The following is a 59,983-nucleotide window of genomic DNA, read 5'->3' as shown; positions in this document are numbered from 1 at the left end:
ATTTAGTCATTAGCACTCATCAGGCAGTGTCTATGGGCAACTGACTGCACTCAGACCAAAGGGGGCTGAATAATTATGCACACCCCACGTTTCAGTCATTTATTTGTAAAAAATGTTTGGAATCATGTATGATTTTCGTTCCACTTCTCACGTGTACACCACTTTGTGTTGGTCTTTCACGTGGAATTCCAATAAAATTGATTCATGTTTGTGGCTGTAATGTGACAAAATGTGGAAAAGTTCAAGGGGGCCGAATACTTTTGTAAGCCGCTATAAGTAGCAGGATGAACACTGCCAGCAGGCTGCTAGTGTGAATGTCTCTGATCAAACAATCACAAACAGACTTCATGAGTGTTGCCTGAGAGCACAACATCCTCTAGTGGTTCCTGGACTCCCTGCCTGACACCCTGGAACCCGATTGGCATTTTCCACAGAATACCAGAATCGGCACGTCCACCACTGGTGCACTGTGATTTTCACAGAGAGCAGGTTCATCCTGAACACATGTGACAGATGTGAAAGTGTCTGGAGAGGCCGTGGAGAATGTTATGGTGTGCGTGAAATTGATCACCATGACTGTTTTGGTGGTGGGTCAGTGATGGTCTGGTGAGGCATATCCATGGAGGAACGCACTGTCCTCTACAGCAGGGGTGCCCAATCCCAGTCCTCGAGATCTACTATCCTGCAGCTTTTAGATGCATCCCTACTCCAACACAGCTGAATCAAATGGTGTGATTACCTCTTCAGCATGCCATCAAGTTTGGCAAAGGCCTGATAACAAGCCATTCAGTTGATTCAGGTGTGTCAGAAGAAGGGTGCGTCTAAAAGCTGCAGGACGGTAGCTCTCGAGGACTGGGATTGGGCACCCCTGCTCTACAGGCTAGGTGACGAATTTTAATTCCCAGCAAACAATGTGGCATCCTTGTGTTCCTAACATGTTACCCTTATCAGTATGGAGATGCAGAAAGATTTTTTCCCCATTGAGATGTGACATGTTTTCAAAGTGTTCATATATTTTTTTGGAACAGTATAGTTAAGGTTGGATCAGGTGACCCTGAATCCTCCCTTTTTTATGCTGCATAGGCTTAGGCTGCTTTCACTCTGTTTATGCACCTCTCTGCATTAAATCATCAGTAATTATTAATCTGGCTCTCTTACACAGTGTAATTATTGTCCTGTCTTCCTCCCCTCAACCCTAACAAGTTAAGGCAGATGGCCTCCCTGAGCCTGGTTCTGCTGGAGGTTTCTTCCTGTCAAAAAGAGAGTTTTTCCTTCCCAAGTGCTTGATCATTGGAGATTGTTTTATTGCTGGAGTTTTCTCTCATATTGTAGGGTCCTTACCTTAGAATACAGGATGGTTTGAGATGACTCTTGTTGTGATTTGGTGCTATATAATGAAACAGAGTGTAATTAAGTACAATCATTGACCAGGTTTAATGAAGTAATTAATTTGGTAATCTTGGGAGGGTCAAATGCACTTACTAACAGTGTTGGTCAAGTTACTTGAAAAAAGTAATCAGTAACTAATTTCTGATTACCTCCCCAAAAAAGTAATCCCGTTACTTTACTGATTACTTATTTTCAAAAGTAATTAATTACTTAGTTACTTTTTAAAAACACGATTTACAACCTGAAGAGGTGATAAAGCGATAGATCTTTCAGCCCAATTCTACTGTTTCTACATAATCCATCATACAAAATGTAATCAAATGGAAAAGTCTCTTTTTAAAACTTGTTTTATTAGTTTTAATCTTTTAACTTTATGCATCAAGCAAAAATTTAATTATATGCAACGTTGAAATTTGTTTAACATTTAAACCTATTTTCTGCACATTCCAGCACATAAAATAAAATATTTTTTGTGTTTACACTCAGTCTTTCAAATAGATGCAAGTAAAACACAGCAGACAATAAATAAAGTCAAAGACTCAGCGGTCCTGTTGCTCTATTTTCACCTGTAAAGCAGGAGTAGGGTAGGCGGAGGTTTACCCTGGTGCAGGTGAGCCGCAGGGTAATGTTTCCCATTACATGGTAGCGCACTCGGTGCTTGCTTGGAAGTTTAGGGGTTTTTTTCACTGTAAAAAGAAGTTTTTCTTCCCACGCACAACGGACGCTAATGTTTTTGTCACTTTTTATGGAATCAAACTTAAAGTAATTTCAGTACTTCCACACTTTAAACGCTGCACGCTCATACTCTCTCCGCACTCGATATATTATCCATTGTTGATCTGCACACAGCTGTTGCCATAAACGTCGCACTCGCTTACATCACTGTCATGAGACATTCTCGCAAAAAAATCACGGTTTTAGTAACGCAGTAACGCAGCGTTCCTACGGGAAAGTAACGGTAATCTAATTACCGTTTTTGCAATAGTAATCCCTTACTTTACTCATTACTTGAAAAAAGTAATCGGATTACAGTAACGCATTACTGCCCATCTCTGCTTACTAAATATTAAAAATCTACTTTTCTTAACTCTCCACCTATATTTTTGGCCAAAATAAAAATTATTTCTGAACAAAGCCACAAAACCCAACAGCTGTGAGTAAAATGCAGTTTGTCACTTTATGTCTGTAGACAGGAGAGTCTGGAACTGGGAACTCATCTATTCTCCCTCAGAGCCTCTTCTTCTTCATGTCCGCCAGTTGTCATGTCAGCCATCTTTGACACAAAAAAGTAAACAGACCACATCGCCTCCATCTCTTTAAGTCTTCCATCTGCTCAACAACGTGACATGAATATTCACACAGAACATTCGTGACAAAAGGTGCTGATTAACCAGCCGGTGTGAAGTGTCTGAGTATGAAACTAACTGGGAGGAGAAAGAAATGGATGGAATAATATAATTGGTTTGATTTTATTAATGCCTTTAGAGAAAAACCTCTGTGTTGGTTTATTGTTGAGTATTTCATGGATATCACCATTTTAACTGTTGACCTATTTTATTTTGAAATATTACACAAATGCTATAAAAACTAAAAACTAAACTATAATTATGTTCACTCCAGTATGTTTGTAGGCTGACTTTTGTGTCTCGTTTCTAATAATATTTCTATTATTCCAAGTGTTTTACAGAAAAAAATAGGAGAAAAAAAAATCTAAGATTTGATTAAAAACATAAAAATAAAACTGAAACAGGCAAACGGGACAAAACATAAAACCAACATGGCCACATGTTAAATGTTCATGAACCACAGGCGCTAAAGAAAACACTGGCAAGTACCACCAAAAGTCTTTGAAGTCAAAATGTCTGCTTTTCAGGTTTGAAATCACAGAGTCCCTGTTTTTCATGAAGCATATGCAGTGTTTGAGATCATGAATGGAACTTTACAAAAAGGGCTGGTTTTGCAAAACCTTGTGCCATGATTGCGAAAGCCCCAGCGAGTCGATTACAGATTGTCTTTGATTGTGTTTGAATCTGTGTGACTGTGATTTGAAGCTAAACAGTGACCTAGAAAGGTCCATAAAACGAGTAACTGCAGTCTAGACACAAAAGAGTTCAAGAACTTCCTCCAGCAGTTCTTTAAATTATGACAGGGTTGCTCTAGTCTCACAAGAGGGACTGAATGTATTAAAAGAATATGCAGAAACTTCAGCAAAACTTCCCGTGAACACAGGATGTATTTATTCAGCATTAATGTCAGTTTGAGTTTTTGTGCACAGTCCAACAAACAACACAAACTAATAGCAGTAAAATATACCTGCAGTATTCTGAACTGCAGTATTCTGCCTTTCACTTGTAAACAAATTTAAGACAAAACATCGAAGAAGAAACAAAGTAACTCATTGGTTCAGACCAGGTGCTGTCTTCATCTAAAAGCATCCCTGGTGTCACATTAAAATTCTATACATAAACTTTTCATCCTCATAGTCGACTAATGGGAAAGTGCTTCTTCACAAAAACATAATAACAGCATAGAATATAGTAAAACATAAACTATCAGGCGAAGATTTGACTGGAGTGAAAAACATAGCAAATGGCAAAATTTAGACTAAGATTATTCTGTTTTTCAGTTTCGTTGAACATTCCTCGGTGGATTAATGAGATCCACCGGGTGACCATACATGTGAAATGTAGCACACAACACAGTAATGTATTCTTCTTAGGCTAACAGTGAGGACATCACAACAAAAGATAGATCCACAGTTTGCGGTTCAGGCTGGGTCCAGGAGAAGATCGTCATTCAGATACCCCGGTATTGATGAATACAGCTCTTGCTTCTTCTCTGCTTCCTCTTCTGTCTCCGTGGTGATGAGTTTGGCTGTCTTTGGGTCTGCAATGATGTCCTTGGAGACCAGAGAAGTCTTCTTCCCTTCCAACCAGTAAGTAACCATGTCACCTTTACCCTGAAGAAATTAATCAGGTCCAGAGTGTTAACTGGGCAGCTCCCAGTTTTACCTTAACTGGACTCCAATGGGAGTGTACAGCTCACCTTGACCTGAAGTGTTCCTCTGCACTCCAACACGTAGCCACCAATCTCTTCCAGTAGGTAAAAGACACTGGAGCTGCACTGGATCTTCAGGGCTGCAAAAATGGAACATACCAGCTTGTTTCACCCCAAGAAGAAGAAAGTTAAGTCTGTGTCCAGTAACCAGCATTTGTTCCAGTAATAATTAGTCATACTCTTATTAGGTCCTGCAGTCTTACCAACGCTTGTTGACTCCATCCTCGATGCTGTGTTCACTGTATCTCCAAACAGGCAGTAACGAGGCATCTTTGTCCCAACCACCCCTGCCACCACTGGACCTAAAAGGACTCAGAAGAGTCACGGGTGGAAAAATGATTTAACAAAAATTTTTTATTACAGTGGCTTAGTAGCTTGTATACCGGAGTGTATCCCAGCTCGTATCTGCAGCTGAGTGTTGGGTTTATGGGGGATCCTGAAGGTGCGACAGACGCCCACCAGATCCAGAGCCATGCTGGCGATCTCTGAGGCGTGGAGTATCCCGTTCTCCTGTGGAACACCAGAGACCACCATATCTACACAAAAACAAACAAACAAAAAACAACAATCAAGTAAAAAGATTTCACAGGACACTATAGAGTCTTGTGAAAAACCAAGTACACCTTTATTGCTTCCATTTATGAGCAAGTGGGTAAGACGGAGCCAGATGCTGCTAACATAAGAGAGCAACATCCCAGAAAATTAACCACGAGGTCGGACCAAGGTCAGTTTTGAGAGAAATTAACAAAACCGAAAGAGCTACATCTTTGACTCTACCGGCTTCAGTTAGCATTTTAAATCTTTTAGTTCATGGCAGTACAATTAGAAAAAAGACCAAACAAGTGTGGCTTGTTTGGAAAGGCTGCCCGGAGATGAGCTATATATTTATATAGCTATATATTACCATGTGTGTCACTCACATGCGTCTCCGATGGTTTCTACCTTGTAGACATCGTAATTGTCAATGATGTCATCGAAAGTTGTGTAGAGCTTGTTAAGGAAGTCCACGACCTGGTAAGGAGTGCTGCTGCTGGACAGCTGGGTGAAGCCCACTATATCACTACACAAACACACACATACCATCCTTTATTATGGTGGCTGTAAAAATATAGAAAAGTATAATAGAATCCATAGAAATTTATTTAGCTCATGTGGTTGCTACAAACCAGCATTATTAGCCTCATCTGACTAAAGACCCCAAGGTTTTCAACTCTAGTCTATCTTTACCTGAAGAAGACGGTAGCACTGACATAGCTCTGAGCTTGGGAAGGTTTTCCCTGACGGAGGTCATCAGCAACCTGTTTGGGAAGCATACCTGAACCACAAACATACAAATGTCAGTAAAAGGCGAGTTTTAACTGGTCAGAGATATAGAGAATTGTATAATCTGCATACAAATAAATGTTTTCTGGATGAAAATGTGTGTAATAAATGTGAAACAGAATCATCCTACTAACCTAGTAACACATTAGTATGTGTGTGTGTTTGTGGGTCATACTGTATAGCAGCCTATCAGTTTTCTGTTTCTCATGCATCAGATCCTGAGTCCGCTCAGCCACCAACACCTCCAGATGTTTGCTGTATTTCTCCATCTGAAACAGAGACAAAAGAAAAAAGCTTTACATATACAGTATATAGCATTGATGTAATTTAACATATGATATTACATGAGAACATGGTACAGTGCACAGTTTGTTACTATAGTAATAACATATAATGATTATTGGACTGTCCACTGTATTGACAGAGTTTGTTTTTACCAGGTTCATCATCATGTCCACTGGGCTGGTTTTGATGGGGTTAATTCGATGCACAAACTTCTTGATCTGTTCAAAGGTAGGTCTGTGGGTAGGGTTATGAGAGCGACATCGCCGAATCAGCTACGGAAACACAGGTGGGTCAAAAGAGCAGAACAGCTGAGATGGAATATTCAGTCATCGAGGATCATTCAAAGAAGAAAACATAATTTAAACAAAACATCAACTAGTTCAAGTATACATGACCACAAATGCAAGGAACACCTGACAGCTGTCAGCTACAGACATCCTTCACCCAGTCAAAACATTACCTTGACTGTTCTTCAGAAGTCCAAATCACTCGTTTCAGGTGAAAGTAAATTTAGTGTTTAACTTGGAAAGCAAGGTTTTAGAGTATAAAGGAGTAGTGTAGAGGCACAGAATCCATGATGTTTTAAGTCTGATGTGACGTTTCTGCATTCTGTGATAATTTGGGGTACTTTATCATCTCCTGGTCTTGGTGGTGGTTCATCCACGTGTTTTATCAAAGTCAGCACAGCCCTCTACCAGGAGATTTTAGAACTCTTCATGCTTCAGTTTGGTGACGATATTTATGTACATGCAGATTCCCTCTTCCGAGAGGACTTAACACTTCCACTACTAAGTAGTTAATAAATTGTTTGGTGGTGCCAGAACTACTACCAAACAGTTTGCTAACCATTTTATGACTATGCTTATTTGGGGAGCTAACTCACCTAACCTCAACCTGACAGATTCTACAGCTCGCTGAGAGAAGGAAGATGAGGAAGTTGAAGCTGAGGTGCCACAAGCTGATCACCTTCATGGTACGAATACTGTAATTATTGATGCAGTAATTTGTGTTAAAAGAACTATAACTAAGTTCTGAGTATATAAATGAACACATTTTTTCCTACAAAAGTATGCTTATAACAACCTAGCATACGAACACTATAAATTTTTATTTATTTTATTAATGATAGCACATTTCATACAGCCTGCTTTCAACCATTTCATAACAGTCAGTTTAAAGGGAATGACATACCTCTACATAGTCAGCGGGACAGGGGCAGGTGTTGTCAGCTTTACTGGAGATCAATTCAGGAAGAGGAGGACACCAGGAACACTCGAGGTTTGACTCCTCTGCCTGTAAACCAAAGCATTTTACGAATTTTACTGAGGGAGACCATGAAAGCAGCACAGTTACAGTGAAGGGAAAGGACACTCAGACTGACTTACAGGGACCGGATCACTGCGAGTTGCAATCTCCAGCAGGATGATGGAATAACTGGGAAATTTACATACAGAGAGTATCAACTGATCTATATTTATTTATCACATTGTGGAGACTGAGCTAAAACTACAGTTTTGCTTTGGTTTAGGGTAAAGGTGAGGGAGGCAGATGGAAGTCTTCGGGGAACTGAGGTGAGTAAGTGAAGGAAATTTAAAGTTAACTCTGTGACCTGAACACATCTCCTGCCAGCGTTGGCTCCGTGTTAGAGTCCTGAAACTCAGGCGGCAAGTACACTTCCAAGAGCCTCTGCTGATAGGTGGAAAGAGGCTCCGCCCCATCGCCCGTGCGGTAGGTTCCCAGACCGTAATCTAATTGGAGATTATATGTAAATAAAAACAATTGTAGATATATAATCAAAAATTTTGCTGCATTCTAGATTATTTTTCAGATCTATTTTAGGATGACAAAAATTTGGTTTAATTAAAATGACAATAAAAAACGGAGATTAGAACAATTCAGAAAGAGATTTCAGTTATAGAAAATGATCTTCACTAAATTAGGAATAAAGCAAACGTTCACTTTCAAAGCTAGTTTATATCTGGTAAGTTTAACAAGTATTTACTGGGTTTTTTTTATTTACACGTATAGTTTTAATACTTTTAGGAACATTCTTTCTGCACGCTCAGATCACCTGTTATTTTGCAGACCCAGCGGTCGTCTAAGACACAGTTTAGAGAATTCAGTCGGCCGTGACAGATCTTATGTTGGTGCAGGTACGACATCCCTCTGGCGATGTCTGTGGCGAAGGAAAACCTGGCAGGCACAAACAGTCATGCATCTAAACAGACCTTATGAGAACCCCAAATGAATTGGAAATGTGTGTGACCAATTAACTTACAAAGACAAACACTTTATGTGTAGTCGCATTATGCCTTAATTACCTCAAGATGTCATTGTACCATAAGCAAGAGTCTGTGTGATTATCTGAGTACCTGAATCCCCAGTTAAGTGGGATCTCCTCGTTAAGAAGGACATCGTTAAGGCTTCCTTTTGGGCAGTACTCTGTCACTATGGCAACATTTGGCACCTCAACACAGCCACCGATAAACTTACACAGGTTGGGGTGATCAAGCTCCCTGGAGACAAACATAAAGACAGAAAGTCAGACTAACATGCTGTGTATTTGCAGTATGAAGGGGATAGGTTTGTATTTGCATCTTACCTGACTTGCTTGACTTCCTGTCTGATGGTTTTGGACAGAGAGAACGTCTTTGTGTGAATCCTTTTGATAGCCACGGTGCGCCCATCACTGGAAAACAAAGTGGCTTTTAACATACATTTCCAAATAATATACCAGGAAGCTGGAGACATTTCTATTGGCGATAGGTATGGATGGTGCTATAACCAGTGTGTGACACAGAAGTGGCAAAGGACAACTTGTGGCTTTGACAAACAAAAATCTTGACCTCTGGGAATCAGGAAAAGATACTTGAAACTGGCCCTGGTGGCCTATCAAAGTATCCGAAATAGCACAGTACAGTTTTATATAAAGACAGACAGGCGGTTATCAGGGGTGCAACAATACTTGTATCGGTATTGAACCGTTCGATACAGTGCTTTCGGTTCGGTACGCATATGTATCGAACAATACAAAAGTTTTAATTTGTTTTATCAAATTTAATCGAGCGCAGATCCACTGAGCGGAGCGCAAGCTAGTGAGACAGAAGCTAACCTCGTTGCAACATAGCAACTGCCTCAACGCTACCCGAAATTGAGCCTCCCCCACCTTCATTCGGATCTGGCGTTTGGAACTATTTTGGTTTTCATGTGAAGCATGACCCTGATGGACAAAAGTAAAACAGTATGTCGGATGTGCCACGCAATGCTCAATTGGTGGGAGCTAGTGTGTTAGCGCACTTAGCTTGTTAACGTGTTGACGCCGTCCAGCCCCACACACGGGGCGATCCGTGGTAACTTGTTAACGGAGATTTGCCGTGCTGTGGCGTTAATGTCATTTTAACGAGTTTAAAGCTGACAGCACTGGTGGGAACACAACGAATATGACTGCACATTTACGCCGACATCATCCTAGTGCAAAGACAAGTGGAAGCAGACAAAAAAAAACAACAAGCACGCATGCTACAAACTTTACCCGAGTCATTTAGACAGCCGTTAGCACATGATTCTCCTCATGGGGACCTGATATGTTTAATATGCTGCTGAGAATATAGCCCAGAAGAAGCGTATAGTATAGCTTTTATTTTGGAAAGAGCCATTTCTCTGTAATAAACTCTCTTTTCCAAAGATGAGTGATTTCTTGATCAGACAGATTTATTTATTTTTATTATTTTGTTGTTTCAGCAACATTAAATTTAAAAACGGTACTTTTGAGGTAAAATATATATTTATAATTTTATTAAATGACAAATTAAAAAGGCATGAACATTTTTTTGTATCGAAAAAATATCGAACCGTGACACCAAAGTATCAAACCGAACCGTGAATTTTGTGTATCGTTGCACCCCTAGTGGTTACATAGGTAGGCGTACTATATGCCAGTGCAGGTGAACATTGTTTTTCGGGTTCCCAGTTGTCCTGTACAGGTGCTTAGCGCTGATACACAGCTAGTATGACTGTCATTGTTCCCCACTGGTACACTCATTATGCTGCCCATGGTCATGTGCCCCTCTTGATCTGCAGAGAAAAACAGAGTTAAGTTTTAGATTTCCTTCATGTACATAAAATGTATACAAATTTACAGATGTGGGTCCATTTCAAATCATTCTAAATCAGTGCTGTTAATTAAGTTTTTTTGTGGTGCTTTGTGTCCTGCTCTGCACTGTAATGTTTTAGATCTGGTTCATACTCTTTTTGCAGTAATATCTCTCTTGTGCAGCTTTTAGGCAATTCCAGCATACACTCAGAGCCTTTCAGTACTTACTAAGCTACTCTCAGAGTTTTATGTAGACTGTTAAAAGGACCTTGTTTTATTGTAGAGAAGTCGATGATCCAGCTTTCGTCCCACAACAATTTCTGTTTCTGGTACCTTAGCCACTACAAGAGACAGATTTATTTATTTATTTTTAACTGGCAGACTTTTTTTGAGCATATGTGTGTTGTTGTGTGAGTCCTTACCACAGCAGTCATTATGAAGGAGAGGCAGAGCAGACTGAGTGGCAGACCGATGGCAATCTTCGTGGAAGGGGACATAGGGCATTCACCACAGTCAGCTGGACAGGTGGAACAAAACTCCGCCTCCTCACAGACACCATCACCACAGACTTCAAGGGTGAAATTTAAAGATGAAATTGTGACTTATTTACTTTTTTATGGCAACACTATGTTTGGGGTTGACTGACTGCTGGAACCTTATGACATCTTTGCTGCTGGGTTATCAGTATAATCTCTGTCATCAGTGGCCAGAAAATGTTCACATAACAATGACAATATGATCTAATACAGAAGCTTTTGTGCACTCCTTGTTGCACTTCTTATAGTCAAGTCAGGATTTTGAGAGGGGAAAAACATACCCACAGCAGGCAACACGGTGGTTTTGGCCTCCAGGGCAACCTGCATGGTACCGACCCGAATGTGAGCGATGAGTGAGTTTAAGCCAGGATGAAACAGAACCACCTACAAATCAACATGTTAGATTAACTGGCTGTAGACAAAACATCAGCAAAGAATCAGAATGTGAGTATTTAATAGTAACTGAGTGTAGCATCTGCATGCAATTATATTATTTTGTCATTGGGACAGATTATAATATTGTAGTATTGCCCTACTTTGAATGAAATAGGTTTATCTGTACAGAAGCATATGTTACATCTCTGCTTAATGTTCTGTATTTAAAGAAACTTGGTAACCAGTAACCAGTACAAAAGGCTTCATTTCTGAAGAGACTAGGTCCTAGACTTGAAATAACAGTCAAACCAGAAATTTTGAAAACTGTAAAAGATGCTTTTTGGACAGCTTCCTCTTTTGCAGAAACAATGTAGGGTGTAAATACTAGAATTAAGGAAGAAGAACACTGTCTGTATAAAACAATGGAATAAAAAAGAATAGCAAAATACAGAATTATTCATTCACTTGAAATGACAGCACGAGGGAAAAGGTTAATTTTTCAATGGCTCTGGCTCTAGTGATCCAGTGATTCACTCTTTGTGCTTAAACCAGACAGTTATCATTCCTGCTGAGTTATGCATCAACCTAAATTGCTAAATGCAACCAATGAGATGACCTGTAGGTCCAGTAAGTGTATTAGTATGTTCCTAAAATGTTAGTTTTCCTATTTTAAGTTTTTGTTTCATTGAGAAACTGCTGTACTTTTGAAGACCTCAGTGACCTCATTGCTGGATATGCCCAATCGTGTGTTGTGTATGGATTAATGTAAACTATTTTAAACAATTATTTAGGCTTAATGTTCACTATTACACTTCCATCCAGCCATTTTCTACCGATTATCCAGGTTAGGGTTGTGGGGGCAGCAGTCTGAGCAGAAAAGCCCAGGTTTCCTTCACCACCTCCTCTAGTTTATCCAGAGGGGACACCGAGTTGTTCCCAAGCCATTTGTGAGATATAATCTCTTGAGCAAATCCTGGATCTGCCCTGGTGCCTCCTCCTGATAGGACATAACTGGAATACCTCGCCTACGAGGCATCCAGGGGGCATCAACTGGGTGAACTGGCTCCTTCCAATGTGGCTCTACTCTTATTCTCTGAATTAATTGACCTAAATCCATTTAATCAGTGGTGGAGTTATATTTATTTTTGAAGAGGAACTATGTGAGATATGGACTTATTAAGATAAACTGGCATGTGTGTTACCTTCGCGGTCCAGTTGGTCTGGGTCATCTTCCCAGAGGTCGAGACGGTATGTGTGAAGATTTTTCCATCATCAGGAATCCAGGGGCCACAAATGCTCTCTGTTGTCTGTTAGTGAGGAAAAAACAGAAAACTTTATTTTTATGAGAGAGCTTTTTATCTGTTTACTTATCTGTCAGACATTACATAGATGGACTACATCTAGAAAGTAGATCTGGGAAAAGTAAACGGATCCTAAGGTGTCTTAGACCTGCAGTTTCTCACCACTAAGGGGTGACTACTTTGGGTAGAAAATAAGTGAATATGTCAAGAAGTCTAATAGAAAATGATCCCACTGCTTATGTAATCTGTGACCTCATTAAACACTAGTCTGGTTTATTTATGGCCTCTGTTGCGAGTTTAAAGTTTAACTGAAATCAGCATAATTTAGTAAATTATGGTCCCAATTTTGAGTTAAACTGTGTAAACAGTTTAAGTTTTGGAGCTGACCAACCTTGGGATTAACCTGTATCTCCATAGTACGCTATTGTGTGAGGATTGGTGACAAAATTTGCCAAACTACGTTTTGCAACTAGAATTTGGAGTTCTCTGTGGATTGTGTTACAGAGAGGAGTGATGAAGACAAGAAGAAGCAGTGCACCATGTATCCCAGCGGGCAGGAGTGGATGTTAGCGTGGTGAATGCAGCAGTTCTCGCCATTTGCATCTTTCCAGTTGGCCGGACATTCGTGATGTTCACAGAACCTCCGAGCTGATTCAGCGTCTTCTATGTCACTGAACACACAGACAAAGCAGACCAGTTTATCTAGTTTATTTTGTTCAGTCTAAAATTATTCTGCTTTATACCCAGTTTAACCAGTTTACCTTTGAGTGAAGACGCGGTTTTGGACGGCCCAGTGGTAGAAAGAGTCCTGGGCGGTCACCGAGTATATGACACTGAATACCTCACCACTCTTTATCAACTCTGGAGGACGAAGAACCCAAGCCATCTCCAGACCTGGACAAGAGCCACAGGATAATAGACAGACAGAGATTTTAGACTGCAATCTTTAAAATAAATAATTTCAGCCTTCACTGGGGAGCTGTAATACTTGTTATTTAATCTCGAGACCAACCAAAATCTCTCTTCAAGACCTACGGTTAATGATTGTATTGTAACTGCCGTCTGTTTTCTCACCTCCACAGTCGATCATGTTGTACTCGTTGGGCCTGTCCAGAGGCCAACAGTCGTACTCGCTGTTGTCCAAATCGTGCCAGCAAAACACCAGACCAACACCACAAACAGACACCTGGAAACAACACGACACGTGTTCAATGACCAAAATTACACCACAAATAAAAAAGGAAAAAGCATCCAGAGAATCATCCGAGGTGCTCACATGATTAAAAACTATGGACCTGAGCTCGTTCCTTTGAATTTAAATATATTAAACTTTAGGCCTGTAAAAAAAAGGTGTTTCATATAAGATGTCTTACCCAGAACAGAAACCAAAGTCTTTGTTGTTTCTTCATACTGTTGCTGTTGAAAGACAGACAGGTGGACAGGATGGAGACAGGTAGGAAGACTGACTGAGAGTCTCGGACATCTGCAGCTTCTGAGCTGCTCGCTCGCTGTGGAGTCAGAGCTGATGGAGCCGTGGTAGGTAGAGCGAGGCAGGAGACACTAGAGAGAGAGAGAGAGATTGGATCCCGTATTTCTCCCGTGCGCTGTCAAAGCTGAATTCAATGTTTTACCTAGAGATGGCTACACTTCACTGCCCTCTGGTGGTGGCTGCTGTTACTGCACTGATCTTTAAACATTTACTATTAGCTCAGTTGAGTTTTTCCCTCTCTACATTTTTAATTCTCTACCGATAAAGGCTTTAAAGAATTAAGAAATATTGTATTGTTATTCACTATGCAAACCCAGTTTTCTATGTGTGGTCTTTTGGAGTTTTTTAGATTTTTTTTTTATATTTAAAAGACAAATTCTTCTTCAAACTTCTTGCAGGTTTTTTTAAAGAGTCAACATGCGCTGACTTCACTTGCTTTATTTACTTTGTAATGATGGATTAAAGCAAAAAAACAAAAAACAAAAAAAAAACTTGTCAGTTACAGTTTAACCCTGTAAGGCAGCGGTGTCAAACATTTAGCCCACAGGAAGTAAACCAGCCCACTGGATGGATCTTTTGAACTGTTAAGATATTGTGACAGACTTTACCCATGATCTGCTGCACCACACTGCAGGGATCTGTGCTGATGGCTCTCCTTGGGTTGTTCCCAGTACTGAATGTGGAAAAAGTCAGACATATTGATGACTTTGCATTTAATTTTAGATTGTAGGAAATATTTAAAGATGCTTTTCACAAACCAACCAAGATGTTTGCATAAAGGTTATCTCAGTTTTTTTTTTACTGGTCTAGCCGAAAGCAGACCAAAACTGGTCTGTATGCAGCTGATGGTCCACCCCCTTGCTTGAAGGTTTATGACTTATTGTGAGTGTTCAGGATGTTACTCTAAAAAAATGAATGCTACATTCCTTTCCTTATGTAATTACTCAATAGTTTTCCCACTCTTGTCCATTTGAACAATACAAATTAAAGTGTCCTTATGTCTACTCCAAAGAGGTTACAGACCTCTGTGTCCTACCTTGGGGCGATCGTGGCTCAAGAGTTGGGAGTTCGCCTTGTAATCGGAAGGTTGCCGGTTCGAGCCCCGGCTTGGACAGTCTCGGTTGTTGTGTCCTTGGGCAAGACACTTCACCCGTTGCCTACTGGTGGTGGTCAGAGGGCCTGGTGGCGCCAGTGTCCGGCAGCCTCGCCTCTGTCAGTGCGCCCCAGGGTGGCTGTGGCTACAATGTAGCTGCCATCACCAGTGTGTGAATGTGTGTGTGAATGGGTGGATGACTGGATATGTAAAGCACTTTGGGGTCCTTAGGGAATAGTAAGGCGCTATATAAATACAGGCCATTTACCTGTACACAAGCTGAAATCTGCTCATTGTAGCACTAAATAGCTTTTTTTCTTTCTATCTGCTCATCATACAGACAACTGAGGAAACTTTGTAACATACATAACGGCATATTTGTAGCTAATGTAATCACTGATGTTAACACACACACGCGCACACATATAAAGTTTGCTGTAGCTCTGGTATTTTAGGTTCCTATATAACTCACAGATTTTACAAAGACTGTAATCTCCAAAAGAAAACAACAAATCAGCCAGCTCCTGACAGCTGTGCCAGCTACTTGTAAACATGAACCACATCCTTAATTATCACTAATGAGATCATTTAACTTCAAATATAACTGTTATAAAATTGCCATACTTTCATTGAGTTATCCCTTTGTTTTTATTTATCCATGAACACATATACGAGGGTCATAAACTGCAAACTATATATTCTTATCAGAATTTAAACATCTATGTTAATATCTTAAATATTGATATAGAGTAACACAGTGTCAACCGTATTTTATTTATTCCATATTGCCTAAATTATTTTTACAGCAGTTAAAATGTTGATGACAAAATAACACTGTTATTATTGTTCTTGTTGTTATTACTAGTACTACCGTCAATAATAATAGTGGGAAAAAAGTATCAGTAATTATTTATTAACATTGTAACTTTGGTCGTTCCTGACTGCCTAAGAACATGACGTCACAGGGGAACAGCTTCATGAAGTGAAAGGCTCTGATTGGTGCAAGATGTTCATGAAAACGGACGTGAATGAATAACCCCACGCGCCTACGCTCCATCTGTGTTTATGCATCAACAGAGAGCGCGTGGGGGGTTAAAGAAACAAATCCGTCTTCGTGTTAACGACTATAAACTTCCTGCTCGCGCGCTGTCCGAATGTCTGTCGGGTTATTCCCCGGCACGCGACTCCACACAGTCCAATTCAAGCGCGCGAGGACACTCTCCCGGCTCTCTTTCTCTCGCGCCTGCTCGCGCGCAGGGCAGTGAGAAGCGCAATGATTTAGCGGCTTTTAATTCATTTTTCTCACATTTAGCATCGCAGCTGTGTTATTCTACATGTCGTTTTTGATCTATTTTTATGTTTTACTCACTGGATTCAGCGGCTTTTTGCACTTTTGATGAGCCTTCTTTTTAACCAACTGCATGTTTTAAATGTCTCGGGTTTTTTTTTATTTTACGCACTGTGTAAGTTTTCACGGGTACCGGTTCCCTGCCGAAATCCGAGATATTTGGAGCGAACTGTTTGACTAACCCGGGCCGTGCTAGTGTTAGTGTCCCGGGTTAAAACCGCAGGATGTTGACCATAGTTCTCCTGTCTTGCTTCTGTTTGTGGACACGGGGCCAGCGCTTGGACCACGACAGGTCAGGAATTTCTTTTTCGTTTTAGCTGGTTAAGCTTTTTTAAGGCAATTTCATTGAAAACATGTTTTAAAAATAAATGTAACTAGATAATTCTAAATAATCTTGCTCACAATGATACATTTCAACTGTCTGGTGCTTTTCAGTGACAGTCACAGTAACGCACACCTGTGCAAAACACGAGCGTCTTCTTCCTTTCTGCATGGTCTTGTTTCTAATTAAAGGGTTTGGCTCAGAAGCAGTGCTGAAGAAAAGGCAAACAAGTCAAACACTTTAATGTCTGTGCAATTAAAGAACATTTTAACTAAAAGACAGCAACTAAAACCGTGAATTCATTTCTAAGGGGAGAGACCTGGGAAGAAAGGAAGAAGAAAATCCAGAGTTAAAAAATAACTAGCAATGAATGATGATGGGAACACTGAGGAGGACATGATGAAGAGGGGAAAGTATGTGGAGGGAGTGGAAAAAAGGCACGCACAGCACCCTCCCCTCCTCTATGGCTGATATATTTCATGTTCAGACAGGCACCAGGAAACAGGAGATGTCAATAACACACACACACACACACACACACACACACACACACACACACACACTCTCTCTCTCTCTCTCTCTCTCCAGCCGGTCTCAACTAGTACAGGCGACATAAAAAAGTCATGGAGCCACAGAGTAGTTTTTTAAAGCCTCAAGTCATGTTTCTCCCTCAGATTGTTTCTGTGTCTTTTCTTGTTGTCCTAACAGTTCATTGGATTTTTGTTCATCCACAGGGTCACATGACCCCGTGCAGGCAGCAACACCCCCCCACAACGCCCCAATCCTAACAACATGATATGATCCTCAAACATGCTGTGTGTTCATGTGTGTTTGCAGCTGGGCGGACCAGGCCACGTTGTCCCGTGGACTCTGTCGCTATGGAAACAGCGTGGAGTGCTGCTGGGGCTGGAAACAGTTGGACTGGGGGCGATGTGAACGTAAGGACACACATTTATACGTCCTTTCAGTGAAGTCAGGCTAAAATCCTCCCTAACCAACTGATCAGCCAGTGGACTTTTAACCTACTTAATGCGACTGCTGATAGCTGTTAAAGACACAGACTGTATATAGAAGAAGGCAGTAGATACAGTGATGTCACTTGTAGTTTTTTTTTAACCTGCATATTTTTAAGCTTCAGTTTTAGCTTTTGTGATCAGGCATTTGTTGGTTTGTGAGGTCAGACATGATGGTATTTCAACCCTAGGGTTCAGTGATCAGCTGTCAGCTAATGCTAGCAAGCTAGCATCCCCAGCAAAACCAGCATGTTGGTTAGAGAAAGTTTACATTTGTTTCAATGGGGGACCACAGTCAGACTGGTGATGGAAACCAGTCGACAAATAAACTGGACTGTGTTGACTGATGGTTCTTTGTTAAACCAGCAGCTGCTTGGAAGGAAGGAAATCAGCTTTAACTGTGTTTTTGTGCATCTGTTCAGGGTTTAAACACTGAAGGAGCAGCTGCAGAGACCGGAGTGTGTTATTTTATTTAGGACTGAAAACTGATCTGCAGCCAGTCAGCCTTACATATGTTTGTACATGATTCAGTGTATGTTAACACCCTCTGTGTGTGTGTGTGTGCAGCTCACTGCCAGCAGGGCTGTAAACATGGAGAGTGTGTGAAACCAGACCAGTGCAAATGTCACCCAGGATACACGGGAAAGGCGTGTAACCAAGGTATGTCTTTTTACTCAGCACAGAGTACACCAGGTTCAGACGTACCTATTCAAACTTCTCTATTTTTATGCATTTGTAATTAAATGGAGGTGTTACATTTAGATATGAGTGATGCACAGATGCTGTGTTGCTGTTAATAAGGAATATCAAATTTTTTTAAACTGGCCATGCCATACCATGGCAGAGATAGATACTGTGGTGCTTTGGATCATTGCCCGTTTCTATCCTCCATCATTCTGATAAAAATGTCTCATCTCACCTTCATGTTTTTGAATTTAACCAGTGTTTTGCACCTTGTTGTGAAGCCTTTGCCTTTAGTCATTCATTCATGTTTGTTTGGTGGTTGTGAATGTTGGAGGTATAGTGGTTAGCATAGCTGCCTTCCAAGCAGTTGATGTCAGTCAACTGGGTAAAAATGGCTGTGATTCCTGAGCACTTTTGTTAAACCCATTTGAATTAAAGCCGGAAGTCTGTACTTCAGTCACATCTTGCTAGTGTGATTTTTGCTAGTGTGTGTGGGTACAGAGAAGAAAGTACGAAAGCTGTATGTTAATATATATGCATGTTAAAACTTGACTGTGGATCTGCTTCTAAATTAACCTCAGTGCATGAGCAGTGCAGCAGTGAACCTCACAGGTGTGTTTCTAAATTAAGATAGATATAAAACTGCCTTTTAATAACCTGACAGAATAGGAGATTGCTCATAAAGTTAGCTCACAAAGTGAGAACTCTTCAGCACATCTGCAGGGAGCTGGTCCAGATGTGGACTCCTGGTTTCACAGAGATCAGATTGCCCATCATGCATCTGTTTTGCCTCAACAAAACAGATGCATTCCTGTCATGTTTGTTTGACCTGCAAGGGCGTGTTTTACCTGAAGACCCCCAAAACACACAAACACACTCTAACTACTGTTTCTAATCTTAGGCCTACTCCACCCACACACAGTGTTAATGTCCTGATTAGAGGCTTCATTATGACTCATATCCTGACCATAAAACAGCATCTGGAGACCCCCCCAGAAGTCCAAACACACACGCTGTGTGTGTTTGGACTTCTGTCTTTGAGAGGACACTCACTGAGAGACCTCAAAAAGCCCTTTGAAGCCATGACGACCGTCCTGCTTATGATGGTTTCAGTCCTGAGTTTATCTAAACTCAGATGTTTCTCCAACACTTCAGAGCACACCGCTCTGTCTTCCTTTCATTTAGATAACTTAACCCTTTAACACACAAAATTGCTAAATTATAAAATAATTCTCTTCTTTCAGGAACCATTTCAGTTTTCTCTCGAGCCCAAAATGTGAAGCGCACATGGCAAAATCTATTTGGAGCTGATTTTCTTCTGTGCTGCCACGATAAATCAACTGTCAGCATAAAGCCCGTCTTCTCTCCTTTCCAAAGATGATTCAAGTTTGTCTGTAGCACAAATGGAAATTTAAAGAGCGCTTGTAAAATGGCCCTGCTACTGAGCCTGTGGTAATAAAGGGTTAAACCAGGTGTTTACCTGAGGAGTGGGTGATTTGTTCCACCTGGAATGCACTTTTTGTCTCAGAGCAAGAGGTGTTTTTACAAACACACACTTATTTAAAATGCTCAGGGCTTAAGGTCAAAGGTTAATCCCGCAGGCTGACAAGATGAGTGAAAACAGGGAGGAGTTTTATGTTTAATACCCCCTCTGTGTGTGTGTGAGTTTCAGATCTGAACGAGTGTGGCGTGAAGCCTCGGCCCTGCAAACACCGCTGCATGAACACGCCAGGCAGCTACAAGTGTTACTGCGTGGACGGGTACGTGCTGCAGCCGGACGGCAGCTGCAGGAGTGAGTTACTCATCGAGCGTTCGATTCCCTTTCGCAGAAGTATTTATGCACGTGTTCAGTGTGAGCTATAAGCTAAAACACAGTGCAGTCACCAGCTTTATGAGGCCTACTTGTTTTTCTTGTGCAGAGTGTTTTATGAGTTGTCTCTTAGTAAAGACAAACATTATAATCCTTTTTGTCCTGTTTATTTTTCTCTGTGAGTCATACTTTGATTTTTTTCGGTGTCTGTACGCTCGCAGATGCCCAAACCTGTTACCATGCCAACTGTCAGTATGGCTGTGAGGTGATCAAAGGGGCAGTGCGATGCACCTGTCCATCGCCAGGGTTACGCCTGGGTCCAGACAGACACACCTGCGTCGGTAAGTTAGCTTGCTTTTTTAAATTCCTGGATGAAGAAGTGCAGGATCATCTTTCGTCCTCCACCTTTTTCTTTCTGTTCAGACATCGACGAGTGTTTCTTGGGTGGAGGCGTGTGTCCTCGTCGCAGAAAGTGCGTGAACACTTTCGGGAGCTTCATCTGTAAATGTCACCTGGGCTTCAGACTCGTGTACATCAACGGGCGGTACACCTGCATCGGTGAGGCTAAAACCCTGGAGATTAAAGTAAAATAAAATAAAATGTGATTTTACAGAGCTTTCATTTCTTCTTATACATAAATATGTCTTAACTATTCACAAAACTCCCTGCTAAGTCACTGTGGCTGTACATAGACTCTTTAGCATTTTAGCCACTGCCCTGCTGTTTCAATTAATTAATTAATTAATTAATTTTGGGGGGGAAGTGACCATATTTGGACAAGAAGGTGAAGTTTTAACTTATCAGTTAATGCTAGCGTATTTGGTTTGCAAGCAGCATCACAAGACTGTATGGGTGCATCACACCTATCTAAATATCTAACCCATAGTTAGATAGGTTTACTGCAATTAACTTCACAGCAGCCATATTAGCGGTCAGACAATTACATGTAAAATGTTCCGATAACAGCATAATATGACAAACATGCCACAGGTCCAGTTCAGGGACTCTAGTTACCTGAGGTGGAGCCTAGCAGACAGCTAGCAGCGACATCTGCCTGTTTCGAATGATCTATAAAGACCAAAATGGTTTTCGTTTTTTGTAGCAGGCTGGAAACATGTTTAGTCTGCTGTGAAGGTGGCCAGTTTGACATCTGAGTCTGTGGGGACTGACTGAGTTTGGGGGGCCCTCAAGTGGACATTAGAGGGACTGCAGTCTATCAATTCCATGCTGGCTTTATTTTTAGTTCTGGAGGTTGCTGCTTGTTTTAATGGAATGTTTTATCTGCTGTTTTAGCCATAAAAATATGCTTTGTTAGTCGAATTCATTTTTTTAGACGGATTTCTGGTGTTGTAAATAACTTATTCTTCAGACTTAATCAGAATGAAGTTTAATTTGTTAGAAGTTAAAAGAAAAAAGAAAAGAAGGCGCTTCTTCCTCGTTTCTCTCTTTGTTACCAGATAAGGACACTCGTCCGTTCTGCTCTCTGAATCCATCGTCTCCAAAGTGCAAGTGTAAAGACAGCAGCTGCAAAGGTAAAAACAGCTCTTTATCACAAACACCTGTCCATCTCTTAAAAGGTTAGGTTAGGGTTTATTCTTTAGACTTTTCTTGTCGTTTCAAATAAAAAGAGAAATCTGTCGAGTTCTGAAGTTGTATGCTGCATTTCACACAATCATATAATCAGCACGGTAAAGTAAAATGATGGAAAAAAGTTTAGATCTGTTGATTCGGTAGTGTCCCAGACCTTCCTTCAGTCTCTGTCTTCTGACTCTTTTATTGCTACTCAGGACAGATGAGAGGCAGGTGTTGGTGAACTGCAGGCACCAGTCAGACACATTTCAATGATAAAATCTGCTTCAAAGTCTGAGCTGAACTTCAGCTTTGCTTCTGTAAATTTCCCCACCAAAAACACAAAACTTTAAAAAAGGTGTTGAGCTTATAATTAGCTCCACTTTGGGCTGAAACAACATAATGAACACTGGCTTTGTCATATCTTCACACACTGCTTCTGGTTTAGATTTAAATAAATAATGACACAGTGCAATATGCCATGTGAATTTTTTCCTTTGAGGTTGGATTTCATAATCTTTTATAGTATTATGTTTTAATTAGTGCTGTCAAAACTAACGCGTTAAAGCAAATTAATCCGCCATCACGGTCAACGCGATTAAAATTTTTAATGTAATTAACGCATCTGGAGCACAGAATGACTCAAAATCCCTGAAATATTTCAGCTAACACATTTCGGGCAGTTTGTCCAAGTAGAGTTACCTTTGCACATTCGCAAATAGGCAGTTGATCTGGTAGTGACGGGCAGCTGAACCAATCAACTCTATGGAAGATGATAATGATTTCTCAATGGGAAATTTGAGTATTAAAAAATAACAAGACGGAGCAGTCGACCGACATAAAGCATTATGCACATTGTGCCAGAAGGAATTTTCTTTTCACCGAAGCACTTTGAGCTTAAAATTTCACATTGACCCAAAGCATACATTAGTCTGGGATGGTGCTAGGACTTTGGCTAATGCGTCACCCAGCTTGCGACAAACCACTCACGGAGCAGGGGACTCAGTAAGTCTACCTCGGACATATTGACTGAAACAATGCCATGTGGATTGCAACAAACTGCAGACCTATTAATATCAATGAGAACACGCTCTTTACATAGCTTTGGTTCCTCATTTCAAGGACTTGAAGTGCCTCGCCAAGAGTGACAGAGAGAGAGAGAGGGGATAAATGTTTACAGAGTTTTTTGTTAACGTGAATGTTCAAGCTGTTCAATAAACATGTTAAGTGCGTATATTTTCCCTTTTTCTTGAGTCTGTTTGCTCATGCAAAATGAAATGCGATTAATATAGAATGAAAATGAAGGATATTTAATCGTGACTAATCAATATTAATCCACAGTAACCCAGTGATGAATCTGATTCAATATTTTAATTGTTTGCCAACAGTAATATATATTATATATTAGTGTACACTTACCTATTAATATATAGGTTTTTAAAAAAAGTTGTATTTCACAGGAGAGAACCTGTGTTAAAAGATATAAGTTAAAACTATTTAAATTCTCTCTGAAATGCTGTCATTGGACTAACATCACACAAAGTCTAAATATGATGTCTTAGCAGACAAACAATAGACAGACAAACAGATTATATAATATAAAGTTGGGTCTGAGAACAGCCTGTGTAGATCAACAGCATGGAAACATGAAGGAAACCTGAATCTCTTTCTCTTCTTTACAGCTGATGGGAAGATTAAGTTCACTTCTTTACGTCCCAGCACACTAGTTCTTGTTCCAGTTGTTTTATTGGTCTTATGCCTCTTGTGTATCAGTTAATGGCACACAATTTATCCAGACTGTACAAATATCGCCTAACAACCACTCATTTTTCACCTGCCTGTCCTCCCTGAGGTTTACACTGTTTTTAAGCACGTCAGCAGTTCCCCCGACTGCAAGTTTTGTTTTTGGCCTTAAACTCTGAGGCAGCAGTAAAGTTTACTTTCTTTGTTTTACTCATAGCCATCCCCAAAGTGACTGTAGAACCGCAGAGACCAAGAACTACAACTCCCATGACCTCCACCATCATCACTACCGCTACATCTCCTCCAACCACCACAACTGCCCCCATCCCAACAACCTCCCTGTCTACATCCACTGATGTTATGACCACCACTCCAACACCTATAACTGATACCACTGCTACACCAGTTACTGCCACTACTGTGACAACAACAACACTTGCTGCTACTACTACAACTGAAATGGATACGACAACTCCCACAACGCCTCCTCCGTCCACCACTTCTGCTATTACTACTCCTAGTACAACAACAAATGTTACTACCATCACTGCAAGTTCAACTACACCCACCACTCTGCTAACTACAACCCAGACGACACCTTCTTCTCCTCCTCCTCCAACAACAACAACACCAGCAATCACTACAGTGCTGCCGAGTACCTCGCTGCAAACCACCACGGTGAACAACAAGATCAACAAAGACGTGACACAAAAGCAGCGAGGAGACGTGCACAGTAAGGACACACAAACACAGCACACATCCACGGACCTGCCGAGTATGAGCTCGCCCAATCACACTGTTTATTAATTAATTGGGAAGAAGTCGCTCTTGTTGCTGTGTTTCATTATGGCCAGGTACAAAGTTAATGTTATAAAATGTTTGCTGTGAAATGTTAGCTTCATGTATCAAATACTTTTATTTTTAAAGCCAGTTCATCAACTTTCAGGACATTTTTTCAAACACTAAAATCATCAGTTTCTCAAAAACTATTAAGGACTAAAGTCTGAACTTTTCACGGACCCCAACGTAAAAGTGACTCAGTGTCTGTAATATGGGACAGATGCAGATGCAGATCTGAATGTTGACCAGTAAAAATAGAAAAAGAAAAAAGAAAGCCCTCTCCGGGTCGGGGATGAGTTCCTGCCCCAAGTGGAGGAGTTCAAGTATCTCGGGGTCTTGTTCGCGAGTGATGGGAGAAGGGAGCCGGAGATCGACAGACGGATTGGGGCTGCAGCTGCAGTAATGCGGACGCTGCACCGGTCCGTCGTGGTGAAGAGGGAGCTGAGTGTAAAAGCGAAGCTCTCAATTTACCGGTCGATCTACGTCCCTACCCTCACCTATGGCCACGAGCTGTGGGTAGTGACCGAAAGAACGAGATCACGGATACAAGCGGCAGAAATGAGCTTCCTCCGAAGGGTGGCTGGCCTCTCCCTTAGAGACAGGGTGAGAAGTTCGGCCATCCGGGAGGGGCTCAGAGTAGAGCAGCTGCTGCTCCACATCGAAAGGAGCCAGAGTAGGTGATTCGGGCATCTGACAAGGATGCCCCCTGGGCGCCTCCTGGGTGAGGTGTTCTGGGCATGTCCCACCGGGAGGAGGCCCCGGGGCAGACCCAGGACACGCTGGAGAGATTATATCTCTCGGCTGGCCTGGGAACGCCTTGGTGTTCCCCCGGATAAGCTGGAGGAGGTGGCCGGGGAGAGGGAGGTCTGGGCCTCTTTGCTTAGGCTGCTGCCCCCGCAACCCGGCCCCGGATAAAGCGGAAGAAGATGGATGGATGGAAAAGAAAGTCCAACACTTGTGTAAATTCTAATTGGGGTGGCTATAGCTGAGATGGCAGAGCAGGTCAGCCACTAATCAGAAGGTCGGTGGTTTGATCCCAGGCTGCATCCTGGCTGCATGCCAAATATCCTTGGGCAAGATACTAACCCCGTGTTTGCCTACTGGTGGTGGTCAGAGGGCCCGGTGGCGCCTGTGTCCTGTGCCTTGCCTCTGTCAGTGCACCCCAGGGCAGCTGTGGCTACAATGTAGCTTGCTATTGCCAGTGTGTGAATGTAGTGTAAAGCGCTTTGGGGTCCTTAAGGACTAAAAAAGCGCTATACAAATGCAGGCCATTTAATATTAACCTCCTAGGACCTGGCTTCCACATATGTGGACATCACATTATTATTGATTTAGTTATTTAGACTAAAATACTCAATTTTGGTGTACAGGGGCCTGATATCCACTTACGAGGACATTATACTGCTACTGTTCTATCAAAATTTTAAACGAATATCCTCATATGTGGCTCTCAATTTTCTTAAAAACAAAAATAAGGTTGAAAAAAAAATCTGGTAATTCTTTGTTTTCTACATTCATTGGGCCCCAATATGCCCAAATATCAAAGAAAAATTAAAAATACATGTCGTGGAAGAGTTCAGGTCTTAGGAGGTTAAAGCAGAAAGAAAAAGAAAACTAATTAAATTAGTTGGTGTGTTGTTGAATTTCACAGTAATGTCAAATGAAACAGAGTACTTTTTTAACATAAAATACTTGACTACAAAAATAAAGAAATTTCTATTTTCGTTGGACTTCAATGCTCGATTAAGAAGATGCAACAAAGTAAAAAATATCAAAAACAGTCAAAAATGAAAGAAGGTCAAGCAGAAGATACAATAGCGTTAAAGCTAACCTTCATGTTTCAGTATGTTTGGTCTACTTAAAGTTTTATAAAGCTTCACACTGCCAGTTAGAGCTTCAGCAGCTCCACCAAGATCATGGTGGATGTGAAGCCTCCTCTCAAAACGCAAAAATTAGCTACTTAATATGAGAAACAAAAAATTAAGAAGATCGAGACTATAATCAAGCGAAATAATCTGGCAGTAAGATGATTTCACTTGGTAAGATTTCTTAAAATAAGATTTTTTTTTAAACATGTGAGAAATATCTTAAAGGAAGTGCTGAAACACTCCTTCCAAAAAAGTTCAAAACAAGCCTGTCAATGCTTCTTTCTCATTTTGAGAGAAAATATCTTGAAAAAAGATGATTCTTCTAAGGCACACAGTGAAGTCGAACCCAGGATGGTGTTGCTGTGAGGCAGTAGTGCTAATCACTGCTCCAGTATTCTTACCTTTTGTAAATCGTTACTGGGAGGTCTTGAAGTAAGTTTTTGTCTGATTGCGTTGTTACTAAGCCAAAATAATTCAAAGAAGTGACTTAGATTGATGTCTTCCAGTTAAAGATTCATGAAAATAAACAAAGGTAGAAAAATGAAACCAGTTTTTGCATGCTAATCTAGACTTTAAATTTTTTTTAGGATATGTAAGAAAGTAAAAACTGCAAACTTTGGACTTCAGTCTGGTTTTCACATGTGTGTATACAAAGCCTGCGTGTTGGTTGAAGAGGATTAACATTGATTTTTCTCTTTTAAAATTTTCAGTAATTCGTTTATATATGTGCTGGTGTGTTTGCTTTTGTTGGTTTATAGACTGAATGTCTTTGATGGGCGGTTAGAAGCATTTTAAATACTGAATATCAGCATGAACCAAATAATACATTTAGGATAAACTGATCGTTTACTTATTTGTGTGTGTGCTCTGCAGTCCCTCGACATCCCGGTCACAACCACGTGTGGGAGTTTGACATCGAGCTGGGAAACATCGCGGAAGATGCCAGAGACGATCCTGGTAAGCACCGGTTACACTGCGTGATAAAGGAGGTTAATATTCATATTTTTAAAAAAGCAGACACATCTCATTCCCCTGTTTAAAAGAGGAGATTACAGGGTCATATCAAACTTCCCCCAGCTGGTGACTTTAGTAGCATTCCTGTTTCCCTTCTTTGATCGTAGAGGTCGGGGAGCTCCGTTGCAGCTTCAGTCACAGACTCTGTGACTGGATGTCTGACAGTGAGGGAGATCTACACTGGGAGACGGTTCAAAGTCCTGCAGGTAACACACACACACACACACACACACACACACACACACACACACACACACACACACACACACACACATTTTCATGTCATAGTAAGGATGTCTGATTGACATGATGTGTTCCCAGTGAAAAGTAGAATTAGTTTCAATTCAGTTTCTGCTCTGATGATCGTATGTGTCTCAGGTGGGTGGTACCTATCTGTCCCCGAGCTGAAGGCGGGACAGACAAGCATCCGTGGTGCTCGACTGGCCATCCAGGTAGTCCCTTCCTGGAGCCATGGCGACCTGTGTCTCTCCTTCTCCCATTGGTTGACGGGGCATCACGTGGGCGTGCTGCAGCTGTTCGTCAGGAAAAAGGGACGAGACCAAAGGTACTCGAGTCAAAGTGCCACGACTGTTAACTCCTGCTGGAGTCGCCTCTGTAACACTTTTTGCTGCTGCAGGTATGGCCCCGCCCTCTGGAGTAGGACAGGTGGGCACGGTTGGAGACACACGCATGTTACCTTGACAACACACTCTCTGGACAGGGTGAGGCAGACGTACATGACCCAAATTTGTTGCTGAGCTGAGTTTGTGAAGCTGATGATGACGGATGTGTGTGCGTGCAGGTGCTGCTCAAGGCCGAGCGGAGGATTGGACGAAGTGGACAGATCGCTGTTGACGATGTCACTTTGAGACGGGGGCCGTGTCGATGACACCAAATATAGACCTTCAGGTCACATGATTTAAAGGACCAATGTTGCTGCAATCCCAGCATCAGGATTTCTGCCCCCTCAGAGGAAGAGGAAGTTATGTGGGTTTGTGGTGAAGCCACAGCAGCAGTGCTTCAGTTTAAATTTTGTGCTGCGTGACAGTAGAAGTTCCTGTTTATGAGCCGGACTGAAGATTTGGAAACACTCAGAATTCATTTTGGAAAGGTTTCAGATTTACTTTAACTGTTTACTTTATATGTTAATGAGTGCAAAGATTTATTATCATTAATTATCATTTATAATCAATGTAGTAAAAGTAACATATCGTTACAAAGATTTACAATTTCACACTGATTTCACTGATTTGTACAAGGATTTCAATTCATAGAAATACTGCAGTGAGAGTGTAATAAATATTTAGGTCCATATTTTTTTGTTTCACTGTAACGTTGTAATAAACTTTATCGATCATATAAATCATGAGTAAGAAATCATTCTAAATCTTCTGTGTTGGGAGACAGATGCAACTTCACATGCAGGAAGAGAGGATGAGGAGGGCAGAGATTTGCCTGGTGAGCATCTGCTTCAGAGGGCGCACACAAAGAGATGGGTGGAGCAGCCAGAAAGCTGATTGCTACTTTCCTGTTAGATCAGCAGATTTATTGGTTTATAGACACGTGACTGTGGAGAGTGAAACCTGTCGTTAATCTTTAAGCCTGTATGTTTAAAGACGGTAACACCGCAATCACCAAAGTAAACCAACTCCACTCTACAGCCAAGCTACGTCATATTGTCTGTCAGAACAACAACACAAAAGTCATTACACTGAATCTATATATGCATTAAGTTAGTCTCTTTTCACAGATCCATGCATTTAACTCGGCATTTTTCACTGCAAAATGTCCTGTAATCCAGTTTATCAGTACATCTTCTTCACCGTTATCTAACATTGTTGTTTTATGTTGTTAATAAAAAAAAGTATTGTTTAAAATAGTAAATCAAGAAGGCTTAGAGTTAAATCTGATGCCCGATACAATAATTAACTGCAGTGGAGTCATGTGTAGGATGGATGCAATTAGGCAGTGGAGAAAGTTTTATGTGTCAAAATACTGAAATACAAGAAGAGAGATTGTTCTCACTTTGGTACAATCTATATTTAGATTTCATTGGACAAGCACTGTTTGAGTGCTTGCCCTCACAGAACATCACTGAGTTGAAGCTACATGTTTTATCTCATCTCTTTCTCTATTTCTAATATGGATTGTTGCTTATTGTCTTGTAATCTCTCTTCATATATGAAAGAGACTTATTGTGGTTTAATACTTCAACTCTGGTTTAGAGTTATGCTGAGTACAAAGTACTTATTGGTAGCCCACAAAATGTTACTCAACAGAAGAAAAAACAGGTCATTGCCTTCTTCTTTCTGATTTAACAGGTGTTAAATAGATGAAGCCTGCATAAACATGCACTGTTCTCAGTGTATATAGAGCCCCGTGTCATTCAGAAAACCACTGTAGTTAATGGAGTTCGGGCTAAACAGTTTCTTAGTGAGACAGTGGAAATAACAAAAAAATGCTTGAAGCTTCATTTTTACCCTGACCTTTTGTTTTATTTTTGGTCTTTCATGCAAACAGTAAGACAGAATAAGAAAAAAGAACACAGCAATAACTCTTGAATGATCACTTGAAGGCAAAATTCAAAAGTCAACCCATACATAATCAAATTAAAACAAAAGCAGCTAGAAAACAAGGAGTAAGGGAATAAATGATACTGCTCTCCTTTTAATGACTCACCCTGGTAAAGAATCAATTTCCATTTATCTATATGGGACTTTATGGCCCCAAAATATATGTTTCTCAAACTCTCCTCTTGTCATTTCATTTCATTTTCCTCTCAAATGGATACTTTCACATCTTTATGAGTACGGTAAAACATCTTCACCTAAAACAACTTGAGAAGAAGGAATGCTTCTTTATTGCTTGTGAGACCTGTTACCAAAGATGTGTTTATATTCAGAAGGGCACAAGTCCAACAAGTCTTTAGTCTCAATTCTAATCCAACATTTGACACCCTACTGGTCCCCAGAAGTTCTAGAGTGCAACCAGCTTTGCTTGGAGACATTTGAGGAATATATCAATTTGTTCAAATAAATAAAAAAAAACTGACACACTTCCCTTCACCATGTTAATAATAAAATGTAGTAAATGCTCCGATGGCTGCATCAGAGAGCAACTTCAGGTTAGTGTTTTGACTGGAGCAGCCAGGGTTCAAACAAACAACCTTCTGGTTAGTAGATGACCTCCTCTACCTCCTGAGCTACTTCCACCCATAAGGAACAGAATCATTATCTCTCTGTTTGGTCCTGTCCTTACAATACTTCCAATAAAACTGCTGCCTTTTCCAGCTGTGTAGTGATCACAACACCATAGCAGCCAGAAGACAGCTCAATCTTTCATACAACCAGCATCCGGATCATCATCAAAAGACAGGGATCATCATGGAGGTGGGCAGCCTGTCAATCAGTCCGAGTCACCATGGAAACCACCTGAGAAGATGAACGACACTGAATGCTGGAAAATCTTCCTGTTTCTGGTGTCATACCAAATTGTATCTATCGTTCTCCTCCCACTTCTTCCTCTTATCTGCTCATCATCAGTATTTGAGATGGACCTTCACCCTGATCCTGGACTGTCAGGCTACAGACAACCAACATTTCACTGACTTAGAAGATCGAACTCATCAGATGTCAAGTTTATAGACTTTTAGTGGGAATAATAAAGACATTATATTTGCTTTAACTCAATTCAAGAACCTGAAATCATAGTTCAGCTGGAATCAGTATTATTTCTGTAGTTTTTCTTTCACCCTCCATCAGTGAGGTTTGAGATGTTTCTATTATATTGAGGCTTTTCATTGTGCTAATGAATAGCACTAACTATCAGCACAGGTCTCAGAATGATATCATCTAAAACAGCAGACTGTGTCTTACCTAATGAGTCCAGGCCATGCTGATGAAGGCTTCACCTTCATATTTGGGCCTGGCATATCTGCGTCTGCGAGCAGCTCCAGGACAAGTCTAAAGACAAAGAGAGACAAAGTCCAGACTTAAGAACATCAACGCTGATCCTTTCATTCAGGACTGAATCTGCTGAGAGCAAACATTATAGCTTTTGTGTCAGAATCCCTTAATTGGACCAGTTTAATTCCCAGTGTCCAGTGTTTTGTATAAGTTTTACTTCCCTTGCAGTCTTTTTGCTCTGGCTTTTGGAGGAGGCGGATGCATCTTTCACCCTCTCCTTACCCTTATCTTCCCTGCTGCTGCTTCTATGTCCTTGTCTGGTCTTGTCTCACTCTAACCCTGAGAGAGCCTCTCATTCTTGCTCTTGTCCTCTAAAAAGTAAAGAAGAACTATGGCTTTGATTAACTGGTCCCTTAATGCACTTGACACCCTTTTCTCAACGAGAAGCCTAGGATTGGGAGAGCCTGCGTGCTCTGGAGGGACTTTCCTTCCAGATACACGATTTATGGGTGGCAGAAGTGGTGCATCATGTGCCTAGCGGGACTGTCTATTGAAGACATTGAAGACATCTACCTATTCAGCACCATGATAAAGGGGCTCTTCCTGATCTGAGCTGGCTTGGCCCTGGTTTATTGGAAATTGAAGACAACGGTGAATGCTGTTCAAAAGCCCACAAGGCTGGCTGCTTTGATCGAAAATGTGGGAAGAGTGGTGAGTGCTCAGATTGCAATCATTGTGTCTATGCATGTCTAGTAGTTCCAGTTTTAAATTGTGTGTTAACCTTTCCTTATTTCATTGTTACTGTGGATTCTGTTTATGTTTTCCTGGTTGATCACTTGAACAGCCGTTAATGAAGCGCTTTATGTTATGTATGTTGTCTGCCTACTGAACTGCATTTGGGTCATCATTCGTCACTATGTGATGCAAACATCAAAGCCGTGGAAGAATTTTAGAGATTTAATTTGCCTGTGGGTACAGGTATGCCAGATCAATACATCTTTAAAATTCAGTAATGTAGGAGTAGTTACATGCAAATACCGATAATAAAACTCTGAGATGCAAATTTGGTATGTTTTGATAGAGCTTAACACATGCTGCTAGTGTGTTAGCAGAATGCTGTACCTGGAGGCAGCTGTACTCCTGTTTGGGACACACGTGGAGTTTGCAGTGCAGGAAGACTTCACCAGAACCCCCGGTGAACTCAAACATGTTAAAGGAGAAGTAGTTGGAGGTTCCCAGTCCGTTGTCCTCCACCTGCACCGTCTGGTCAGCAGGGTTGGCACAGCTGCTCACAGACAGGAAAACACACTTTGTTCAGGAGTCCATGAGAGAGATCAAAACCACATGACTCTCTGAGTCTGTCTCACCCGTTTATGATCAGGTCGTATCTCGGAGTGCTGTCGGGTGATGGCTGGTCAGTTGCCCAGCAGGAGTCGGTCACCACGACGACCACGTCTCCGTCCAGCCCGTCAGTCTTCAGCTCCACCCAGATCTTCTGGTTCAGCTGCACTTCAATGCTGGACTCCACAGCTTGTGTGTGGCTGACGTTGGTGAAAGCCTTCATGGTCAGAGTGTAATCCCAAACTCCAGATGTGATGTGCTGGATCACAGAGCTGCAGAACACAAACACACTTCAGCTTTCTCTGACTCACAAACCTCATGAGAAGCTTCACATCTTAAAGTAATTCAACCACACACCTGTCTCTGATCCTGAAGGTGGCAGTCTTGATGTCCGGCTGAGTTTGGACGCAGGAGAAGTCGATGTAGACTTGGTCGTGACGAGTGATGATGTCAGAGGAGCTGCTCTGGGTCATGATGGTGTTTTTGTAGATGAGTTCACTGTTGTTGGTCTGTGGAGTCACACAATCAGATGACGCTGAACAAGTCGGTTCATTTTAAAATTATAGTATATGTATAATTTTTTAATGCTGGACATCAGGAATCAACAGAGATCTGTTATGTTTCTACAACTTACCAGGTACTATGATTTCTTGGTCAACACAAAGAAATAGGAATGCATCAATCCAACTTTTATTTCTGACCTGATACTTATAGCTCCTGATATCATTGTTAAATTAATTAGCTTTTTTCATAACTCTGAGGTGATGAAGAGATTGGGAATTGTTCTCCATGTTCAATGCAACATCTAACTCCAAATGCACAAGCTTCTTGTACATATAGGGTCCCCTTGTGTCTTTGTCCTCTGTGTCCCTCCCTGTGCGTCTGTGTTTATGTTCCTATTGGCTTGTTCCCTCCTTGTGCCATTGTGTTTCCTATTTTATTTTGACAGTCTTAAGTTCCATCTTCAGTGTGTTTAGTTTTGCTGCCTCTGTCTCATTACATTAATTTGTCTCAGCTGTGTTTCCAATGTATTTCCTGTTCACTCGTCATTGTGTTGTGTAGTTAAGCCTTCTGTTTCTCTCTGTCCATTGACACGTTCTGCTTCATGGTTGTATGTTTCTCTGTGTGCTTCAATGCGTGTTTAGATGTTTGCCCTCGGGCAATTGAGAGCTTCGCTTTTACACTCAGCTTTCTTTTCACCACGATGGACTGGTACAGCGTCATCACTGCAGCAGCATCAATTTGTCTGTTGATCTCCAGACCTTTTTCGAACTGTGCTCGGCCGGGCCCCATAGACTAAGGCGCGTTCACCAGACGTTCGACCTCGGGCACCCTCCACGGGCCTGACTCCAGGGCAGGGCTCTGATAACCCTAAGCGCGCAAGGTGAACTGTTCCCTTGATGCTCTATTTATAGGGATCTTTTGAATCGCTCTTTGTCTGGTCCCTCACTAAGGACTAGTTTACCACGGGTGACCCTCCCAGGGGGCAAAAGCCCCCCGACAACATAGCCCCTGGGATCCCTGGGACACACAAACCCCTCCACTACGGTAAGGTAGTGATTCCCTTCTGAGAATTACTATCTTAAGATAATAAATGTTATTATCTTGCACCAAATGTTAATTAATCATAATAAATCTTTTTCATGTGACAGTCATTAGGCTTCTGTAAACAGCTGTTATTTACAGTGTTGCTTTTTGATAAAGGACAACTGGAATCAAATAATATTTAACTGAGTTGCTGTTAAGATGTCACACTACCATAAATATAATAAAAGCGTATAAAACCGGTTTGGCAAACCAACAGCCTAGCATATAATTCGTAAGCAGATGAGTATGCACAAGAGAAAAAATATTACATTGCATCTTTTTAGTCATTTCAACTCACTTTAACCAGCTTCCTCTTTGTTTTGCTTTGTTTTTTTTTAAAAAATATAACAGAGCAGAGCAGCAGATGCTAGAAGATGTTTGGCTGCTTGTAGTAGACTTGTAGTCAAGACCGCCTAATCCGAGACCAAGACAAGACCAAGACCAGAGGGTATCGAGACCAAGACAAGACCAAGACAAAAGTCCATCGAGACCAAGACCACGTAAAAGTGGTCTCGAGACATCCAACTCTAGTCAGCAACCACATAAATATGCCCATTAAAGTCGACAACAAACCACACCATACCAGCCCTTAAAGTGCTCACTGAAATGGTTTCAATATATTTCTGCTCAATGAATTCACCAAAATACCTAAAGTTAATGAAAATTGTTTAAGTAGCTGAACGCCACTGCTAGCGCTAGCTACCTGTACATAGCATGTACTGTAACGTTAAGTTAAAGTTATGTCTGCAGGGACAGTTGCAAAAAAACTGTCCCTACATAATTTATAATGTTTGAAGAACACATTATAGATAACAATATTACATAAACATGACCACGTCATCTGAGGTTGGAAAGGTAGTTAGAAGAGTTTGAAGGTGTTTGTTACCTTTGAGGGTGTTTGCGCTCCAGGTGCCTGGTGAAGGTTGAGGTAGTCCCGGCTGTCTCGGTCAAGGAGACTTTGCAAAAACTGCACTTTGCCGAATGCTTCTTTTTTGCATTTACCAAAAACTATTTGTGTTCTATGAACGCAAACTTTATGACAGACGAAGTCGCTTACATTTCTGTAACTTACTGACCGGGCATACTGCTCAATCTAACGGGTTGCATTTAGTTGTGTTTGAAGGGTGCGAAAGGCGAAATAATAAAATGCCACAATGTGGAGGGATTTGAGCATGGCTGAGCCACTGTGTGTCGCTGTGTGACAGCTGAGCAGGGAAAGGAAATTAATTGAGGAGCCGGCTCTCGCTCAATGGGAGTCGACTATTCTGATTCACTAAAAAGCACTCTCTAAGCACGGCTCTTAGAGCTAAAGCTTTTGCGCATGATACATTATCAAATGTTATGCTGTGTGTCATGGATACTGTTGACTCCAAATCTCCCGACCACTATGTTGATCTGAGACAGCAAGACCGAGACAGCGAGACCAAGACAAGATCAAGACCAGAGTCCGTCGAGATCAAGACAAGACCAAGACAAAAGTCCGTCGAGACCGGTCTCGAGACCAAGACCGGTCTCGAGACATCCAACTCTAGCTTGTAGAAGGTAAAGAGGAGGAGATGAAACCCACCATGACCACCGTCCCACAGCTGTTGCTGCTGTTGAAGCTGAAGGTCACCATGTGGGTGAGCTCGTCCACCCGACCCCTGCAGGTCGGGTCGTTGAGGTGTAAGGCAGAGTAGTCGATGCCTTTGTCCTCCAGGAGACAACCGACCAGAGTGACTGAAGCAGAGTCCTGCATGCAGACTGTTGGATCACCTGAACGTCACAATATCAGTCAGAAAAATCACAGTTAGAAGTTTTCCTCCATTATTCAGCCCTGTTGTCATGGTGATGTCACAGCTGTCATACCCAAAGAGTTGTTTGCTTGGTACTTGGAGGCAAAAATGTCCCGACAGAAGCAGCGAGTGTCACCACCGACCGTCTTCTCACCACAGAACTCGTGATCGCTGCAGGTCCTGTCCTGACAGAAGGCCTCAGAGGCTACAGAGGAACACACTGATGTATTATCCTGAAAACACGTGAGCTCTAAAACTCCAGAGTTCAGGTTTTAACAAAGGAGAGCTTATTAAGGTCTTATTAAGGTCTTACAGCAGCCGGTCTTTGATGTCCAGCCATCCAGAGTGTGGTTGTGTTGACTGCAGGCTCTGGCGTAGGCCTTCAGGAACTGACAGTTGAGTCCGTCCACTGCAGGATATTTACACAAAGTGTCGGTGCAGGCAGTTATGTAGGGCTCTGGGTCAATGTCACTGTTACAGGAGGAGAAGGGCGCCTCCTTCAGGAGATTACAGCTGTACCACAGAGAAAACAAAATTAAAGACAAGAAAATGATCAACTGTAATCATTTGTCTAAATATAGCTTATCAAACACTACTTATCTTGCGTATGTGCTTCTCTAAATCTAATGGTTTTTTATGGTAGATCAAAATTAAATGAAGTCTCTGTTTTTGTAATTTTGCTTCTACACTGCCATAATGGTTGTTAAATAAAATCATGCAAATCAATCAAGATGTGACTGATCTGCAGTTTTTCACTTTTCATTTTCATTTCATCAGTTTCAAGGGACTTGACTGCTTGGTTTGTATCCCCTTGTCAAGTCTGCATCTGTGTTATGTTTCCTGTTTTACTTTGACAGTCCATGTCCTATGTTAATGTTTACCGTTTTGCTTCCTCTTGGTCTTCTCAGGTTTGATTACTCCCAGCTGTGCTCCCTTTGTGTCTCTCGTTCCCTCCTTATCCCTCTGTGTATTTTAGCCCTGTGTTTTCCTTGGTCTGTGTTGCGATCTCCCTCATTCATGGCTGTGTTTCCCTGTGTGCCTCACTCTATGTTTAGTTATTACTTCCACAGTGTAGTTTTTATTGTTTTACCCTTGAGTCAGAAATAAAGCTGCTTTTTGAGTTCACTTTTTCGCTCTGTGAAGTCTGCATTTTAGGTGCTTCTCTGCCTGCACACAGCCTCTTCATGACATTTTTTCAGGGAACTCAAAATGGGTTAACAATTCAAAACTGTTCTGTAGGAGGTTGATCAAGGCTTGAAAGCTGGTGCTACAAATTCCAACAGGTGATCCCAATTTTTTGGATTACTTACAACCCCCTTTGTCTGCGTCACTGCAGTATCATACCCTCTTGAGCATCAGTTGATCAGTATTATACTGCTGAAAGAAGTGTGTTGCTACAAAAATGGTGAGAAAAAAAGCAATTAACAATGGAAGAGACACAAACCATCGTAACACTTAAAAATGTAGGTTTTTCCTACAGAGAAATTGCAAAGAGAGTCAGGGTGTCAGAGAGTACAGTTTCTTTCACTATCAAAAGTTACTCAGAAACTGCAGCAAAGTGACAGGAAGATGTCGAGCAGACCCAATACCACAACTGAATCAGAGGACAGCCTGCATGATAGGCGGCTCAAAGGACAACAGCTTCAAGCACAAGCTTAATAGTAGTCATGGCAACCAAGTCTCACCTTCAACTGTGAAGAGAAGACTTCGAGCTACAGGTTTGACAGGATGAGTTGCAGCAAGAAAGCCACTGCTAAGATGTAAGAATAAGAGGCTCGCCTGGGCCATGAAACAAAACCATTGGACTACTGAACACTGGAAGGGAGTATAATGGAATCAAAAATTGAAATCCTGGTTTCATTATGCTGGATTTTCGTATGCTGTTGAGTAGGTGAAAGATTCCATGGCATCAAGTTTCAAGGAGGAAGTGTGATGGTCTGGGGCTGTTTTGCTGGATCCAGGGTCAGTGACTTATACAGAATGAGGGGGACCCTGAACCACAACAGTTACCACAGCCTTGTCCTGCGCCATGCAACAGCCTCTGGCCTAGTTGATCAGGGGTTGGTCATCCTACAGAAGGATAATGACCCAAAAAACAAGTCCAAGCTATGCCAGAATCAGGAATAAAGGACAAGATGATACGCTTGAAAACATGGAGTGGCCGGGACAGACTCCAGACGTAAACCCCATTGAGCTGTTTTGGGATGAACTGGACAGAAACGTGAAAGCAAGGAAAGTGAGAACATAACTGCACTTAGACTGTGGACGGCCTTTTTTTCTTTTTGGTGAGGCGAGAGATGGAAAGAGGGAAAGCTGAGACCAGCGCTGCCCTGACTGTGGGTTTTTGTATGAATGTCCAATAAAATTGACAACTGTGAGCACAACTGTTGTCGGTGTGAAGTGTATTCCACAGTATCATTGCCAAAATTGGCAATGAAGAGATGCCTTCATGAATGTAAATACAGAGGATTCATAACAAACTAAGGGTTACAATTACAGACAAGAAGGCTGATTTTGACTTTAGTAGCGGAATGATGAAGTTTGGAGGAGAGAAATAGTTCATAGTCTGAAGCACCACATTATGAGTCACACATAATGGAGACAGTGTTATAGCATGGGCATGAATGCCTTCGAGTGGAACCAATTATTTCTGAGCCTGTGAAAACATCAAACTGTGTATATGTCTGTAATTCCTAAACAGTTAATGCAAGGCTTTTGCTGAACACCTTTGCTTAATGCTATAAATCTGGACTACATTCAAGGCTTAAGTGTGGCATTTAATGTGGTGGTCTGCAAAGGCAAACTTCTAAAGAAGTACACAAGGTAACTGCCACCAAAATTCTATATCCAAACAATATAACAGATGTTCCCTACTGTGTGGATCTGCTCACCGTTCAGTCACACTGGTGCAGTCGATCGTGCTGTCAGCAGGCTCACTGTACTGCATCTCACAGCTAGGGGGCGACAAACAACAAAGTTCAGGCTCATTCATACAAACAGAATATCTGCAACATCAGAGGCAGCAGCAGTCAGAGGGACTCTGAGCTTGTGATGAGGTCTTACCTGGTGGAGCTGTACTCAGAGAGCCTCAGGTCACTCAGAGACCTGCTGGAATTTCCACACAGACCCTCCACAGATGAACCAGCAGGTCCTGCACAGGATCAGGACAGAATGAGTCAGATCAGCATCAATATTCAAACTGGATGAACACAGAAGAATAAATAACAGCACAGTTTACAGTTTATGTTACATGAATTAAACTTTTTAACTTCTGTACCTTCTAAGAGGATCTGTGTGGTGTCTCCATCAAAGAAGACAGAGATGTTGAGGTTGGAGAGCGACAGCTTGGCAGTGACTCCAGTTTGGTCCTTAGAGAGCTGCACACCATGAACCAGCTGAGATGAGCTGCTGAGGGTCAGCGTGGAGTCGTCCAGCTGCATCACAGCAGAGACAAAGTGGAGGAAACACTGAGTGAAACATGTCAAACACACAAACAGGCTGATTTCACAGCAACAACCACTGAGTTCAGCAGCTCTGAAATAACTGCTTCTAACAGCCCTGAGAAGAACGATGCGAGGAGACACAGCAGAGGATGAGGGAGGACTTTGGATCAGACTCCACTCTGACACACGAACTGTGGCTGTAGGTCGCTTACCTGAACTCTCCCACCTTGTTCCAGGTGAATGTCATGCCCGTTTACACGCAGCGTCACACTGTCCAAAAAGCTCACATCTTTACGACGCCGGTCCTCAAAGTTCCCCAGAACAAGGAAATCTGGGAGTGACGGAGTCGAGAACAGAGAGTACGCACACCGATCCTGGATGGAGTTCATATGGCCGTGGACGTCGATGACAGTGGGGCCGGTCACAGTGCAGGTGGAGGCCAACAGACTGGGCATCTCAGGTAGAAATTCTTTAAAAAAACAGAGGGGTGTCTTAGTATCAGCTCTACAAGTCTTCTGGATTTTGGAAGTTTTAAGTTATTTAGAACTTCTTGAACAGTTTCACAAGATATCATGATCAGTTCAGGAGATACATGTATGAATATCTAACCATGGTCACACTTTTAGTATGGATGATATAACCTCTGGAAATGACTGGTCTCTTGGATTATCTTTAAGATAACATTTCAAAATATCTCAGCACACAATCTACTTTGTCTTTTGCAGAAATGACCAAAAGTATGGTATGAAGCAGACTTGTTTGGGCATTTTTTGTTGTGTCGTTTACTGTTTACTGGGGTGGAAAGATTGATCCTTACAGCCAGTTGATGGAACTGGGTACTTGGAAAATTTTGAACAACTTTAGTATGATCGATTTTAATTCTCTTCATGCAGCTAATATTAAATTAAATCATTATCTCATTAAAATATCTTAAGATACAATTTATGTTCAAATATAATGCCTGTAAATGTCAAAAAGGCCTTAAAAATGTAATTAAAAATAAACATCTGTATTATTTTGTAAATAATAATCAAAAAACCAGAACAGATACAATGATTGAATTCATGTCCAAAAAAGAAAGAGCTTGTGGGTAAAACATGTAGCATAAATCAAAAAAATCATAGTTGTTGACTGCAAACCTGTCAGCTAATATCAAGAGCTGTGGAAAAGCATTGCAATTTGGTGTTTTATTTTGGTATTGTCCCACTTTAACAAAAACTGAAAAGCCTCCCAATTTACCATCACAAAGAGCTGAAAGAAGAGGTGGTTCAAGTGCAAAGCCTGTAAAGAGTAAAAAATCATCCAAATTTGCATTTTAAATGGAAAATGATGGACTTTTGGTTGGGTTTACAGTAAGGCTCCAAGATATTGTCTGTAAATAAAATATTCAATGTGAAAGAGCTTGTGGGCAAGACAGTGTAGCATAAGTCAAAGCTATCATAATCGTTGACTGCAAACCTGTCAGCTAAACATCCTGGACATATAATCAAGCAGTGGGACTTCAGTGTCTGCAGCTGCACAAATTTACCTTCACAGATGACACCAGCGTCCTCAGAGTGTCCACAGTTGTGAGATCCAAATCCTAAGTGCTGGCACTGAGTGAGATTTGATTCACTGCCTGAGCAACTGACATCATCCAGCCAGATGGGTCCGGTGCCCTGACCAAACTGAGCATTTGCTGGTGCTGAGACGACCCTGCCGCAGCCCAGCTGTCTACACACCACCTGAACATCCACTAGGTCCCATAGATCATCACACACCGTCCCCCACTGCCCACTGTGGAAGATCTCCACCCTGCCAGAACACGAGCTGTTTCCTCCAACCAGGCGGATGTGCCCCTCCACTGCTGCACTGTTGCTCACTGCTGTTGTAGAAGTGAGCCTGACCTGATTGGCTGTAGAGGTCTGTGGTATTGGAGCAGGTGTGGTTGAAGAAAGTGCAGATGTTGTTGTGTTCACCTCTGTTTACAGTCAATACATAAATGAATAAGTGAGAGTACTGCGGTAAAGCTGAGAGCATTTTCCTTCTGAACAGTTGAATTTAGCAGCAGGATGAAAAAGATGAATTTGTTACAGTGTGATCATGCTTAGAGGGCAACAATACCTGCACAGTACGCAAGGTGGCACACAGATGGCCTCTCAAGTTTGTAGACGTAGTAATTTCCATAGCATAGTTTGACTTGGATGGTGTGTGAAGGAAACTGGCAGCAGCTTCCAGACCAGTTGTTGCACACAGTGCGAGTTACAGTTTCACCTGGCTGTGAGGGATGAGGTTGTGTTATCCACAGAGGAGCATGGGTTCCACACCTGTTTGAGTCTATACACCTCTCGGGAATACGAGCATTGGAGCTCCCCAGAAACAGGCGGTACCAGCCTTGCCAGTTAATAGATTGATCACAGTGTAGGTCCTGAGTGTTTGTGTTGTTTGTTGAACGCCATTGATCATTCAGCACAGTGTAGTTGTAACAAGGATCGACACTTTGGGAATATCCTGAAGGATGAAAAGAAGTCATCTTTACTTCAAGGAAATTCCACTGATATTCTTACAACACTTTATTCTATGCTATAACCACTTGTTGGGGGAAAACTCTGTAAAAGACCCAGGAGAAATAAAGACACAATGAGACAAGATCACTTTTTATGCTTTAACGTGCACACGGGTAAGCTGTTCAGAACAACTCACCCCGTGTACAGTGGCTTGGCACTTTTTATAGGAAAGACAGTGAGAACAGGATAAGAAAATACAAAACAGATAAAATAAACAACTCCATATGTGGCGCTAGTCTCGTCAGCAGAGAGCTGGGAGAAAGCTATGAGAGATAAAACAATCTAAAACAATATGTCCCAAAACAGTATGTCTCTGCTGAGAAAGTCTAAAAGGATAATTCTAAACTAATCTAACCATAGACGAAGGGCATCCAAACAATGCTTTGTACATTTAAAAGAAGGTAAAGAAACATAGAATCATTTTTCCTGTAACACCACTTTTTAAACAATCACACACACTGATAGATGCATTGGGGACAAATTGGGTTCAATGTCTTGGCCAAGAAAGCTTCGACATGCAGACTGAAGGAGCAGGGATGAAACAGTGTGTTTGTACTGGTCATAAAGATTTCTGTTGCGCATATCTTTAACTAAATTGTCTCTTTAGTTTCCAAACTTTTTTTGTTCAATACAATCAGTATTTGGTATGAACACTGCAAAGATTTGACATCTAAATATTTGGCATGAAAAAAGTATTTAATTTAAAAAAAAATCCAGACTGTAATCAAGTGACATAATATCTCGACCTTAGACATGTGAGAAATATCTTAAAAGAATAGTTGAAACATTTATTCCACCCACTTTATTGTGTCAAATAAACTCAAAACAAGCCTGTCGGTGCTTCTTTCCGCATCGCCTCTTCCTCAATTTAAGAGAAAAAAAATCTTAAAACAACAGCAAATGTAAAAGATGATTCTTCTGGTCACAAGTCAGTCACAGGGCTTACAACCACACGGACATTTTAGAATCACCAGTTCACCTATCTTCAGGAACAGCAAGTCATCGAACTGTGGGAGGGATCCGAATTACCCAGAGAAAACCCACAAGGAGAGGCCTTGAAACCAGGGTCCACAGCTAAAAATGGCTGTAAAATACAATGTAAATTCCAACAGTGTGGCCATATGAATTAGTCTAAAATGCATGTAAAGTGCTCAATTTACGGATTTATAAACCAAATAAAAAATAAAAGGCATATGTTCTCAAAAGAAGATTAATGATCTCATTCATCGTGCTCTTGCTTACCCTGTTAGTCTCAAAACAAAATCAAAAAGACTTTTTGCTGGATATAAAATTGTTAGATTTGGTGAGACAGACAATTTATGTCTTGCGTACACGGTGTTGTTTCAGCAGGCATGAACACACATGAGCATGTAGGAACAGAGGATCACCTGAGAAAACTCCTTTTTTATTTTTCTCCTTCCCAAGTACCACAACAACAACGATATTCATTAGTGCCCTCCAGTGCTTCTAGTAAATGCATCTACAGAACAAAATGCAATAGTATGTGGACACAACACAGGGCCATAACATTTCAGTGCATGTCACATGTCCAGCAATCAGGGCATTTAATGCAGTCACATGGCTGTTTCAAGTCTTGGATATTATTTTGCTGCTCACAGTCAGAAAGAGGGACTTCCTGTGGACATAAGGTAAGGTTATAGAGGACCCACTAACTATGTTTCATGCAGCTGTATATCGTTTGCGGAACCCACAGTGAAAATGTAGTCTAGAATGGATGAAGTTTAAGCATTTAATCCTGAAGTCCTGTTTCTACCAGGTGCAAGTATGATTGTGACCAAATGTTGTTACTTAGACGTCTCCAGAATATGATTCTCATGGAGCCTGTAAAAGCAGTAGAGGTGGGAATCACCATACGTCCCACGATACGATATTATCACAATACTTAACGCACGATAAGATATTATTGCGATTTTTAAAAAAAATATTTTGCAATATTCAGATTCTGTACATAAAGTTAAACTTTATCAATATTCATTTTATCTAATATCAAAGTCTCGCACTCAGTCTTTCTCTCATTTCAGTCAGTTTTATTGTTGACAAAGTGAACGGTTTGTATTACAGTCTAGTCCAACTTAACTGAATGCAGCCATCTGGTACAATTATAGCTATTCTGAACTAAGCAATTTATGAAAACTATGCAGCCCATTCAGCAACTGAAGAATTTGAAAGTAAATTAAAACAAAATATAAATTTAGATTAAATAAAAAAGTTTTAAACTTAATTAAAATAAAACATGTCTTAAATTAAAATAAGTAAACTGTCATGTTTATTGCTGCCAAAAAAAAGTTAAACACATTTTGACAGTGAAGGAATGTCAGGATTCTTGCTCAGAAAAAGGATCAACATGCTCTGAGCACAAAAACCTTTTTTGTAACAAAATATCGATTTCTGCTGTCCATGTATCGATACATTATTAGCAAACAAAATGTCACGATACTACACAGTATCGATTCTTCCCCCACCCCTAAAAAGCAGGTACATGTTGGATAACATATATTTGAGTGGAGCAATATCAAGTGCTGTGGAAACACATTGAAAACTGAAAAGCCTCCCAATTTACCATCACAAAGAGCTGAAAGAAGAGGTGGTTCAAGTGCAAATCCTGTAAAGAGTAAAAAATCATCCAAATTTGCATTTTAAATGGAAAATGATGGACTTTTGGTTGGGTTTACAGTAAGGCTCCAAGATATTGTCTGTAAATAAAATATTCAATGTGAAAGAGCTTGTGGGCAAGACAGTGTAGCATAAGTCAAAGCTATCATAATCGTTGACTGCAAACCTGTCAGCTAAACATCCTGGACATATAATCAAGCAGTGGGACTTCAGTGTCTGCAGCTGCTCAAATTTACCTTCACAGATGACACCAGCGTCCTCAGAGTGTCCACAGTTGTGAGATCCAAATCCTAAGTGCTGGCACTGAGTGAGATTTGATTCACTGCCTGAGCAACTGACATCATCCAACCAGATGGGTCCGGTGCCCTGACCAAACTGAGCATTTGCTGGTGCTGAGACGACCCTGCCGCAGCCCAGCTGTCTACACACCACCTGAGCATCCACTAGGTCCCATAGATCATCACACACCGTCCCCCACTGCCCACTGTGGAAGATCTCCACCCTGCCAGAACACGAGCTGTTTCCTCCAACCAGGCGGATGTGCCCCTCCACTGCTGCACTGTTGCTCACTGCTGTTGTAGAAGTGAGCCTGACCTGATTGGCTGTAGAGGTCTGTGGTATTGGAGCAGGTGTGGTTGAAGAAAGTGCAGATGTTGTTGTGTTCACCTCTGTTTACAGTCAATACATAAATGAATAAGTGAGAGTACTGCGGTAAAGCTGAGAGCATTTTCCTTCTGAACAGTTGAATTTAGCAGCAGGATGAAAAAGATGAATTTGTTACAGTGTGATCATGCTTAGAGGGCAACAATACCTGCACAGTACGCAAGGTGGCACACAGATGGCCTCTCAAGTTTGTAGACGTAGTAGTTTCCATAGCATAGTTTGACTTGGATGGTGTGTGATGGAAACTGGCAGCAGCTTCCAGACCAGTTGTTGCACACAGTGCGAGTTACAGTTTCACCTGGCTGTGAGGGATGAGGTTGTGTTATCCACAGAGGAGCATGGGTTCCACACCTGTTTGAGTCTATACACCTCTCGGGAATACGAGCATTGGAGCTCCCCAGAAACAGGCGGTACCAGCCTTGCCAGTTAATAGATTGATCACAGTGTAGGTCCTGAGTGTTTGTGTTGTTTGTTGAACGCCATTGATCATTCAGCACAGTGTAGTTGTAACAAGGATCGACACTTTGGGAATATCCTGAAGGATGAAAAGAAGTCATCTTTACTTCAAGGAAATTTCACTGATATTCTTACAACACTTTATTCTATGCTATAACCACTTTATAAACAATCACACACACTGATAGATGCATTGGGGACAAATTGGGTTCAATGTCTTGGCCAAGAAAGCTTCGACATGCAGACTGAAGGAGCAGGGATGAAACAGCGTGTTTGTACCGGTCTTAAAGATTTCTGTTGTGCATATCTTTAACTAAATTGTCTCTTTAGTTTCCAAACATTTTTTGTTCAATACAATCAGTATTTGGTATGAACACTGCAAAGATTTGACATCTAAATATTTGGCATGAAAAAAGTATTTAATTTAAAAAAAAATCCAGACTGTAATCAAGTGACATAATATCTCGACCTTAGACATGTGAGAAATATCTTAAAAGAATAGTTGAAACATTCATTCCACCCACTTTATTGTGTCAAATAAACTCAAAACAAGCCTGTCGGTGCTTCTTTCCGCATCGCCTCTTCCTCAATTTAAGAGAAAAAAAATCTTAAAACAACAGCAAATGTAAAAGATGATTCTTCTGGTCACAAGTCAGTCACAGGGCTTACAACCATTCTCACACACGGACATTTTAGAATCACCAGTTCACCTATCTTCAGGAACAGCAAGTCATCGAACTGTGGGAGGGATCCGAATTACCCAGAGAAAACCCACAAGGAGAGGCCTTGAAACCAGGGTCCACAGCTAAAAATGGCTGTAAAATACAATGTAAATTCCAACAGTGTGGCCATATGAATTAGTCTAAAATGCATGTAAAGTGCTCAATTTACGGATTTATAAACCAAATAAAAAATAAAAGGCATATGTTCTCAAAAGAAGATTAAGGATCTCATTCATCGTGCTCTTGCTTACCCTGTTAGTCTCAAAACAAAATCAAAAAGACTTTTTGCTGGATATAAAATTGTTAGATTTGGTGAGACAGACAATTTATGTCTTGCGTACACGGTGTTGTTTCAGCAGGCATGAACACACATGAGCATGTAGGAACAGAGGATCACCTGAGAAAACTCCTTTTTTATTTTTCTCCTTCCCAAGTACCACAACAACAACGATATTCATTAGCGCCCTCCAGTGCTTCTAGTAAATGCATCTACAGAACAAAATGCAATAGTATGTGGACACAACACAGGGCCATAACATTTCAGTGCATGTCACATGTCCAGCAATCAGGGCATTTAATGCAGTCACATGGCTGTTTCAAGTCTTGGATATTATTTTGCTGCTCACAGTCAGAAAGAGGGACTTCGTGTGGACATAAGGTAAGGTTATAGAGGACCCACTAACTATGTTTCATGCAGCTGTATATCGTTTGCGGAACCCACAGTGAAAATGTAGTCTAGAATGGATGAAGTTTAAGCATTTAATCCTGAAGTCCTGTTTCTACCAGGTGCAAGTATGATTGTGACCAAATATTGTTACTTAGACGTCTCCAGAATATGATTCTCATGGAGCCTGTAAAAGCAGGTACATGTTGGATAACATATATTTGAGTGGAGCAATATCAAGTGCTGTGGAAACACATTGAAAACTGAAAAGCCTCCCAATTTACCATCACAAAGAGCTGAAAGAAGAGGTGGTTCAAGTGCAAATCCTGTAAAGAGTAAAAAATCATCCAAATTTGCATTTTAAATGGAAAATGATGGACTTTTGGTTGGGTTTACTGTAAGGCTCCAAGATATTGTCTGTAAATAAAATATTCAATGTGAAAGAGCTTGTGGGCAAGACAGTGTAGCATAAGTCAAAGCTATCATAATCGTTGACTGCAAACCTGTCAGCTAATAATCCTGGACATATAATCAAGCAGTGGGACTTCAGTGTCTGCAGCTGCACAAATTTACCTTCACAAATGACACCAGCGTCCTCAGAGTGTCCACAGTTGTGAGATCCAAATCCTAAGTGCTGGCACTGAGTGAGATTTGATTCACTGCCTGAGCAACTGACATCATCCAGCCAGATGGGTCCGGTGCCCTGTCCAAACTGAGCATTTGCTGGTGCTGAGACGACCATGCCGCAGCCCAGCTGTCTACACACCACCTGAGCATCCACTAGGTCCCATAGATCATCACACACCGTCCCCCACTGCCCACTGTGGAAGATCTCCACCCTGCCAGAACACGAGCTGTTTCCTCCAACCAGGCGGATGTGCCCCTCCACTGCTGCACTGTTGCTCACTGCTGTTGTAGAAGTGAGCCTGACCTGATTGGCTGTAGAGGTCTGTGGTATTGGAGCAGGTGTGGTTGAAGAAAGTGCAGATGTTGTTGTGTTCACCTCTGTTTACAGTCAATACATAAATGAATAAGTGAGAGTACTGCGGTAAAGCTGAGAGCATTTTCCTTCTGAACAGTTGAATTTAGCAGCAGGATGAAAAAGATGAATTTGTTACAGTGTGATCATGCTTAGAGGGCAACAATACCTGCACAGTACGCAAGGTGGCACACAGATGGCCTCTCAAGTTTGTAGACGTAGTAGTTTCCATAGCATAGTTTGACTTGGATGGTGTGTGATGGAAACTGGCAGCAGCTTCCAGACCAGTTGTTGCACACAGTGCGAGTTACAGTTTCACCTGGCTGTGAGGGATGAGGTTGTGTTATCCACAGAGGAGCATGGGTTCCACACCTGTTTGAGTCTATACACCTCTCGGGAATACGAGCATTGGAGCTCCCCAGAAACAGGCGGTACCAGCCTTGCCAGTTAATAGATTGATCACAGTGTAGGTCCTGAGTGTTTGTGTTGTTTGTTGAACGCCATTGATCATTCAGCACAGTGTAGTTGTAACAAGGATCGACACTTTGGGGAGTTTCTGAAGGATGAAAAGAAGTCATCTTTACTTCAAGCAAATTCCACTGATATTCTTACAACACTTTATTCTATGCTATAACCACTTTATAAACAATCACACACACTGATAGATGCATTGGGGACAAATTGGGTTCAATGTCTTGGCCAAGAAAGCTTCGACATGCAGACTGAAGGAGCAGGGATGAAACAGTGTGTTTGTACTGGTCATAAAGATTTCTGTTGCGCATATCTTTAACTAAATTGTCTCTTTAGTTTCCAAACTTTTTTTGTTCAATACAATCAGTATTTGGTATGAACACTGCAAAGATTTGACATCTAAATATTTGGCATGAAAAAAGTATTTAATTAAAAAAAAATCCAGACTGTAATCCATCCTTCCATCCATCTTCATCCCCTTTATCCGAGGCCGGGTCGCGGGGGCAGCAGCCTAAGCAAAGAGGCCCAGACCTCCCTCTCCCCAGCCACCTCCTCCAGCTTATCCGGGGGAATACCAAGGCGTTCCCAGGCCAGCCGAGAGATATAATCTCTCCAGCGTGTCCTGGGTCTGCCCCGGGGCCTCCTCCCGGTGGGACATGCCCAGAACACCTCACCCAGGAGGCGCCCAGGGGGCATCCTTGTCAGATGCCCGAACCACCTCAGCTGGCTCCTTTCGATGTGAAGCAGCAGCTGCTCTACTCTGAGCCCCTCCCGGATGGCCGAACTTCTCACCCTATCTCCAAGGGAGAGGCCAGCCACCCTTCGGAGGAAGCTCATTTCTGCCGCTTGTATCCGCGATCTCGTTCTTTCGGTCACTACCCACAGCTCGTGGCCATAGGTGAGGGTAGGGACATAGATCGACCGGTAAATTGAGAGCTTCGCTTTTACACTCAGCTCCCTCTTCACCATGACGGACCGGTGCAGCCCCATACTCCCGCAACACCTCCCACAGGACACCCCGAGGGACACGGTCGAATGCCTTCTCCAAGTCCACAAAACACATGTAGACTGGTTGGGCAAACTCCCATGCACCCTCAAGTATCCTCGAGAGGATAAAGAGCTGGTCCAGTGTTCCGCGACCAGGACGAAAACCGCATTGTTCCTCCTGTATCCGAGGTTCGACTAGCGGACGAACTCTCCTTTCCAGCACCCTGGCATAGACTTTCCCAGGGAGGCTGAGGAGTGTGATCCCCCTGTATTGGAACACACCCTCCGGTCCCCCTTCTTAAAGATGGGGACCACCACCCCGGTCTGCCAGTCCACAGGTACTGCCCCTGATCTCCACGCAACATTGCAGAGGCGTGTCAACCAGGACAGCCCTACAACATCCAGAGCCTTCAGGAACTCGGGGCGGACCTCATCAATACCAGGGGCTCTGCCACCAAGGAGTTGTTTAACTGCCTCAGTGACCTTGCCCCCGGAAATTGGTGGGTCATTCCCCTCATCCCCAGACTCTGCTTCCTCCTCGGAAGACGTGTCAGTGGGATTAAGGAGGTCCTCGAAGTATTCCTTCCACCGCATGACAATTTTCTCAGTCGAGGTCAGCAGCGCTCCACCAGCACTATACACAGTGCAGGTTGAGCACCGCTTTCCCCTCCTGAGACGCCTGACGGTTTGCCAGAATCTCTTCGAGGCAGTTCGAAAGTCTTTTTCCATGGCCTCTCTGAACTCCCACACCCGAGTTTTTGCTTCAGCCACTGCCGGAGCCGCATTCCGCTTGGCCTGTCGATACCTGTCGGCTGCCTCCGGAGCATTTGTAGAAAGAGGTAGACTGTAATCAAGTGACATAATATCTCGACCTTAGACATGTGAGTAATATCTTAAAAGAATAGTTGAAACATTCATTCCACCCACTTTATTGTGTCAAATAAACTCAAAACAAGCCTGTCGGTGCTTCTTTCCGCATCGCCTCTTCCTCAATTTAAGAGAAAAAAAATCTTAAAACAACAGCAAATGTAAAAGATGATTCTTCTGGTCACAAGTCAGTCACAGGGCTTACAACCATTCTCACACACGGACATTTTAGAATCACCAGTTCACCTATCTTCAGGAACAGCAAGTCATCGAACTGTGGGAGGGATCCAAATTACCCAGAGAAAACCCACAAGGAGAGGCCTTGAAACCAGGGTCCACAGCTAAAAATGGCTGTAAAATACAATGTAAATTCCAACAGTGTGGCCATATGAATTAGTCTAAAATGCATGTAAAGTGCTCAATTTACGGATTTATAAACCAAATAAAAAATAAAAGGCATATGTTCTCAAAAGAAGATTAATGATCTCATTCATCGTGCTCTTGCTTACCCTGTTAGTCTCAAAACAAAATCAAAAAGACTTTTTGCTGGATATAAAATTGTTAGATTTGGTGAGACAGACAATTTATGTCTTGCGTACACGGTGTTGTTTCAGCAGGCATGAACACACATGAGCATGTAGGAACAGAGGATCACCTGAGAAAACTCCTTTTTTATTTTTCTCCTTCCCAAGTACCACAACAACAACGATATTCATTAGTGCCCTCCAGTGCTTCTAGTAAATGCATCTACAGAACAAAATGCAATAGTATGTGGACACAACACAGGGCCATAACATTTCAGTGCATGTCACATGTCCAGCAATCAGGGCATTTAATGCAGTCACATGGCTGTTTCAAGTCTTGGATATTATTTTGCTGCTCACAGTCAGAAAGAGGGACTTCCTGTGGACATAAGGTAAGGTTATAGAGGACCCACTAACTATGTTTCATGCAGCTGTATATCGTTTGCGGAACCCACAGTGAAAATGTAGTCTAGAATGGATGAAGTTTAAGCATTTAATCCTGAAGTCCTGTTTCTACCAGGTGCAAGTATGATTGTGACCAAATGTTGTTACTTAGACGTCTCCAGAATATGATTCTCATGGAGCCTGTAAAAGCAGTAGAGGTGGGAATCACCATACGTCCCACGATACGATATTATCACAATACTTAACGCACGATAAGATATTATTGCGATTTTTAAAAAAAATATTTTGCAATATTCAGATTCTGTACATAAAGTTAAACTTTATCAATATTCATTTTATCTAATATCAAAGTCTCGCACTCAGTCTTTCTCTCATTTCAGTCAGTTTTATTGTTGACAAAGTGAACGGTTTGTATTACAGTCTAGTCCAACTTAACTGAATGCAGCCATCTGGTACAATTATAGCTATTCTGAACTAAGCAATTTATGAAAACTATGCAGCCCATTCAGCAACTGAAGAACTTGAAAGTAAATTAAAACAAAATATAAATTTAGATTAAATAAAAAAGTTTTAAACTTAATTAAAATAAAACATGTCTTAAATTAAAATAAGTAAACTGTCATGTTTATTGCTGCCAAAAAAAAGTTAAACACATTTTGACAGTGAAGGAATGTCAGGATTCTTGCTCAGAAAAAGGATCAACATGCTCTGAGCACAAAAACCTTTTTTGTAACAAAATATCGATTTCTGCTGTCCATGTATCGATACATTATTAGCAAACAAAATGTCACGATACTACACAGTATCGATTCTTCCCCCACCCCTAAAAAGCAGGTACATGTTGGATAACATATATTTGAGTGGAGCAATATCAAGTGCTGTGGAAACACATTGAAAACTGAAAAGCCTCCCAATTTACCATCACAAAGAGCTGAAAGAAGAGGTGGTTCAAGTGCAAAGCCTGTAAAGAGTAAAATATCATCCAAATTTGCATTTTAAATGGAAAATGATGGACTTTTGGTTGGGTTTACAGTAAGGCTCCAAGATATTGTCTGTAAATAAAATATTCAATGTGAAAGAGCTTGTGGGCAAGACAGTGTAGCATAAGTCAAAGCTATCATAATCGTTGACTGCAAACCTGTCAGCTAAACATCCTGGACATATAATCAAGCAGTGGGACTTCAGTGTCTGCAGCTGCACAAATTTACCTTCACAGATGACACCAGCGTCCTCAGAGTGTCCACAGTTGTGAGATCCAAATCCTAAGTGCTGGCACTGAGTGAGATTTGATTCACTGCCTGAGCAACTGACATCATCCAACCAGATGGGTCCGGTGCCCTGACCAAACTGAGCATTTGCTGGTGCTGAGACGACCCTGCCGCAGCCCAGCTGTCTACACACCACCTGAGCATCCACTAGGTCCCATACATCATCACACACCGTCCCCCACTGCCCACTGTGGAAGATCTCCACCCTGCCAGAACACGAGCTGTTTCCTCCAACCAGGCGGATGTGCCCCTCCACTGCTGCACTGTTGCTCACTGCTGTTGTAGAAGTGAGCCTGACCTGATTGGCTGTAGAGGTCTGTGGTATTGGAGCAGGTGTGGTTGAAGAAAGTGCAGATGTTGTTGTGTTCACCTCTGTTTACAGTCAATACATAAATGAATAAGTGAGAGTACTGCGGTAAAGCTGAGAGCATTTTCCTTCTGAACAGTTGAATTTAGCAGCAGGATGAAAAAGATGAATTTGTTACAGTGTGATCATGCTTAGAGGGCAACAATACCTGCACAGTACGCAAGGTGGCACACAGATGGCCTCTCAAGTTTGTAGACGTAGTAGTTTCCATAGCATAGTTTGACTTGGATGGTGTGTGATGGAAACTGGCAGCAGCTTCCAGACCAGTTGTTGCACACAGTGCGAGTTACAGTTTCACCTGGCTGTGAGGGATGAGGTTGTGTTATCCACAGAGGAGCATGGGTTCCACACCTGTTTGAGTCTATACACCTCTCGGGAATACGAGCATTGGAGCTCCCCAGAAACAGGCGGTACCAGCCTTGCCAGTTAATAGATTGATCACAGTGTAGGTCCTGAGTATTTGTGTTGTTTGTTGAACGCCATTGATCATTCAGCACAGTGTAGTTGTAACAAGGATCGACACTTTGGGGAGTTTCTGAAGGATGAAAAGAAGTCATCTTTACTTCAAGCAAATTCCACTGATTTACGTGAAATTTACACAAGTCATACAACCCTTTTTCTTATGCTTTAAGGATAGACCATATTCAGACAGAATGTGATCAGACAGAGTATATTCTGTCCGATCACAATACTTTTTTACCCCGGTAAAATATTATGTAATTTGCTTATATATATTCCCTAGTTAGTGATGGCCAAATTAAGTTTTCTGATGCATTTAAGCTTGTATTGAAAAACAGTTCTTCACTAGAAGCTGTTCAGTACAGTCTTTGGTGACATCTGGTGGTCACAAATATGAAGAGCAGCTTGAACCTACAAATTGGAATGCACTGCTTTATTAGGACTGCCCAAAAAAAAAAAAAAAAGGACTGCCCACTCTATACAGCTGAATTGACAGTGACGTGCCGAATGAAGTTTCGGACATCATTGATCACTTTGACTCTATTTAGACAAACCAAGCTTCAACACAGTGTTTCTGAAACAATGAGTTGATTTTTTTTGACACTTACACCAGAGCTTCAGCTTTAAATTGGCCATCACTACTCCTAGGCCCTAGGTATATAAATACAATATACCCTAGGACCTAGGTATATAAATACAATATACCCTAGGACCTACGTATATAAATACAATATACCCTAGGACCTAGGGTATATTGTATTTATATATCTGTTTAACGTCATTCGGTGTCCAGCATTGTATTTACCAACAGTTTTGGGAAGGTTACTTTTAAAATGTATTCCATTACAGAATACAGAATACATGCCCCAAAATGTATTCTGTAACGTATTCCGTTACGTTACTCAATGACAGTAACGTATTCTGAATACTTTGGATTACTTAATATATTATCATGCTTTTTACAACAACGTGAATGTACTATTGCTGTGTGATTTATTACTATTACTGAAGGTCTGCGACTCCGAACTGTAGTAAAGGGACCTCTGACTAATACGGCGGGGTCCCTGTCGGCTCGTAGCCGAAAAATAGCTTTACTTTGTTGTGTGGGTCAACTTTTCTTGCGAGAGACAGAGAGAGGCGTTGAAAGACTGCTCCAACGGAACTTATTGTTTTCGGAGGAAAACACGAACACGGTGTACAGTCGAGTCTTAATAGCTTACTTACAACTGGGCTCGTCAGGCACTCTTCTTGGCTGCAGTGGTTATTATTATATTTACATGCTTCCAGCTCCCGTTTTTCCTTGACGACAACTCGTACCTTTCCACTCCCCTTTTTCTCCCTCCTCGCGCTCACAGACCCATAACGTGTATGGCAGTCCATTCTCCCTGCAGCACGGACTACACTGCCCATGATGCTACATTCTTTAGAGCTATGCTTGTAGCATTCTGCCTGTTAGCTTAGCACAACAACAACAACAACGAAAAGGCGCTCTCTCACCCAGGAAACACACAGTCGAAGAGAGAGAGAGAGCGTCGCCCTGTAACCATGGAAACCGTAACGCTGTAGCTGTCAAACAAAACCCAAACAGTCCTGACCCGCGACAATATGAAACAGGAAAGTACCGCAGTGTAATCCATTTATTTCAACAAAGTAACTGTATTCTGAATACCACCCTTTTAAACGGTAACTGTAACGGAATACAGTTACTCATATTTTGTATTTTAAATACGTAACATACGGTACAAATACGGTACATGTATTCCGTTACTCCCCAACACTGTTTACCAAGGACTTAAGTTGTTGTTTAAAATTTGCAGGATGGTTGGGGTTAAAGGCTGAATGACCTCACAGGCCTAAGGGTTGCTATTTATGGTCTTTGTAATGTACTTTGTTTGGTTGTTTCATGTAACCTTGACAGGATCCCACCTGCGATACGGAGTGACTGCAACTCAGCCATGAAGTGGTTGACCACACAAAACAGAGCAGTGTCAGTGGATGGTAAATGGTACTGAAAGCAGCTGTACATAATTGTCACAAATACTTTTTCCTTGATTGGTTTTATGTGTGAAGAAATTCATGAAGTCCTTGTTAGTTAATGTTAAAGGAATGGTTTGCTCAACATAAATGACTTTTTGACAGTTTGGTTACCGTGCTGAAGAGAAGACACTAAGATTTTTTTCAGGGTAAATGAAGATCTCCTAAATACATGAATAGGACATGACTTTCAGTATAAATTCAAATGGAGAATGATCAAAGGTAAATGATCGAGGTAACTTCCTTCTGAAGAGGAGTGATTTTGGTCTTTGTGTGAAACCCAGATAATCATAACAGACACACATGCAAAATTTCACACATTATTGTCAGGTCCTGATCAACCTGTTTTTTCCCCAAAGATTAAATATTGTTTTAAGAAAAATTTTTTTTACCCCCAAATGGCTTTTAACCTTTTATTTGGTTGTTTGCTTGATATTATCAGAAATTTATGAGACTGTGCTGGAGTTTACAGCCTTTTCAGCTTTCCTTGTGGTTCTCAGGTTGTTTCCTCTTTAGTTTTTTTCCACTCAAGTACCGTAAGGACACTAATGCTCTGCTGTTATCTCTTATAATAAAACGTCTTCTTAAACTGCTTTATTAGTCACCATTTTCTTTATTGCCACTCACTCTGTATGCATCTCCAACATACACCTCCCACTTCCTTAATTCCACCAACCCGCTGCCATTATGGCAAACCCAAAGGGGCAATAAGTACCAAGTGAATGCAACAACACAACATCTCCCTGTTTTTTTTTTGTGTGTTTGTTTTTGAAACAGGATACAGCATGTCTGCCAGTGGCATAGCTGATATGAATTTCAAAAGTTTTTTTTTTTGGAAACATAAGGATTAGAATCAGTTTTCAACATTGTTACAGATCAAATTTCTGTTACACAAAACAACAACAACAACAATACAACACGGAAACTGCTCTCAATACTTCACATCAAAATTTGACATTTATTTTCTCTTTGAGGGCAGCGACACCCCTGCCTACACCCTTCACCGATTTATTTTGTTATTGTGGTTAAAAATGAAGAATTAAATGTAAAGGTGGAAGATTCTCATCAAGCAAAATTTGGTAAAGACAATAATATACAGGGTGGGCCATTTATATGGATACACTGTAATAACATGGGAATGGTTGGTGATATTAAAGTCCTGTTTGTGGCACATTAGTATATGTGAGGGGGGAAACTTGTCAAGATGGGTGGTGACCATGGTGGCCATTTAGAAGTCGGCCATCTTGGGTACAACTTTTGTTTTTTCAATAGGAAGAGGGCCATGTGACACATCAAACTTATTGGTAATGTCACAAGAAAAACAATGGTGTGCTTGGTTTCAACGTAACTTTATTCTTTCATGAGTTATTTACAAGTTTCTCTTTGTTCACAGCCATTGACATGTCAAAGAGGTTAACATGTGAGGAGCAGATCGAAATTGTGTTGATATCTGGTGAACGCAGTAACCGGGTCATTGCAGCAGATTTCAATGCAAGACACCCTACGAGACCACCCATCTATCATGCTACAGTTAGCAAACTGCTTGCTAAGTTTCGTGAAACTGGTTCAATGTTGGATTTGCCAAAATGCGGACGCAAGAAAACTGTCACTAATGAAGAAACAACAGTGGTTGTCCTAGCTTCATTCAGCAAGAGCCCACAGCGTAGCACTCGCCGCATGTCACTGGAGAGTGGCATTAGTCGAACATCCCTTCGGCGGATATTAGCTACTCATAAATGGCACCCTTACAAACTCCAGCTACTGCAGCATCTCAAAGAGGATGACTCAGATCGGCACACAGAATTTGCAGGACCCTCAGTTCATGCAAAGGATTTTGTTCAGTGATGAGGCAAACTTTTATGTGAATGGTGAAGTCAACAAACAAAACCACCGCTATTGGTCTGACACTAACCCACATTGGACGGATCCCTCCAAGACTGTTGGAACAACAAAAGTGATGGTTTGGTGTGGTCTATGGGGTACAACGATAGTGGGTCCATTCTTCATCAATGGAAACCTCAAGGCCACTGGATATTTGAAATTGCTACATGATGATGTGTTTCCCGCTTTATGCACTGAAGCTGGCACGTTCCCTGAGTTTTTCCAGCAAGATGGTGCACCACCACATTATGGGTGCCAGGTCCGAGCATTCCTAGATGAACAGTTTCCTGGAAAGTGGATTGGTCGTCGTGGGCCAGTTGAATGGCCCCCAAGGTCTCCCGATCTGACCCCCTTAGACTTTTATCTTTGGGGTCATCTGAAGGCAATTGTCTATGGTGTGAAGATACGAGATGTGCAGCACCTGAAACTACGGATACTGGATGCCTGTGCTGGCATTTCTCCTGCGGTGTTGCTATCAGTGTGTGAAGAGTGGGAGAAGAGGGTTGCATTGACAATCCAACACAATGGGCAGCACACTGAACACATTTTATAAGTGGTCAGAAACTTGTAAATAACTCATGAAAGAATAAAGTTACGTTGAAACCAAACACACCATTGTTTTTCTTGTGACATTACCAATAAGTTCTACTGAGTGCGGAAAGATGCAACTGAAGAGTTCTGAAGCATGTCTTTATTAGGTAATAACATGGCACAAAATAAAGGAGGCGGGTATTTCTGGTAGTGAAAAACTTTGGTAACTAGACACTCGTGGAAAAAGTTGATGTCTTTGGTGAAAGAAATCTCTCCTTCCGGGTCATCCGTGGATCGAGTTTCCTTCGAGACGTGGGCAGCGATAAGCAGAGTTTTGTATAAGATTAATTATTCAAAGTAAGCTCAGGTATGCCGTTCAGCGGGTTAGTTACAGCGCCGGGAGGAGACGGGTATTTCTGGTAGTGAAAAACTTTGGTAACTAGACACTCGTGGAAAAAGTTGATGTCTTTGGTAAAGAAAAATGTGGGTAATCTTAGACACCATTGATATTCAAGGACTTTCAAACCCAGTTTTCACTTTTCTACTCTGAGCATTTAAAGCATGTGACACAACTTTTCTTACTCACATTTTTCTATCTAACATTCACACACATTCATACTCTGATGGACGCATCAGTGAGCAACTTGGGATTTTGCCCTGCAGATTGCCCTGTAGTTGGTATGCAGACTTCAGCACATGGAGATCAAATCACCACCAACCTTTCGATTCGCAGATGACCTTCTCCATAACCTGAGCTATGTGCTATGATTGAAAGATATGACTTTTCTAATTTAAAGAGAATTGTTTGGACCGTTTCAGCCATGCATTTGTGAGTGGGCCCCTATGAGTTTTGTATTCTGATTTAAATGGGAAGACATGACACTACATTGTTTGATGAAGTCAATTAGAGAATAGTTTTCAATCTAAGGTTTTTTTTTTTTTTAAGAATTCAATTTTGTCCGAATAAAATATCCTTTGAATATATTTTGTTTTGTCCTAGCCATGCAGATGGCTTCTACAAACATTTGAAAAGAATGGGTCACTTTGAGGAGCTTAGTGAATTCCAGCATGGTAAATGGTAAATTTATATTGTAAAGATTCTTATATAGCGCCTTTCTACTCTCCTAGAGTACTCAAAGCGCTGTATACAACATGCCACATTCACCCAGTCACACGAGCACTTTCTCCAAGCTCAGTGCTGTTTAACCGTATTCACACACATTCATCCTCCAAAGGATGCATCAGAGACCAACTTGGGGTTAGTATCTTGCCCAAGGATACTTGGCATGCAGACTAGAGGAGCCAGGGATCGAACAACCAACCTTCCTGAGCTAAAGCCACCCGGTACCGTGACAAGATACCACTTGCGATTGGCAATGACTGCAACTCAGCCATGAAGTGGTTGACCACACAAAACAGAGCAGTGTCAGTGGATGGTAAATGGTACTGAAAGCAGCTGTACATAATTGTCACAAATACTTTTTCCTTGATTGGTTTTATGTGTGAAGAAATTCATGAAGTCCTTGTTAGTTAATGTTAAAGGAATGGTTTGCTCAACATAAATGACTTTTTGTCAGCTTGGTTACCATGCTGAAGAGAAACCTAGGGCTGTTCTTATTTACTTCAATCAGTGATGAATAGTAAGACACTAGGATTTTTTTCAGGGTAAATGAAGATCTCCTAAATACATGAATAGGACATGACTTTCAGTATAAATTCAAATGGAGAATGATCAAAGGTAAATGATCGAGGTAACTTCCTTCTGAAGAGGAGTGATTTTGGTCTTTGTGTGAGACCCAGATAATCATAACAGACACACATGCAAAATATCACACATTATTGTCAGGTCCTGATCAAGCTATTTTATCACAAAGATCAAATATTCTTTTAAGGAAAAAAAATGCCGGTCACAAACTAAATGTCACCCCCAAATGGCTTTTAATTGACTGCCAGCTGTTTTAGCTTACCTGCTGTCAGCAAGCTGAGAAGAGACAGGATGAGCAGGGGGTGGAGCATGTTGCAGAGAGCCAATCAGGCGACGGAGCTGTAAGACACACCACACACGTAGTTGGATATCTCTGATTGGATAGAAAGTCACAATCCCATTCTCCCATCATCAAAACTTGGTATTCATCCTAATATTGTACATCATCCCACAAGGTGGATGAAATGTCTGTAAGTTTCCATTTGTTTATCTAAATGTTTGAAACCCTCACCATCCAAAGAAGAAAATATAATCATTTGTGACTTGATATATGGACTGATAAATACCATACATTATTTCCTTTTGATATGTACAGTTTGCTATTTGCCTCGAGCGTA

General features: G+C 41.5%; 3 protein-coding genes across 3 annotated transcripts; 1 reads left to right on the top strand and 2 right to left on the bottom strand.

Moving 5' to 3' along the window:
- Positions 1–3,626: 3,626 nt before the first annotated feature.
- Positions 3,627–13,855, bottom strand: LOC147334428 (atrial natriuretic peptide receptor 1). The gene is made up of 23 exons (XM_086287333.1): positions 13,733–13,855; positions 13,434–13,545; positions 13,121–13,253; positions 12,898–13,030; positions 12,261–12,365; positions 10,965–11,067; positions 10,570–10,715; positions 10,416–10,488; positions 9,984–10,128; positions 8,657–8,743; positions 8,427–8,570; positions 8,126–8,247; positions 7,664–7,802; positions 7,440–7,488; positions 7,246–7,347; positions 6,207–6,326; positions 5,945–6,038; positions 5,674–5,761; positions 5,367–5,506; positions 4,830–4,982; positions 4,650–4,748; positions 4,435–4,526; positions 3,627–4,348 (listed from the first exon to the last, which is right to left on the bottom strand). Exons 1-23 carry the CDS (start codon positions 13,766–13,768, stop codon positions 4,157–4,159), a joined length of 2,607 nt encoding a protein of 868 aa, XP_086143459.1. The 5' UTR covers positions 13,769–13,855; the 3' UTR covers positions 3,627–4,156.
- Positions 13,856–16,024: 2,169 nt separating this feature from the next.
- On the top strand, positions 16,025–28,499 carry LOC147334427 (nephronectin-like). Its single transcript, XM_086287332.1, has 13 exons — positions 16,025–16,581; positions 17,449–17,549; positions 18,192–18,284; positions 19,981–20,100; positions 20,340–20,459; positions 20,542–20,676; positions 21,576–21,650; positions 23,648–24,163; positions 27,012–27,095; positions 27,260–27,358; positions 27,531–27,717; positions 27,790–27,874; positions 27,955–28,499. The coding sequence occupies exons 1-13, from the start codon at positions 16,514–16,516 to the stop codon at positions 28,039–28,041; spliced, it is 1,770 nt and encodes a 589-aa protein (XP_086143458.1). The 5' UTR covers positions 16,025–16,513; the 3' UTR covers positions 28,042–28,499.
- Positions 28,500–31,027: 2,528 nt separating this feature from the next.
- On the bottom strand, positions 31,028–59,692 carry LOC147334426 (scavenger receptor cysteine-rich type 1 protein M130-like). Its single transcript, XM_086272298.1, has 20 exons — positions 59,629–59,692; positions 52,905–53,291; positions 52,330–52,761; positions 48,037–48,423; positions 47,462–47,893; positions 45,195–45,581; positions 44,620–45,051; positions 41,307–41,693; positions 40,732–41,163; positions 39,416–39,672; positions 39,038–39,194; positions 38,824–38,911; positions 38,652–38,714; positions 36,074–36,273; positions 35,834–35,965; positions 35,553–35,740; positions 32,756–32,907; positions 32,425–32,670; positions 32,180–32,342; positions 31,028–31,114 (listed from the first exon to the last, which is right to left on the bottom strand). The coding sequence occupies exons 1-20, from the start codon at positions 59,675–59,677 to the stop codon at positions 31,028–31,030; spliced, it is 5,058 nt and encodes a 1,685-aa protein (XP_086128424.1). The 5' UTR covers positions 59,678–59,692.
- Positions 59,693–59,983: the final 291 nt, after the last annotated feature.

The sequence above is a fragment of the Aulonocara sp. 'chitande type north' Nkhata Bay genome, linkage group LG3, assembly GCF_057382095.1.
Source record: "Aulonocara sp. 'chitande type north' Nkhata Bay isolate Kocher_YH1m ecotype deep benthic linkage group LG3, A_spYH_male_GT1.1, whole genome shotgun sequence".
Classification (NCBI taxonomy): domain Eukaryota; kingdom Metazoa; phylum Chordata; class Actinopteri; order Cichliformes; family Cichlidae; genus Aulonocara; species Aulonocara sp. 'chitande type north' Nkhata Bay.
This window is presented reverse-complemented; position numbering and strand designations above follow the sequence as displayed.

Bases quoted from the DNA above. Each gene is read 5' to 3' on its own strand.
- LOC147334428 (XM_086287333.1), bottom strand. From the start codon at position 13,768: ATGAAGAAACAACAAAGACTTTGGTTTCTGTTCTGG. The intron at 11,068-12,260 runs GTAACACACATG...GTTGATTTGTAG, and splicing joins AGACCAACTGGACCGCGAAG to GTGGTTCTGTTTCATCCTGG. The intron at 10,489-10,569 runs GTAAGGACTCAC...TGTCTCTTGTAG, and splicing joins CCTTCATAATGACTGCTGTG to TGGCTAAGGTACCAGAAACA.
- LOC147334427 (XM_086287332.1), top strand. From the start codon at position 16,514: ATGTTGACCATAGTTCTCCTGTCTTGCTTCTGTTTGTGGACACGGGGC. The intron at 16,582-17,448 runs GTCAGGAATTTC...GTGTGTTTGCAG, and splicing joins CAGCGCTTGGACCACGACAG to CTGGGCGGACCAGGCCACGT. The intron at 20,677-21,575 runs GTGAGGCTAAAA...CTTTGTTACCAG, and splicing joins CGGGCGGTACACCTGCATCG to ATAAGGACACTCGTCCGTTC.
- LOC147334426 (XM_086272298.1), bottom strand. From the start codon at position 59,677: ATGCTCCACCCCCTGCTCATCCTGTCTCTTCTCAGCTTGCTGACAGCA. The intron at 39,673-40,731 runs GTAAATTTGTGC...GTTTTTTTAAAG, and splicing joins CGCTGGTGTCATCTGTGAAG to AATTTCTACCTGAGATGCCC. The intron at 32,671-32,755 runs GTGTGTGGTTGA...TGTGTTCTGCAG, and splicing joins ACCTTCAGGATCAGAGACAG to CTCTGTGATCCAGCACATCA.